The following is a 72089-nucleotide window of genomic DNA, read 5'->3' on the forward strand; positions in this document are numbered from 1 at the left end:
GCCAGCAGGAAGTGGGTTAGGCCATACCCCAATTCTGAATCCAGCCCCAGCCCACGGAAGAGTGAGGAAAATGAGAACGATGACAAATTCTCATCTGCAGAGCCATTACAGCCGTCACCTAGAACTTTCACCAGCCCAGAGACACACACCTTGGTAAATGATCTAGTTTTGCTTTGGACTCACTCTGCTGGTCACCGCACAGACACATGTCCATAGGAGGAGGAGACAGGGACAGCCAAGGTCTCCGGCACTTGGAGGATTGCTGGGGCAGAGGCCTATGCTAAGTCTGAGTCAGTTAATAAGCCTCTGGGAGTGGCACTCTTTAAGATGCTGGAGATGCAGCAGACCCCCACAGGGGGATCTTCAGGCAGACATGTCACAGGCCCTCAATAGAATGGCACCTGAGGCAGATTAATCCATCCATCTGCTCTCTGATGAAGTGGCAGCAACATGTGTGTGCATCGAGGTCTCCATGGGAGGATGGCAGACCCCATGGAGAAGCTGTTCCAGCAGAATGCCCGGTTTCTACCGGAGATGCGGCAGACCTGCACTCCATCGCTGTAGCCAGTGGTGAGCTTTTGCAGTGGCTATGAGAGATGAAGATGGTTGGGCAGTACGGTGGCGCAGTGGTTAGCATTGCTACCTCATGGCGCCGAGGTCCCAGGTTCGATCCCGGCTCTGGGTCACTGTCCGTGTGGAGTTTGCACATTCTCCCCGTGTTTGCATGGGTTTCGTCCCCACAACCTAAAGATGTGCAAGGTAGGTGGATTGGCCACGCTAAATTGCCCCTTAATTGGAAAAAATGAATTGGGTACTCTACATTTTTTTAAAGAAAAAAAAAAGAGATGAAGATGGAACTTCTTGACATTCTTCCATGTGCCCCTTCTCCTCAAGGAATAAGAGAGGGACTTCCGGTTGCAGCTATGACTAGCTAAGCCACACATTTGGAAGCTCCTGCGACAAAGGTGTTTTCGGGCCAATTGGAGGGCCCCAACGGTGCTGAAAAGACGAATCCCGGTGGGGGAAGGTCCCCTGAGGAGAACTAGACCGATTTTATGGTCGGTACTCGGAGTGGAGCGGCAAGAAAAGTGGCAGCAGCTCCCCAAAAAAAGCGGGGGAAGAAAATCAAAATGGCGGCCGGCGGCGCAACGGAGGAATGGAGGAAATGGGCGGAGGAGCAGCAGGCCGCTCTCCTCCGTTTTTTCACGGAGCTGAAAGTGGAGCTCTTAGAGTCCATGAACGCGACGACCACCAGGTTGGTGGGAGCCCAGGCGACCCAAGAGGCGTCGATCAGAGAGCTGCAGCAGGAGATGACCGCGAGGGAGGAGGAGGCCACGGTCCTCGGGGCAAAGGTGGAGGTGCACGAGGCACTCCACCTGAAGTGGCAGAGCCGTTCCGAGGAGCTGGACACTCGGATGAGGAGGAAAAATTTGAGGATCCTGGGCCTAGAAGAAGGCCTGGAGGGGTCGGATCTCCCGAGATATGTTGCGGAGATGCTGAGCTCCCTGATGGGGGAAGGGGCCGGTCCTGCGCCCCTGGAGCTGGAAGAGGCATACCGGGTCATGGCCAGGAGGCCTAGGGCAAACGAGCCCCCGAGGGCGGTGCTGGTGCGGTTCCAGCGGCTATGTGATCGGGAGAAAGTCCTGAGGTGGGCAAAAAGGGAGAAAAGCAGTAAGTGGCAGAACTCGACGGTAAGGGTGTACCAGGACTGGAGTGCGGAGGTGGCAAAGCGGCGGGCCCGGTTCAACCGGACGAAGGCGGTGCAACACGCGAAGAGGATCAAATTTGGAATGCTGCAGCCGGCGCGCTTGTGGGTCACCTACAAGGACCAACATCATTATTTTGAGTCCCCAGAGGAGGCCTGGACCTTTGTACAAGAAGAAAAGCTGGACATGAACTAAAACCTGGGAGCACCGGCGGTCGTAGCCGCCTGGGTACTCTTGATTGAGCAAGTGGCCCTTATCTTTTCAGGCCAGGTCGGAGCTGGGTAACAGTTTCTTGGATTGTTTGGCTTTTCTTGAACGTTTGACTTTTTGAATATCTTGAAGGTTTCGAGTTGTTTGGTGTTTCTGTATATTTGAACTGTTGAAATTTCTATTGCGGGTCGTTTTCTTCTTATGGTGTGTTTCTTCCCGTTTCCAACTTCCCTTAGTCATTTACCCTTTTTACCCCTTTTTCTTCGGGTGTTTGGTCCCCCCTTTTTTTTGTTGTTTTTTCTTCCTTCTCTGGTTATGGTTATCTGTGGTTATTTATACTGTTTGAAGGAGGGTGATGGTTAAGCACATTGTTAGTTGATAGCTATTTAATTATTTTGTTATTTAAGTATGTAGTTAAGTATTTATGTATTTATTTGCCATTGGGTATTTATATTGTTAAGTTGGGAAGACGGGACGGGGGGGAGTGGGTTGATCATGTGGGTTTATCTCTGGGGTTTTAAGGGGATCCTTCACGGGCGTGGATGGGGATGGGGGGGGAGTGGAAGATGGCGGGGCGGGGTGTGGCCGGGCGAAAGCGCGGGCTTTCCTCTGTTTTTCCCGCGCGCGGGATGGAGGAGAGAGGAGGGGAGAAGAGTGGGGCGTGGTCAGTAATGGCGGCCTTTCCCGCGCTGGAGCGGGGTCAGAGTGGAATGGCGGGGGGGGGGAGGCCCCTCCCCCCCCCTCGAACCGGGAGGAGTCGGAGTGTGGCAGGAGCAGCCGGGTCAGCGGAGATCAGCTGACTCTCGGGAGTACGATGTTGGGCACATCGCGGCTAGGAGGGGTCCTAGCCGGGGGGGGGGGGGGGGGGGAGGGGGGGGGGGAGGGAGGGTTAGGGGGAGATACCGGGTTGCTGCTGGAAAGACCAGGGACGAGAAGGGGAGAGCTGGGGGGGGGGGGGGGGGGGGGGGGGGCCATCGCTATGGGAAACGGGTCAGAAAGGGAGGGATGACCCGGGGCGAGCAAGGGACAGAGCATGGCTAATCGACAGGGAGCAGGGACGGGTTGCCCAGCGATCCGATTGATTACGTGGAATGTAAGGGGGCTGAATGGGCCGGTTAAAAGATCAAGGGTCTTCTCGCACCTGAAGGGACTGAAGGCTGATGTAGCGATGTTGCAGGAGACTCACTTGAGGGTAGCAGATCAGGTCCGCCTGAGAAGGGGGTGGGTGGGACAGGTGTTCCACTCAGGCTTGGATGTCAAGAACCGGGGGGTGGCGATTCTGGTGGGAAAGAGGGTGTCGTTCGCGGCGGCAGAAGTGGTGGCAGACAAGGAGGGCAGGTACGTGATGGTGAGGGGTAGGCTGCAGGGAGAGAATGTGGTGCTGGTGAATGTGTATGCCCCGAATTGGGACGACGCGGGCTTTATGAGGCGCCTGCTGGGCCTCATCCCGGGACTGGAGGCAGGGGGCCTGATCATGGGAGGGGACTTTAATACGGTGTTGGACCCTGGGCTGGATAGATCGAGTTCCAGGACGAATAGGAGGCCGGCAGCGGCAGAGGTGTTAAGGGGGTTTATGGAGCAGATGGGAGGGGTAGACCCATGGAGATTTGGTAGGCCTAGGGCGAGGGAGTATTCTTTTTTCTCCCACATCCACAGAGTGTACTCCAGGATAGACTTTTTCGTATTGAACAGGGGGCTGATACCGAGAGTGCAGGACACGGAGTACTCGGCCATTGCGATATCGGACCATGCACCACATTGGGTGGACATGGAATTGGGGGAGGCGCGGGATCAGCGCCCGTTGTGGCGCCTGGATGTGGGGCTGTTGGCGGACGAAGAGGTGTGCAGAAGGGTTAGAACGGGCATTGAGAACTATCTGGGTACGAACGACACGGGTGAGGTGCAGGTGGGGACGGTCTGGGAGGCCTTGAAAGCAGTGATTAGAGGAGAGCTGATCTCCATAAGGGCACACAGAGAGAGGAAGGAGAGGCAGGAAAGGGAGAGGCTGGTGGGGGAGCTCCTAGAAGTAGATAGGAAATATGCGGCGGCACCAGAGGAGGGGCTATTGAGGGAGCGGCGCAGTTTACAGGCCAGGTTCGACCTACTGACCACTAGGAAGGCGGTGACGCAGTGGAGAAGGGCGCAGGGTGCGGCGTATGAGTACGGGGAAAAGGCGAGCAGGATGCTGGCACACCAGCTTCGTAAGCGAGATGCAGCCAGAGAGATTGGGGGAGTGAGAGAGAGGGGTGGGGACGTAGTGCAGAAGGGGCAAGAGGTGAATAGGGTCTTCAGGGACTTCTACAGGGAATTGTATAGGTCTGAACCGCCGAAGAGGAGAGGGGGAATGGAGAACTTTCTCGACAAATTGAGGTTCCCAAAGGTACAGGAGGAGCTGGTAGAAGGGTTGGGGGCGCCGATAGAGCTGCAGGAGCTAATTAAAGGGATAGGCCAGATGCAGGCGGGGAAGGCGCCGGGGCCGGATGGGTTCCTGGTGGAGTTTTACAGGAAATTTGTGGACTTGGTGGGCCCAGTGCTGGTGAGAGCCTTTAATGAGGCGCGCGAGGGGGGGGGTTTTGCCCCCAACAATGTCGCAGGCCCTGATCTCCTTGATTTTGAAGCGGGACAAGGACCCGGTCCAGTGCGGGTCCTACAGGCCTATCTCCCTCTTAAATGTAGATGCCAAGCTGTTAGCAAAGGTCCTGGCAACCAGGATAGAGGATTGTGTGCCAGGGGTAATCCATGAAGACCAGACGGGGTTCGTGAAGGGACGCCAACTTAACACAAATGTCCGGAGATTGTTAAACGTGATCATGATGCCGGCAGTGGAGGGGGAGGCGGAGATAGTGGTAGCGCTAGACGCGGAGAAGGCATTCGATAGGGTGGAGTGGGAATACTTGTGGGAGACGTTGGAAAGGTTTGGGTTTGGGGAGGGATTTATCAAGTGGGTAAAGCTGCTCTATTCGGCCCCGATGGCGAGTGTGGTAACAAACGGGAGGAGGTCAGAATATTTTGGGCTCCATCGAGGTACTAGGCAGGGATGTCCCCTATCCCCCTTACTCTTTGCATTAGCGATTGAACCGTTAGCGATGGCACTGAGGGGTTCAGGGGGGTGGAGGGGACTGACAAGGGGAGGGGAGGAACATCGGGTCTCGCTCTATGCGGATGACCTGTTGCTGTATGTGGCAGACCCGGAGGGGGGAATGCCGGAGGTTATGGAAATACTAGCGGAGTTCGGGGACTTTTCGGGATATAAATTAAATCTGGGGAAAAGTGAGGTCTTTGTAATACACTCGGGAGACCAGGGGGAGGAAATTGGGAGGCTCCCCTTCAAAAGAGCAGTAAAAAGTTTCAGGTACTTGGGGGTGCAGGTGGCAAAGAACTGGGGGACCCTCCACAAGCTGAACTTTTCTAGGCTGGTGGAACAGATGGAGGAGGAGTTTAAGAGGTGGGACATGGTGCCGCTGTCGCTGGCAGGGAGGGTGCAGTCAGTTAAAATGACGGTCGCGTTTTTGCGCGAAACCCGCGCATGCGCGGTCCGGGTTGCCCCTCAGCCGCCCCGCGTATTGATACTGCGGGGCGGCGGAAGGACAAATAGTGCGCGGGCATCGGGCCCGCTGCCCGCGATCGGTGGGCACCGATCGCGGGCCCATGGCACCCTTGGCATGGCCGTGGTACTGCCGTGCCAATCGGTGCCATGGTTATTTTTTGCGAGTTTGTCACGACTTTTTTACGAACGGCAGGACCAGGTGTGTTTGCCGTTCGTAAAAAGGTCGTAAAGGGCTGGGACTTCGGCCCTTCTAACAGCTGTGAATCGCTGCCGGCCGTAAAAAAACGGCGGCAGCGATTCTTGTCGGGATTTCGGCGGGGGGGGGGGAGAATAGCGGGAGGGCGTCAAAAAAGTCGGGAAGACCCTCCCGCTATTCTCCCACCCGTCGTGGGGGGCGGAGAATTTCGCCCATAGTCAATCAACATTATCTCTCACACAAAATACTGACTACAGAATACATTATTACGGTGTCATCCTTGGCTTAGTGGTAGCACAATCGCTTATCAGATGGTTGTGGGTTCAAATCCTACTCCAGAGGTTTAAGAACATAATACAGACTGACACTTGAGTGCAGTACTGAGGGAGTAATCCACTGTTGCATGTGCCATTTCTTGGATGAGACATTAAACAAAGCCCCATTGCCGTCTGAGGAGGGCATCAATGATCCCCTAGTTATATTTGAAGAAAAGCCGGGGGGGTGGGATGGGGGTCCACCCTGGTCAACATTTATCGCCCAATCAACATTGTCAAAAGACAGATTCCCTGGTCATTATGAGTTGTGCGACCATACTGTGTGCAAACTGGCATTTCCTACATTGCAATGGCTGCCAAGTCTCAAAGTTACTTATTTGGCAGCCAAAGAGCTTTGGGACATCATGAGGTTTTGAAAGACGTCACAGAAATGCAAGTCCTTTCTTTCTTTCATTTCTTCTTTCCCTATTCTGCTAGGTTCACTACAACTGTTTTGTTCGAAGGTGGATAGGAGTAGAAAAGAGAGTTGTGCAGACACGATGGGCTGAATGGACTCCTTCTGCACTGTAGGAATTCTATGATCCTATGTCAGAAGACAGAATTAATCCAGTAGCAGTCGGAGGATGCCAAGTTTGGGTTTTAAAAGCATTGAGGTGTAACAGGAGTTAAAGAGCTGAGCGGAGGGAACCAGGGAAACAAGATAGGGAGAGTGATTCCTAATTCAAACCATTGGGAGTGGGAGGTGGTCGGGCGATGGGCAGTGAACAATCCATGTGGTAATCACAATGGAGTGTCTGTAAGTAGTATGAGGGGCAAAGGCAGTCATACTATCCTAACCAATTGCGAATCAAGGAATTACTGATTGGCAGTTTCTCAACCTTGCAACCCATCAGTGTTCGAGGAGCTACGATTTGAAATGTGACTACAATCAAAACCGACAACCAGTGCAGTTCAGAAAAAGGGGAAAGTTTTGACATGCATGTTTTACTGGAAGCTAAAATGTTTGATGGCTGATGCCATCTGACAATATAAAATAAAAATGTGCACTTAGTTCCCATTAACTCCTCCTTCCAAGCTCATCTTGAAATCATGTCGCCTCTCATAGCTTTCAGACAAAGATTTTAGATGCCATTTCATCTTGATAAGACATTAAATTTGGTTTCATTTTAAAATCCTTCATCTATTTTCCCCCCTTTAATTGTTTTGTCCCGATTAAATTAACTTATTATCAAACTATAACCAGTGCAGTATTGAAGGAGTGCTGCGTTGTTGGTGGTTCCATCTATGAGGTGGGACATTAAACCAAGGACGTGCTGCCCTCTTAATTGGTGGCAAGATTCCATGCACCAACCCAGAAAAAAGGGCTCCTCCCCAGTGTCATGGCCAAATTTTATATTCTTCACATCAGTAAAAACAGGTTATCTTGCCATTCTCAATTTGCTGCTTATGAGATCTTGCTGTGCAAAGATTGTCAGAGCCTGTCGCACCGCTGTAATACCTCTCCCGCTGGTGTGAATCAAACCCACTCCCTTACCGGCGGGACTGGCGGCGCGGGTGGGCTCCGGGGTCCTGGGGGGGGGCGCTGCGCAATCTGGCCCCGGGGGGTGCCCCCTCGGTGGCCTGGCCTGCGATCGGAGCCCACCGATCCGCGGGCGGACCTGTGCCGTGGGGGCACTCTTTTCCTTCCGCGTCGGCCATAGACTACGCGATGGCCGACGCAGAAGTGACCCCCTTCCCTGCGTATGCGTGGGAATGACATCAGCAGCCGCTGATGCTCCCGCGCATGCGCGGACTTCCGCCGGCCGACGAAGTCCCTTCGGCCCCAACTGGCATGGCGCCAAAGGCCTTCCACGCCAGCCGGCGGGACGGGAACCACTCTGGCGCGGGCCTAGCCCCTCAAGGTGAGGGCTTAGCTCTGCATCCCGCCGGGACACCCCACCCCACTGGGTAGGGGATAATCCCAGCCCAGAAAACTTTTAGGAGCTGGGGTGAAATTGACCATCATAAAAGCCTTATTTTGCACTGTTGTTTGACGAGGAGGAGTCTCTTGGGAGGTAATGCGCTTTCAGCCTGGGGAGTTATTTTGTTTTGAGCTTGGGGAGACGATATCATTGCGGACTCTGCATGTTCACTCCGTGTCTGCGTGGGTTTCCTCCGGGTACTGCGGTTTCCTCCCACAGTCCAAAGATATGCAGGTTAGGTGGATTGGCCATGATAAATTGCCCTTAGTGTTGGGTGGGGTTGCAGGGTAATGGGGATAGGGTGGAGGTGTTGACGTTGGGTGGGGTGCTATTTCCAGGAGCCGGTGCGGACTCGATGGGCCGAATGGCCTCCTTCTGCAGTGTAAATTCTATGATAATCTATGATACCCAAACCACACCATCTACTCCACCCTCTACTTCTGTCTCAGTCCATTTGCTATTTGAAACCCTCGTCCATATTTATATTACACCAGTCCTGACGATTCCAATGATCTTACAGGACCCTCTATCTTGGATCCTCCAAGTCTTAGCTCACTCATTTCTCTACTACTCCTGTCCCATCCCACACCGAGTCCTGCTCACTCAATTCATGTCATTTATGATGTGCATTGGCTTCTCATCTTCCAACACGCTTAATTTAATATACTCATCATATTTAAATCACTTTCAGATGTCATATAATGGAGCATGTTAAACTAAGTCTCATGAAGGGTTAACAGTAATAGTCTGTGATGTAATAGGTGGGAGAGATATTCATGTGATGTGAGAGTTTGAGATTGTCTAAAGGGAAAGTAAGAGGAAAGCAAGCTCGGGCAGACTGTTCTCCATAATCTGTCGACATGTTAAAATAAATATTAGAATTTTCATGGCTAGTAGCCTTTAGGATGTCATTGAAACAACTCCAACCCAACGACACAATAATATATGATGGTAAGTGGCAAAAACATGGTGCTAGAAAATCTTTGCTTCCATCAAGAAAGTTAGAGGCCTTAATCAGGCTGAAGAGTGGCCAAAGTGATACAAGAGATTTGTTCAATTGTGCTCTGCATCGGGTCTCACAGCAAAGTCAGACTGTGTGTAGGTATGGTGAATGTGATTCACACCGGATTATAATCTGTATATACATGTGTCTATATTGTAAGTGCAGTTGCACTACCTGACCTCCACGGGGAGTAGCTCTGGGAATGCTCGAGAATTGTACTGGGCTTCTCCCTTGGCCAGTTCACCGAAAGTTCAATGGCTAACAGACTGGCTCTGTTGTGAGTATATTAAAACCGCTATTCTAATCCTACAAGCGCGTGTCCGTAGAATTGTTGGTTCCAACAGTAGGTCAGTACGCTTTTGTATGCAATGGACCATGGGGCGGCGGACATTTTAGTTACCCTGGGGATCGATGAGAGTAAAGGCACACATGCCGAAGCTATTGATGCATTGGAGACTAATTTCAATTCCAACCATTGTTGGAATGCACGAAGTTCAATAAACGTGCCCATAGACAGGGAAAGCAACAGGTTACACTTTGGAATTAACATAGACATCAAAGATCTTTCAAAGAACAATGTCAAATATATTAGAGGGCTCATATGAGGTTATTTGCCCCATGGATGACGTGTTAGTACATGGGTCTACTCATGAGCATGACACGAGAGCGGGAGCAGTGCTGAGAGGAGGACAGGGGCAGGATTTTTAAAGTTTTTAAAAAATAAATTGCGAGTGCCCAATTCAATTTTTCCAATTAAGGGGCACTTTAGCCAGGCCAATCCACCTACCCTGCACATCTTTGGGTTGTGGGAGGAAACCGGAGCACCCGGAGGAAACCAACACAGTCAAGGGGAGTACATGCAGACTCCGCACAGACAGTGACCCAACGGGGAATCGAACCTGGGACCCTGGCGCTGTGAAGCCACAGTGCTTACCACCTGTGCTACCATGCTGCCTCCAAGGAACATTGTGGAGTTAGAAAGATTCATGGGACTGGTGACTTAAGTTGCAAAATTCTTCAATAAAAACTCAACAGAGCTCAATGAACCACAATGCCAGCTGTCGCTCCAAAACAATGAGTGGAGTTGGGGAAGAAGCACATCAGAAATTATTCAATAAAATCAAGGAAAGGTTAATGTCATCAGAGATATCAGCACATAACAATCTGGAGTTAACTGCAATTATCACACTGGGATGTATCCTCTACTGGATTGGCACCTTACTTTTTCAGGAAAAAAATGTAGACCAGACAATTATGCATCATGGTCATTAGCTGATACAGCGAAGAGATATGCAGTAATTGAAAAGAAAGCATTAGCAACGACATGGGCATGTGGGAAATCTACTGACTATGTCTTAGGTCTATACATTACGATAGAAACAGACTTCAAACCTTTGCACACTATTGAATTTGAAGGAGTTTGCAGTGATGTCATCAAAAGTTCAGAGGTTGAAATTAAGATTGATGAGGTTTGATACTCATTTGGTATCTGTTCAAGGGAAACAACAGAGCACATCAGATGCATTGCGACTCATTGGAACGCAGAATCGGGAAAGACAGGATATTGAATTTGTGGAAGACATCGAGGAATTTGCTAAAATTATAGTCTATACATTACTGGCAAGTACACCAGGGTTGAGTGAAATCATAGAGGCTAAAAATTAGATGAGGAATGTAAGCAGATCAGAGAAATCTGTATGAGAGGATGGCCAACATAAATACCATCTAGTCCTATGTTGAGACCATATTTTGAGCAGTGAGCACATCTGACAGTGGTCGTTGATTACTAGTAGACAATGATAGAAGATTAATCCCAAGAGCATTGAGACTTGAAATCTTACAACACCCACATCAAGGTCATTTAGTTGTGACCAAGTGCAGAGCCAGAGCACGGTATACAGTTTGGTGGTTGGGTCTTTCAGAGTTATGAGAAGAAATAATATCCAAATGTGTCACATGGACGATTCACAGAGCATGAGCATTATCAGATATTCGACAGGGAGAGCAGGGGTGGAACTTTCTGGCAGCAGACATGGCTTGTCATTGGCTGCCGGTAGGATGTTCCCATCCCGTCAATGTCTACAGTGTTTTACCTGGCTTGCCCATCCAGCCACTGGGCAACACAATCCCGTTGGCAATGTAGTTGGTTTTTGGCAGGACTGGAAGATCATGCCAATGGAAAGGGCTGGAAAATGCTGCCCCAGGTTTGGGTCAGAGATCAATTGAGATTTGGAGAATTAGTGGAGGAATCACCACACCTGAGATTGTACACGGTAAGATGAGCTTTGATTGCGATTCAGCAACAGTGGGAAAATCAGAGACCAGAGAGGTCACAATCATGAGAAATGAAAGAAGGCACTGAAGCAGGTGATCCCGTACCATTTCCTAATTTGAATTATCTTCAACATTGTTCAGAGCAGAATAAGAAGGCCTGATTCCATAAAAATGAGAGGAGAACAAGACACAGTAGACCAGTGAAGGCACCACAAAGCGTATCCGTGTAGGAGAAGATGAGGATATCAAAAACCTATTTATAGATTCTACGTTACGAGTCCGCCTCAGCCAAATCTCCAATCACTGCAGCAGGACCAGAGAATCCGACCGAAGTTAAGGAATGGAGTACCACCCCGAGAGGAAGGAGAGAGACGGGAGAACAAGAGGACACTGAGAAAGAAAGAAATAACACTTACCTGAGAGAGCAAAAAGAGGCCACATTTACTCCGAGATGTTATGTTCCAAATGACTAGGAGACTGAAGAATTTGGGTTCCAGGAATGTCAGAGAAATCTGAACAGAGACTTGCGGGGGGTGGACGGGGGGGTTATGTAGTATAATGGAGCATGTTATACCAATTTCCATAAAGGGTTAACTGCAATAGTCTGTAATGTCATGGAAGGAAGTGATGATGTGACAATCTGGGACAGTCTAAAATGAAAGTAAGAGGAAAGCAAGCATGGCCAGAGGCTTGGAAGGATGTTCTCCATAATTTGTAAATATGTTAAATGTTTCTAGCTCGCAGGCTTGGGAAATCAGTGAAACAACTCAAACCCAACCACACTATAACATACAGGGCACTGTTCATGCCCTTCTGTTTAACCATGATGTGGAGATGCCGGTGTTGGACAGGGTTGAGCACAGTAAGAAGTCTTACAACACCAGCTTAAAGCCCAACAGGTTTGTTTCAAATCATTAGCTTTCGGAGCACTGCTCCTTCACCGGAGGAAGGAGCAGTGCTCCGAAAGCTGGTGATTTGAAACAAACCTGTTGGACTTTAACCTGGTGTTGTAAGACTTCTTACTTCTGTTTAACATTCTTCAGTTCGACAATGTCCACATTGTCCCTCTCTGAATTCTCCATTTTTCCAAGTCTTATGCCTTCTCTCTCTGATTAATATGAAATTATCGTCACTTAGTGTTTGAGTAACAATTATAATCTTTGGTTTTAAAAGATTCACTTAATCTTAGTAGCAGAATTATACATTGTTGCTCTTGCAGAGGGACAACATGGACACTCTTGGAAATGAAATGAAAATCGCTTATTGTCACAAGTAGGCTTCAAATGAAGTTACTGTGAAAAGCCTCTAGTCGCCACATTCCGGCGCCTGTTCGGGGAGGCTGGTACGGGAATTGAACCGTGCTGCTGGCCTGCCTAGGTCTGCTTTCAAAGCCAGCGATTTAGCCCTGTGCTAAACCAGCCCCTTCATAATTGGCCTTATGAAATAAGATAAAATCCAACTTATAATAACCATTAGTTATCCACAATGAGTGGTTAAGATATCTCTAGTGACCAAGTAAAGTAAAAAGCACTTCCATTCTCAAGATAGGTACTTCGTAATGATCTCCTGATTCTGAAGACACATTTACTGAAGCTGCTTATTGAACATCTGCAAATGATTTCTGCCATTTCTCATTCTGGGGCCGAGGGCTTGAGATCTATTCATGTCCTGGGGCTGAAGGCTTCATTAGAGCCTTGTTGGGGTATTTCAACTCTTGCTGATCAATTTTCTCCTGTGGTGGAAATTTCGCCCTCCTCTTGTGAAAGTATAATACTAAAGTGCACTGCTCTAAAGTGGGAAGAAAAATGAAAGGATTGTCTTCTGATTTACGATCATTTTGTCGGCAAAAACAACAACCAATTTGTGCACAGTAGGCTCCCAGAAACCAGAATGTGGTAACGTCTAGTTTTGTCGATGTGGTGCTGGGTAGAGGATAGGAGCTCTCCAGAGATGTCGCCTATTCTTCTTGGGATAGTGGTTTGGGAATTTGCACCTGCCTTTTCAGTCAGGCAAGGCCTACATTTAATGTTTCCTCTGGAAAGCCGCATTCCCTCAGTACTGCAGTTAGCATGAACTCAGATTGTCAGCTCAAACCTCTAAAGTTGGGTTTGACCTCACAGGCCTTTGACTCCAATATGAATTATGAAGACCAGCAAAATTTAACTCCCCTAATTTGCCACCGCAAGTTTTGCTGTAACAGCATTTTGTTGTGAATTTTAGTGAGGATGTGCTTTGCCAATACTGCAGAAATCCCATGATGCACAGTTTCATATGATAAAGAATTAATTGAACAGGTTTTCTGAGTTTAAATCGAAGAACGAGATGAGTTTATTGAGGCTACTTTCCAAATTAACAGAAACTAGGTAAATCATGACCACCATTCATCTGTCACATACATCCCCTGCGCCCCCTCCCACACACACACACGCACACTCTTGCAGATGGTAGAATAAGAGCATAGACCTGAAGATATTTTTTACAGTTTGTGAAGAAGATAAACAATCAAAGGAATATCTGGTTAACTTTTCTTTGACTGCTCTCAATACAGTAATTCCACCTTGCGGCCATTTTGTCCAGTTGTCTCCCTAAGTGTAGTTGTATGGAGCAGTTTTACACATTTTGTTCCCAAAATATTTATTTTTGAGTAGGTTTCTCTTCTCAGGATGATTCTTTGCAAAGCAGGTATAATATTTTTGAACGAGAGAGGGAGAGGCATGATTCTTGCAATGTTTCCGTATATCCTTCCAATCTCTGTCCTGTTTTTGTTATCAGTTCTTTGAAAAAGCCTTGCTGGCTGTATATTCTAGAGTAATTTGATAACCAGCTCTGCTGTAGCCATTGTGTTGTAGAACAGGTGATTACAATTTTTATGTCTCATTTCAGAAATGTTAAAGAGCAATAGTATAAAAGTCAACAGGAGATGGGGTCTCTCACCTTTCCCGGGATAGGGGTTGTTTGAGATTCTATTCCTTTTCACCCAATTTGGCGCGGATTGCAAGTTGTGTATTAGGTTGGCTGGCAATCTTTCTATTGTCTTAATGGGATTGCAGTTTATTAAAATCTAGCCAGAATAAAAAGACATTAGAAATTATATCACAACCAATTATCGCTGTGGTGGCCCTGCAATGGAAAACAATCATCAAAAATGATCATCAGTGATTTATACAATTTAAGCCATTCAGTACAAATGTTGGGAGATTAGAGTTGTGTCATTGAAGGGACCAGACGGAAATGATGATCAGGTACTTTGCCACAGAGCCCTGGAACTACATATAGAGTTTGTTGGTTAGCCAAAGGTTTGCTCACTAGAGAATTCATAAGCATACAACATTCAGCAATGGATGCTTCAGTAAGCAATACAAATTTATCATAGTAAGTAAGGGAGAGAAAATGTCTTCGGCATGCAAATGACTTAGAAAATTTAAGGGTTTTAGGTTTTTAAGTTGGAGGGAAGATCAGTCAGCTAAATATATTTGATTCTTATGTAAATACATAGTGGAATAAATTGCATTTGTATATTTCCTTGAACATAGAAAAATTGGAGAAACAAAATCCCTAAATTATGCTAGCAATCCACAGTCAGCATGAGAAACTGTCCTCCAGATCCCATGTCACCCATAAACAGTCACCAGAAATCTGTTAGCTAATCTTGAATTAGTTTATTCTTTTACACTGTAGGCTTGAGTCCATTGGGAACAGGATCGCAATTGCTCAAAACTGCTTCTATTTAGGACCCAGCTGTCAGTGAGAAAACCGATCACTTGCCAATGCGACTAGGAACTGAATCAGGTCCCCAGGCAATACAAGGACAGTATACTGAATCGCTGGAGGGACATACTAATGTACAAATTAGGAGCAGGAGTAAGCCATTCGGCTCCTTGAGCCTGCTTCCCCACTCAATAAGATTATGGCTTATCTGATTGCCTCACAGCACCAGGGACCCTGGCTCAAGTCCGACCTTGACTGTGTGGAGTCTGCACGTTCTCCCAGTGTCTTCGTGGGTTTCCTCCGGGTGCTCCGATATCCTCCCACAGTCCAAAACTGTGCAGGTTAGGTGGATTGGCCATGGTAAATTGCCCCTTAGTGTCCAGGGACGTGCAGGTTAAGTTACAGGGATAGGATGGAATGGGCAGGAGAATGGACCTGGGCAGAATGCTCTTTCGGAGGGACGGTACAGACTCAATTGGCCTAATTGCCTCCTTCTGCCCCACAGGGATTCTATGAAGTTTATGATTGTGGCCTCAATTCACCTTCCTGTCTACCCCATGTATCCTTTGACCCCCCCCCCCCCCCCCCCCCCCCCCCCCCCCCCCCCCCCCTTTATCAATTAAGAATCTATCTAATTTGGCCTTAAAAATATTCAATGACCCTGCTTCCGCCACTCTCTGTGGAAGAGAGTTTGTCTCACAACCGTCTGGGAGATAACATTTCTTCTCATCTCCGTCTTAAATAGGACATATTAGGACAAAGAAAGAGAGCCAGAGTGACACAGATAAGTAGACCTAGATACACGGGGAATTAGATAAAGGTAGAAAGCGCGACAAGGATGATATATACAAAGGGAGAGAGCATTCGAGAGAGAGAAAGTATTAGAGGGACTAGAGAATGGGAGAGAGGTAGAAAACAAGAAAGCTGAAGAGACAAGGTGTAGAGACTTTGCTGGAGAAAGAGAGGTTGCGTCTTGACAGGGTTGGAGAAATGGGTCAAGATGGAGGGACAGAAAGATAGCAAAGCAGATAAATAAAATAAACAATGGAACAAAGAACTTACTGAAAGATCGTGCAGGAGGTAGATAAAACAGAGACGCAGAGCCAATGTTTCTAACTTTACTCAAGAAGCTGACAAGAGAGGGATCACCTCTTCTGTTCTGCAGTATAAAGTTTTTTAAACTGTCACAACTAATTAGAAACAAATTAAAATCAAACACTGAAATGTATGAGCTGTCAACCAGCCATCAGATGAATGTTTGCAACAATTTTTGTACTCATTGTTCTCTGTGCAAACTTCATTCCAAAATGTCGATCCATTTTCCCTTCTTTATTTTTTTGGGCAGCTAATCAAGCACACAGTCTTAGTTGAAACCTTTGATGCAAACTGCGAAGATTAAATTCCCAAGAGGAGACTAATTTGATTGAATTTCCCATGCTTTCAGGAAGGAGACTTTGAGTGTGACAGGCCTGTCAACCCAGGCGTTGTATTCTAATTGCTCTTGATGTATTTTGTGCTAATTACCATTGCAAAAAAAAGTGATCTCAAAAGATTATGGCAGCTTTCACAAATAACAACCAACTGATTTGGTGTCATGTTGTGACAGGAGGGTCCCCCTGCACCCCCTCCAGCTTCTTAACCACCAAGCATGTGTCACTGATACTAATAATCCCCTCCTCTCTGCCTCACTCCCATTGAAGATTCCACTTGGCAATGACATGTAGATTAAACTGGGTTTAATTTACACGGCCTTGCAGAGTTCATTATTCAGTCTGACACTAAGGGCACAAGAATGCAGCCTAAACTAGTCAGAAGGAATTCAGTTTGATTAATTCTGCCACTTAGCATTGTGTGATTTGCAAAGGAACTAGGTCGCAGCATTGCGCGGGAAATAAATCGACTGAGAGCACTGCGCCCATTGACGTGAGGAACCACAGCATTATTAGTGGCGCTAGTCACAGGCGTAGTACGTGCTTTTACCTGCAGAAATACCCTGTAGCGAGTAAAGGTTCAATTCTTTACAGCTTTCCCCGTGGGTTGAGTAAGGGAATGAACCACCTGACATGGGCACTTAGCCACGCTGGCCCGGGAGATCCAGGATACAGGCCCGAGGTCAATGTTGGGTGAACTGGTTTCAGCTGGATGTGCAAGGGTTGGCTTCAATGTTCACTAGTCTTGGGACAGGAAGGGAAAGAAAGAAATCAGCCACCATTCCCATACCCAGGTGTACTTCAGTGGCATCCTTGCTTGTGATGTCTCACTACCTCATGCCTGAAGTGCCCACTGTCTTTCAGGCTGATGCTTTGCTCTGTTTTACATCTGGGGAGTGACATGTTTCCAAGACAATGCTCTCACCAGTGAGGGGTGCTCCCCTCCACTCAATCCCCCAACATCCCCCACTGAAGAACGTGACGAGGATGTCAGGCCTTCATCCTCGGGCTGGTCAGGTCAGAACTGTGGAAGAGAGCTTGTGTACAGGTTTATCATAAGTCAAGTGATTACTCCTACCGGCCCAGAAGCTCAAAGATCGAGGCTAATCAGCAAGTGGCGTACTTCAGTTATTCTGTTATTTCACTTTACCATAGAATCCCTACAGTGCAGAGGGAGGCCATTTGGCCCATCATGTCTGCACAGACCCTCCAAAAGAGAGCCCTACACAATCCCACTCTCCCCGTCCTATCCCGTTAAATCCACCCATCTTTGGACACTAAGGGGCAATTTAGCATGGCCAATCCACCTAACCTGCACATCTTTGGACTGTGGGAGGAAAACAGAGCACCCGGAGGAAACCCACGAAGACACGGGAGAAAGTGCAAACTCTACACAGGCTGTCACGTAAGGCCGGAATTGAACCCGGGTCTGGGTACTGTGAGACAGCAGTGCTAACCACTGTGTGCCACCATGTTGGTAGAACCGGCATGTTATTACCAGAGCTGTACCTCAGAATGTAACAGCATGAGTTTTATACAAAGGAGTTGAGGTAGAATTGTGTAGTATCAACAACAAACTGATTGGCCACTATTTTAATGCACATTGTATATGCTTGTATATTAATGGAATGGGAGAATGGTGGACTAGTACCCCAGAGGCCCAAACTAATGGTCTGTAGACAAGAGTTCAAATACCACCAGAGCTGCTGGTGGAATTGAAAGTAATGTGATAAATCCGGAATATAGGGCTAGTTTCAGTAATGGTGACCATAACACTAAAAAAGAATCTGGTCCATTACCGTCCTTTAGGGGAAGGGGGAGGCTTAGTGAAAGGGGGAGGCACAGGTATATTGTCACTCAACTAGCAATCCAGAGGTGTAGGGTCATGCTCTGGAGGTTCGAATCCCAGTAATTTGAATTTAATAAAAATCTTGAATTGAAAGTTTAGTGATGACCAGGAAACCATCACCGATTGTTATAAAAACTCATCTGGTTCACTAACGTTCCTCAGGGAAGGAAATCTTCTGTCCTTAACTGGTCTAGTCTACGTATGATTCCAGACCCACAACAATGTTGTTGACTCATGACTGCCCTCTGAAATGGCCTCCCAAGCCACTCAGTTGTAGCGAATAACGGCAGAAAAGTTGAAAAAGAATAAAACTGGCTGAACCACCTGACATTGACCTCGACACCAAAAATGACAAAGTAACACCCAGCCCTATTCCTTCTTGTTCCAGAATTGGGAGACCTATCCCACAGACTAGTCAAACAACAATAGTCATACTGACAGGTTCATAGCTTATAGCCAACGTCCCAGACATCAACATTGCTTTTTAAAAATAAATTTAGAGTACCCAATGCACTTTTCCAATTAAGGGGCAATTTATCATGGCCAATCCACCTACACTGCACACCTTTGGGTTGCGGAGGGTGAAACTCACGCAGACACCAGGAGAATGTGCAAACTCCACACGGACAGTGACTAAGAGCCGGGATCAAACCTGGGACCTCGGCGTCGTGAGGCAGCAGTGCTAACCACTGCGCCACCGTACTGCCCTGACATCATTCCAGGGTGTGACCTGACAGACCCAGCAGAGGTGGCAGCACAGTGATATACTGTCAAAAGGGATTCTTCAACATTGACTCCAGACCTGATGAAGTCTCATGACATCAGGTCAAAAATTGGGAAGGAAAATGTCCTCCCTCCCCCCGACAACCGAGTTAATGAATCCGTGGTTCTCCATGTTGAACACCACTTGGAGGGAGGACTGAAGATGAAAAGAGCACAGGATATACTCTGGGTTGGAGAGTTCAACATCCATCGACAAGTGGTGCTCGGTAGCACCACTACTGTTTGACTGGATCTGCGGCAGTTGGTGAGGGAACTCGCCAGAGGAAGAAACCTACTTGTCCTCGCAGATCTACCTGTCGCAAGTGCATCTGTCCATGATAGTGTTGGCAGGAGTTACCTCGACAGTGAATCATGTGGAAACAGAATATAACCTTCGCACTGAGTATACCATCCATCACTACCACTGTGCTAAATGGGTTAGAATCAGAACAGATCTAGTAGCTCAAAACCAGCATCCATGGGGTGCTGTGGGTGATCAGCAGCAGAATTATATTCAACCATAATCTGTAATCTCTTGGCCCACCATATCCCCCACTCTACCATTTCCAATAAGCCAGGGGATCAATCCTGGTTCAATGTGGAGTGTAGGAGGCCATGCCAGGAGCAGCATCAGGCATACCTAAAAAATAGATGCCAATCTAGTGACGTTACAACCCAGGGCCATGTACATGCCAAACAATAAAAGCAGCATGCAATAAACTGAGCTATGTGATCCCACAACCAACGGATCAGATCTAAGCTCTGCAGTCCTGCCACATCCAGTCATGAATGGTGGTGGACAGTTAAACAGCTACTGGGAGGAAGAGGGCCAACAAGCATCCTCCAACCTCAGTGATGGGGGAGTCCAGCACATCAGTGCAAAAGATAAGGCCGGACCATTTGCAACCATCTTCAGTCAGAGGTATTGAGTGGATGATCCATCTCAGCATCCTTCTGAGGTCCCTGCATCACAGATGCCCGTCTTCAGCTAATTCGATTCACTCCGCGTCATACCAAGAAATGGCTGAAGACGCTGGATGCAGCAAAGGCTATGGGCCTGACAACATCCCCACAGTCATACTGAAAACTGGCACCAGAACTAAACACACCCTCGTCAAGCTTTTCCAGTACAGCTACAATGTCGACATCTACCCACCAAAATGAAAAATTGCTGTCCTGTCCTTAAAAGAGCAGGACAAATCCAATCTGGTCAATTACTGCCCCATCAGTCTACTCTCAACCACCAGCAAAGTGATAGAAGGTGCCGTTGACAGTACTATCAAGGTGCACTTGCTCAGCAATAACATGCTCATCAATGCTTCAGATCTCATTCGAGCCTCGGTAAAAATATGGACAAAAGAACTGAGCTCGAGAGGTGAGATGAGGGTGACAACCTTTGATAACAAGTCAGCAGTTGACTGAGTGTGGCATGAAGGAGCCGGAGGAAAATTCCATGCGGAAGACTGAGGTTGTAGTTATTGGAGGCCAATAATATCAGTCCCAGGATTATTCCCGCACCAGCCTCCCCGAACAGGCGCCGGAATGTGGCGACTAGGCGCTTTTCACAGTAACTTCATTTGAAGCCTACTGGTGGCAATAAGTGATTTTCATTTTCAGGATATCCCTGCAGGAATTTCTGAGGGCCAACCATCTTTAGCTGCATCATCGGTGGCCTTCCCTCATTCATAAGGTCAGAAATGGGGATGTTATGTTTTCTGATGGTCGCACAATATCCAGTACTATTTTCAATTGCTCAGATACTGAAGCAGTCCTTTTCCATATGCAGCAAGACGTGGACAACATTGAGACATGGACTGATGCACGACTGACAACATTTACTTTACACAAGGCAATGAACATCTTCAATAAGCCAGAATCTCCCCTTCACATTCAACAGCATTACTGTCACTGAAAACTGTTGGTTTAATATCCTTGGGGATACCATTGATCAAATCTTAACTGGACCACCGTGTCTTTAAGAGCAGGTCAGAGGCTGTGAATCCTGCAGCTCACCTCTTGACTCCCCAAAGCCTGTCTACAAGGCACAAGTCAGGAGTGTAATCAAAAATTCTTTACTTACCTGTCGCTCCAACAACATTCACGAAGTTTGACAACTTTCAGGACAAAGAAACCTGTTTGATTGACACTCCATCCATCATCTTCAACATTCACTTCCTCCACCACTAACGCACAGTGGCAGCAGAGTGTACCATCTGCAAGATTCACTGCAGCAACTTGCAAACATTCCTTCGGCAGCACCTTCCAAGCCCTCAACCGTGATCACCAGGGACACCAGACGCATGACCGCACCACCAGCCAAAAGTCATTCTCCGGCCACACACCATCCTGACTGAGAAATATATCGCCGTTCCTTCACTGTCACTGGGCCAAAATCCGGGAACTTCCTCCCTACTAGCACACTGGGTGTACCTACACTACATGCACTGTAGCAGTTCAAGAGGGAGGCTCACCATCACGTTCTTAAGGACAAGTAGGAATGGACAATAAATGCTGGCCTAGCCAATAAAGTCCACATCCCAGGGACAAATAAATTTACCAAATATTTACAAAACAGAAACAGTCTATTTGGCCCAATATTAATGTTCGATATAAGTCAATATTCTTGACCAATACTACACAGAGCTATCTCAGCCACAAAATGGTTTCCCCAAGACCTCATCAAATCAGCAGCTCTCCTGCATAAAGCTTGACAATGAGGGTATCTAACGCCTTGGTAATACTTTTGGGTTGCCTCAAAGGGGTGCAGTGTTATTGCCAAGAACACAGTCGCAGGTTTTATACTTGCTATTTGAGGCTTCCTGAAGTTGGTCAGTCACTCTGGGCTGGGGAGGCGAACACAGAGGTTTCTCTGCAGTCTGAGCTCCTCTCATGCTTCGCAGTTGATAACACTCCTGCCTCTGAAGCAGAAGAGTGTTGGTTCAGATCCCCATTCCAGAGATAAGTGCACAGAATCTGGACTAACACTCCCGTGCAGTACTGAAAGAGGGCTGCACTGAGGGAGGTGTCAGCTTTCAGATGAGATGTTCAGCCAAAGCCCCAGCTGCCCTCTTTGATCAATACAAAATATTCCACTGCATCATTACAAAGAAGAGCAGAGGAGCTCTCCTCAGTATCCTGGTCAACATTTATCAATCATCATCAAAGCAGAACATCGGGTCATTGGAGGCCATCATGTACAGTGGGAATATCCTTGTCTCTGAACCAGATGCTCAAGGCTCAAGTCCCACCCAAGGACTTGATGGTGAAGGAAGGTGCCTTCATAACATGGTCAAACAGGTTGAGTATCAACTTGTAAATCTTTCCAACATTCACCAGCGGCATCTGGTGACAGTCATTCATGTAATGGAAATAAATTGGAGCCTCTACCATCACCATTCAAAGCCCCAGACTGCAACAAACATGTAAAAGTATATGTTACCACAGCAACTCAGACTCATTAAGGAGGCCGGTTGTCTCAGTTGGCTGGATGGCTGCTGTGGATCATATTGGTGCCAACAGCATTGGGTTCAATCCCCGTTCCAGCTGGGATGGATTTGGGATCTCTCTCCTTGCCTTATCCATTGGAGAGCTCACAAGGCTGTGAGTCAGACCTGTTCTTGAGCAGAGCAGTGAAGAAATAAGAGGATCTGGTCATTATCGATTCATTGATTATGAGATCTTGCTATTTATAATTTGACTGCCACATTTTCTATTTTGTAACAGTGACTACACTTTAAATGCAAACTTCGTAGTTGCAAAGACATCAGGAGGCCTTACGAATCCAAGTCTTTCGTTCTCTTTTCTTTCTAATGTCTCAATACATATTCCAGGACATATATTGCATTGCTTTCACTGAAAGAAGAGAAAAATCAAATCAAACTTTCCGACAGCGTATGCAACCCCGCTTTGAAATGCAGCCAGTTAGAGTTTGGAGTTTCTGGATGTTCTGCGCACTTTGATCAGATTTCTTTGATTCTATCTCCCAAGGAGAGAGAGTTAGGCGTAAGGGGGGAAATGAGGTCTTATACAACAGGGAACTTCACTCTGCTGTGCACCTGATTCATTAATGGACGTGGTTTGTTGCAATATCCAGCAATATTTAATTCTGTGAATAAATCATTCACTTCTGTGAAGGTATCTGGACCCAGCATCAATATAACATAAATAACGTGAATAAAAGCAGAATATTTTGGAAGTACTCAGCAGATCAGGCAGCATCAATGGTGAGACAAACAAAGTTAAGAGATCACATTTTTGTGGAGGAGGCAGAAGGGTCAAGTCGGGAAACATTCCTACTGGGCAGACCTGTGTCCGTAAAAGGGCCCAAACCCACTGTATCTTTGAACCAGGGAGGTGTGGGTGGGCTGGAGTCAGGGCCCATTGCCTCTGGATGCAGTCCCGAGGCAGCAGTGCTGCTGGGTGGCTGGAAAAGTCCTCCTGCTTTTACTGGGACACCAGCCCAGCTTTAATATTGAGTGTCATGCTCTCAGACCCTCACCTCCTTACACCACTCTCCATCCCATATGTTCCTGATATTTCCCCATGCTCCCACCATACCCGCTCATGTGCCCCATGCCTCCTCAGATGCCCCATGTCCTCTCCATGCCCCATCGTGTACTGTGGGCAGACCTCAGGAACAATGGGTGGGATTCTCGAAGCTGAGATACCCAGAATGCATTGCCCGATGGGACGGAGAATTGGGCATGGGGGTAAATCGGGATTGGCGCCCGAATGGCGGTGCTCCGATATCCGCTGGCGGCATGAACGAGGTTCACTATGCACACCGGAGGGGGATGTAAATAAATTGGTCTTAATGACCCATTTGCATCTATTTAGCGGGCCTGGCACCATACGGTCCTACCTCCCATAATTCCCCAGTCCCCATGGAGGGGAATCATGTGGGCACGGATCACGTGTGCTCTCACATATCGTGGACCTGATGTGGTGCATCTCGCAGTGGGTTAAAGGCTCCACCTTGGCTAACACGAGGTCCACCATGCCAGGGCCATGCTGGTAGGGGCCATTCAAGGCCATCTGAGGGCCATCCCTCCCCCCAACAATGTACAGCCTGCCCACGCCTCCTCTAGAAGACCCCCCACTGCCCTCCCCACAGGGACCCCTATAATAGGAGGAACGGCCAGGGCCCCCAGTAATAGGGAGAACCCCAAAGGGACCAGGGACTCCTGGGCTTCTCCGGGTTCTCCGATTTCCTCCCACATGTCCCGAAAGACGTGCTGTTAGATGAATTGGACATTCTGGATTCTCCCTGTGTACCCGAACAGGCGCCGAATGTTGGTGACCAGGGGCTTTTCGTAATAACTTCATTGCAGTGTTAATGTAAGCCTACTTGTGACTTAAAGAATATTATTATTAATAGGGGGACCCCCCCCAGAGACCTATAATAGGGGGACCCCCACAGGGAACCCTGTAACAGGGAGATCTCCCACAGGGACGTCCTGACTAAAGGGAACTCCCGTGACCCCTGACTAAAGGATTCACCCCCACAGAGACCTCCTGACTAAGGGAACCCCCCTCACAGACCCCACCCCCGCAGAAAAGTGACTCCTGTCGGGAAGTTAGAGAGCAGCCCAGACAGGGGGAGTGGAAACAATTACAACTGTAGCACTTATCTCAAAGCTCCACAAGTCCATTCCTGAAAAAGAACATCTCGTCCATTAGCTGCAAGACATTCATAACTTTCCAGTAGTGGGCTGTGATTGACAGCTTCCACAAACCATCTGCAGCTTTGATCCATTCATTTCCATTCACCATTCAGTGACGCTAAGTGTTGAAACCGTAATGCTTGTAAACATTGACAAAGTTCAGCATGGTGACACAGTGGTTAGCACTGCTGCCTCATGGCACAGAGGACCCAGGTTTAATCCCGGCACTGGGTCACTGTCTGTGTGGAGATTGCACATTCTCCCTGTGTATGCATGGATCTCACCCCCACAACCCAAAATATGTGCAGGGTAGGTGGATTGGCCACACTAAATTGCCCCTTAATTGGCAAAAATATAATTGGATGCTCTAAATTTATTTTAAAAAGTAAACACTTACCACATCAAAGAGAGGTAAAAACAGTTAAATCATCTGCTGGCGTGATTACTTGAGTGCTTGGAAACCTGTTACAGGGGTCCCTTGAGTTTGTCTCCCTGTTACAAGGGTTCATGTCTTTTGTCAGGGGAACCCTGTGGGGGGTGGGGGAGGGTCTCCATATCACAGGGGTCCCTGTGGAGGGGTCCCCCTATTACAGGGTACTCTCCCTATTAAAGGGGTCCTTTTGGGGGTGTTTCCCTATCACAGGGGTCCTGCGTGCAGGGGGGAGTTGGGTCCAGTCAACCCCGCCCCCCTGTACCTGGGAGTGGGGGGATCTCAGGCAATCCAGAAGTGTATGATTCCGGAGTGACGGCAGTCAAGGGCTGATTTGCAATGTGGGGAGGTTTGAGGCTGCTTTGGAGTGTGGCGGGCTGGGGACGGACGGCCGTGGGACCTCTCTATTTTACTGCCTTCACAAGGTGGTGGCCAGATTGCGGGATTCCCTGAGAATCCCTCGTATTCCATGCCATGCATATATTTGCATGGCAAGCAATATGGAATTGCATCCTGCTTTACGACCACGAAGGAATCATAAAACTGGTGTAATTCAGCTCAGGCGGGAGAACACAGGACTGAATTCTCCACCGTCAGGATTCTCCATTTTGCCGGCAGCCCGGGGGTTTCCCGACGGCGTGAGGCTGCCCCACAATGGGAAACCCCATTGAGCAGCCGGTGATGGAGAATTCCAACAGTGTGTTGCACCAGAAATCTGGAGCTGGATTCTCCAAAAATGGGGCTATGTCCCCAAGCCAGCGTCCAGAGTGATTGTCCTACCTGCAGGGGGCTAGCAGGGCCCCGGAGTAGTCCTCGCAGCTCTGGCTATGGATACGGGGCCCTGCACTACCGGTCGGGAGTCCGCGCATGCGAACATCAGCGGCCACCCCGTGCGACATGTCGGACTCATACCACGGACTATGATGAATGAAGTAGGTCCCGCCGAGATCGCGCTCGCTCGCAGATTGGTGCTGCCTGATCGTTTGCCTGGCCAACTGTGAGGCTACCCCACTCCTCCCCGGTAATGGATCCCCCCGCCCCCACCAGGGCGGTCACAGACCATGCCGTTGGGAACTCGGCCAGTTTTCCTCGGAGAATCGCTGCGGGGGCCTCTGTCAATGGCCCACTACCCGCGCCGTGTATTTGTCGCACTGAGAAACTCCCGAGCATTTCTCCGAGGACCGTTGAATCGCGGGAGCGGCGTCGGACCGGATTGCCCATTCTCCACCCTTGCGCCGATCGCGATTTCGACACGGAGGCTCAGCGAATCCAGCCTCTGGAGTGTCAAGACGGACAAACCCGCCCATAGTCTCCCAAATGGAGAATCCAGCACTATGCCTTTAAAATTGACATATAGAGCTATCATTTGAAAACACTTCATGCCGAAAAAAACTCTTCTTCAAAAAGCTATTTATAAATGTAAATCCCCTCAAGTGGTCAACCTGTTGTAAAAGCCAAAAAACAACTATTTCACTAAATATATCAAAGGTAGCTAATCCTCTAATAATACGTTAAAATTGTAAATCAAATTGTGTACACAGTCCCCTGCTGTAATAAGCAGCTCCCGACCTTTTGAAACTAAACGAAGCATTCATAATGAGCTCAGCTGTCATGACAAACTATTACAGATCTTTTCTTTGCATGGACAGCCTTCAATGGACTGGGCACAGCCAATGTACAAGTGGCATCTCAAAATCTCACCTTGCTGCGACTGCAAAACGTAATAGCATCTTGCCTCTGACTCACATTTGATGGTGGCACCCTGGAGTTACATTTGATCTCCAGCAGGGCATTGGACTGATTAGGGAATTTGACAATAAAACTGTGTCACCAGCTTCTGCTCTGAAAACCACACAAAAGAAGAAGAAAATTGCAGCTCATAGACAAATGATGCCTACTGAAATTGCAACATCATCTGGTCAACACCATCTGACCTGACAACCAATGCACTCCAACAGCACTCCAACAGCAGATACCATTTCTTAAACTCTAAATAAAAGTTTAATTTTTTTTTTCTCTTATACTTTCAAAGGGCTGAGGATCAGAGAATCATAGAATTCCTATTGTGCATAAGGAGGCCATTCAGCCCATCAAGTCTGCACTGACCCTCCAAAAGAGCATCCTACCTAGGCCCACTTCCTTTCCCTATCCCTGTAATCCCACCTAACCTTTGGACTCTAAGGGGCAATTTAGCATGGCCAGTCCACCTAACCTCTACATCTTTGGATTGTGGGAGGAAACCGGGGCACCCTGAGGAAACCCACGCAGACGCGAGGATATGTGTAAACTCCACATAGACAGTCACCCATGACTGGAATTGAACCCTGGTCCCTGGCGCTGTCAGGCAGTGTGGCTAACCACTGTGCCACTCTGCTACCCACATAACATAATTTCACATAAGGTGCTGAACCCCACTTAGGGTGCGGGGTTGGATTTCCCACCCCAACAATGAAGCCGGCAGGGATTGGAGTGCTGCATGTGGGATGGCCATTTGCCCACTTATTCTGTATTGAGAAAAATACCTGGAAATGGGAATGTAGGAGCGAACCCGACGTGCCATTCAATAGCACTTTACACAAATCTTACCCAGGATCGAGTTGTCCGTGCCATTCAATGGCACTTCAGGGTTCTTGCTAGACCTGAGATGTCCCGCTCCTCAGAGGTCGGGGCTCCCCGATCTCAGGATGCTGCTGCAGCCCGTCCCCGGATTGCTGGTAGTTCTAGCCCCGCCCCCGTTTCAGCCCCTCCCAATCTCGCCATCAGCACCCCTTCAGCTCCCGTTCACCCCCATTCCCCCAATGCCCCACCCATCAGCCTCTTTTGCACACCACCCTCACCCCCAGTCCCCACCATAGCCCTCAGCCCCCCCCCCCTCACCCTCCAGGCCTTTCCCTCTAGCCCCCCCCCCCCCCCCAATTCACCACTTTCGGGCCCTCCCCTTGGCAATGCCAACCTGGTGGCTTGCACTCCAAAGGGTGGCAAGGGGGTGAGTACCCTCCCTACAATCATCTCCAGGCTGCCGTGTGGGGCCCTTCATGGGAGTTGGTGGTCAGGAAGGCTTGTGCTGGGCTGGAGGGGTCCAGGTCGGGGGAGTGGGGGGGGGGGTCATTCCTGGGATGTGGGTCATTTAGCTGATGTTCCCATCTGCAGCTTTTAACCTTTAAAATTTCTGATCTAACAAAAAAATGAAATTCTTTCCATTTACATCTGGAGGCTGGGTCATTGCGTTTATTCAGAACAAAGTGAGACAGAGGTTTGACTGTCAAGAGAGCCAAGGGTAATGAAGGACGAGCAGGAAAATGGAATTGAGATCAGTCATGATCTTAATGAATGGCGGAGCAGGCCCGAAGGACTGAATGGCCTACTCCTACTCCTATGTTTCCTTTTGTCAGTCTGTCAAGCAAGGAAAAGACCGCGTTTGACCGTGATGAACCGTCTGATCAAACAGCTCAATTTTTAAACCACGCATATGAAGAAACGCCAAGGGAGGGAGGGAGAGAAGGAGTGACTCTCACACAAGGGGAAACAACCTGTTACCCTGTCAAACCCACTGAAAATCCTATATGGCTCAATAAGGTTGACTCAAATTCTACTAAACTCCAGTGAGTACAGGCCCAACCTACTCGACCTCTCCTCATAAGAAAATCCCTCCATACCTGGGAGTAACCTAGTGAAACTTCTCTGGACTGCCTCCATTGCCAGTATATTTTTCCTCTGTTCTGGGCCAGGGTTTAGAGAACCCCAAAGTGTATCACGGAGTTCACCTGACCCACAACTTTTAATAGAGTGTGGTATGGGGAGCACACGGACCACTTTACAGGAGTGGTACAGCAGAAATGGAAAAGTATTTTTTAAAGCAAAACAATGTTTATTCTATGAACTCAAGTTAACCTTTTTAAAACATACAGAGAACATCTTAGCAACCATCAATTCAAATATAACCCCCAAAGAATACAACACTAAGTAATCCTTAAGCTGTCCTTTTAACATCCATAAGACTTTAAAAAAATCTTTAAACAGAAGCACATCAGGTTAAAGTCACTACTGAGAGCAGTTATTAGTTTTAAATCACAAGTCTGCACGTTCTCCCCGTATCTGCGTGGGTTTCCTCTGGGTGCTCCTGTTTCCTCCCACAGTCCAAAGATGTTCAGGTTAGGTGGATTGGCCATGATAAATTGCCCTTTGTGACCAAAAAAGGTTAGGAGGGGTTAGTGGGTTATGGGGGTAGGGTGGAAGTGAGGGCTTAAGTGGGTCGGTGCAGACTCGATGGGCTGAATGGCCTCCTTCTGCACTGTATGTTCTATGTGAGCAATGTATACAAAGGATCGATTTACAGTCTTTAGATTACAGAGAGAGAGACTCATACACCTTCTGGCTGTGACTGCAGGTATCCAGCTGTGAAATCGAAACTAAAACACACCCTGCAGCAAACAGCCTAAAATGAAAGTAAAAAGCTGTCAGACAGCCCAGCTCCACCCACAATCTGATATCACTGATAAACACCCATTTTGTAAAGGTACATTTCTTAAACACTCAGGGCGGTATTCTCCACCCTCCCGCCCCCCCCCCTCTCCCCCCGGCCAGGTGCGAGAATCGCGGGGCGTCACATGAATCACGTCATGCCGCCCTGACGCCTGCATGCGATTCTCCCACACCTGCGAAACGAGCGGCGCGTTGTCACGCCGGGCCGCTCGGAGAATCGCCGCAAACGGCGAGCGCCGATTCTCTGGCCCGGATGGCCCGAGCGGCTGGTGAAAGCAATGACAGTTCCGCCGGCGCCGTTCTAACTGTTGTCGGGCTGGCAGCGCCTGGGGCTTCAAGGGCCGGGAGCGGCCTGTTGGGGGGGGGGGGGGGGGGGGTGCGAGGAGCGTCCCAACCCCGGGGAGGCCCTCCGGAGTGGATTGGTACGCGATCGGGATTAACCGATCAGCGGGCCGGCCTCTCTGTCAGTGGGCCTCCTTTCTTCCACCAGCAAGGCTGGATCCATCCGCCATGTTTGTGCGGGGCGGCCTGCTGGAGGACGGCCACCACGCATGCGCTAGTTGGCGCCGGCACAACTGCGCATGCGTGGGACCCAAGGAGCAGCGTCTTTTACGCGGCGCCGGGTCTCTGATGCCGCACCGAGGCCCCACCCCCATAAATCGCGTGATGCCCCTACTAGCCCCACGGAGGGGGAAGAATAGGGGTCTGGGAACGGACACCGCGCCAGAGTAAAACACTCCGGTTTTTACTCTGGAGTCGGCACTTAGACTCCCGTTGGGAGAATCCTGCCCTCATTTCTTAAAGCTACTCTCTCATGACACCTCAGATAAGTTGACATTTAAGTTAGTTATTTATCTCAATGTTGTTGTTGGGACCTTGGAGAACATAACGTTGCCGCTACCTTTGCCCATGCACTAGTGATTCTACTTGAAAAATAATTCATTCGAATGAAGCCCTTTGCGACATCCAAGGAACAAGACGTGACTTCATAAAAAAAAGTTATTTCTTACTTCTGCTCAGAAGCAGAGGGAAGAGGGCCGTGAGAGAAAAGAAATGAACCATAATTGCTATTCTTAAACAACTCCATAAATATATCTCCAACCCATCAAAGCAATCCAGTTTCTTCTGGTCCATTAACTCCGAAGAGGTGTAGCAGAGGAGATATAACCATGGACTGAAACATATGCTCTGTGATTGTGGCCGACAGCTTAAAGTATTCCTATCAAATTCCTCTGTCTGCTGCTTCAACGGGAGTGCTCATCCATGGATGAATGCTTCTATTAAGATAGCGGACAAAGCAATTTGATTCAAATGTGTCAAGTTCCCATGCAATATCTCTCAGTGTAATTTCCAAATCCATGTTTGTTGGCTTCAGCAACAAGGTAATTATTTGATTCCCTTATCTGAACGCACATTGTTTTTGGTGTGCGTTTCTGAAGGCAGCTGATAGATTAATTGTGCCTGTTGCATCACAGCATATCATTATCTTAGTCACTGCCAGCAACAGATGCTCACAGTATTCCTCACATCTGGTGTCTGCTCAAGACTTGTGAAAAGAGAATGATGGCAGCTCCCTAAAGGGTAGGTTAAATGCATTCTCCTGGTGTGATATCTATGGGTCTGTAATCAGGAGCAGGAACGTCGCCTGATATTTCCCACCTCTAATGCAGAGCTCTGTGGCATGTTGCCCTTCCCTAGCCCAGATGAGATCAGCAAGCTCAGCGGGAACCAAGGATCAACCCTAAACTATTCTCATCTAAGAGGGTTAGCTCCATGCTAGAGGTTAACCTGGGGTAGGGTGTATTATAATATTGAGTTTCACAGTCACGGAGGTATCTCACTGAGGTGGTCGTGAGGCTTGCATATTTAAGCACTAACCATTTATTGGTGATATTTAACTATTTACAGATCCAACAATTTATATATGGCTCTGCATGGAAATGTTCCTTGCAGGTAGGTTGCTTCCTGACAGAGTTCTGTTCGAGATAGGACTCTCAGAGTTTATTACCATGTGACTCTATACATTATACTGTGGGTAGTACTATGCTCCAGTCCCATGTTAATCACTACTCTGCCGAGTGTCTTTGCATTATAATGGCATGTAGGCACATATCACATCACTGTGAGTCATCTATATAGGAGCAAAATGTATCTACCAAAGTCACTGAGCTAGTAATCCAGAGACCCAGGATAATGCTATGGTTGCCTTGGATTCAAATCCTACCATGGCAGATAGTGAAATTTGAATTCAATAAATAGTCTGGAATTCAAAGTCAAATAATGACCATGAAATCATTGTCAATTGTCGTAAAAACCCATCTGGTTCACTAATATCCCTTTAGTGAAGGAAATCTGCCATCCTTACAGGGTCTGGCCTGCATGCAACTCAGATCCGCAACAATGTGGTTGACTCTCAAATCCCCTCTGAAATGGAAGGCAATTAAGAATGGGCAAAAATGCTGGCACAGCCAGCAACTCCCACATCCTGCAAATGAATTTTTAACAAAAAGCAGCTCGCCAAACCTGTTAAAAGCAACATTGCTTAAAATAGCTTTAAAAACTCAGTGGTCCAAATTTGTTCCAAGATTTGAAAAACAAGCAACAATTAAGTATTAAACACTAAATTGTTTGAGGAGCCTACCTAGGCCCACTCCCCCGCCCTTTCCCCATCACCCTGTAACCCCACTTAACCTTTGGACACTAAGGCAATTTGGCATGGCCAATCCACCTAACCGGCACATCTTTGGACTATGGGAGGAAACCTGAGCACCCGGAGGAAACCCATGCACACACGGGGAGAATGTACAAACTCCACGCAGTCAGTCACCTGAGGTCGGAATTGAATCCGGGTCCCTGATGCTGTGAGGCAGCAGTGTTAACCATCGTGCAACCACCATTAGTCAAAATCATTAGTCAAAAATCCAAGGTATGGCTATCAGACAATCTCAGGAGCTGTACTCAAGTCTTAGTTAAAGCAAAGGTAAGGGGGAAAGAGAAGAAATCGGAGAAGATTTAAAACAAGAGGAAATCACCCACTGCTCCAAGTTGCAACTATCAAGTGCAACATAAAACATACTGATATCAATGTATCTGTATGCGAGTTTGAATAATACTGAAAGGATGTTCATTCCATTTAAAATAAAAAAGGAAACCACTTGGGATTGTGCTCAATGAGTAAATATCTTAAAATGACACTGAAACTTGACTATTAATGATATATCACTGATTTCCTTGTAAATACATTGAAATCTGACAAGTGGCCACTGGTTCAGTGGTAGGATTCTGCCGCCAAGAGCTGGGTTTAGGTCCTGACTAACATAGACTCCCTCTGACTACTGGTTGAATCCCAGCGAGGAAACTTGTGTCAGATGGGTGCTCCACGGCGAAGGTTAGGTTGGGCTCTTTAGCCTGGGTTGCAATCCACCTAAAAGATCGTATTCTCACACAATGATCATGGGGTATGCAATGGAAAACCATGGCAATGACTCTTCTCCAGTGAGTAGCTCAAGGGAGTCATGTGTAAAACTTGAGCGCGGACCTTCTCCAAGGGAGGATGCAACGGGCGGGCAATGTGGAACAAATTCTGGCCCAGGAAGAAAGTTTTCCCTAACCACAGATGCAGTCAGAAGGGAATAAATAGGTAGCTTTTTCTCTCACCACAGCCCAGCCACCCCTCCCCACCCAGCCGATCCACTCCCACCTCAACTTCTGCCTCACCATCCCCATCCAACCATCGCCCCCTACATCCACTCCCACTCATCACCCCACCACTTCCCCACTATCAAGCAACAAAAGATGAAGAGCCCTGTTAATAGTGCACGGGCCTAAACCAGGAACTTGGTTCAGGTTTCTTCTCTTGAGGCTTTTCCAGGAACATGCATCTCTTTTTAAAGTTTACACATTCAATAGTTTGACCGTAACTTTATTAACTGTCTTGCGGCAATGTACAATTGTTGTCACTTTTAGCTCAATGGAATACTGATGTGAATTGATGTGGGTTGTACAATCGCAGGAAATAGCAGCAATAGCTACATAGGCTAATATATAGGCTAATAGAACAGTACAGCACAGAACAGGCCCTTCGGCCCTCGATGTTGTGCCGAGCAATGATCACCCTACTTAAACCCACGTAACCCGTATACCCGTAACCCAACAATCCCCCCATTAACCTTACACTATGGGCAATTTAGCATGGCCAATCCACCTAACCCGCACATCTTTGGACTGTGGGAGGAAACCGGAGCACCCGGAGGAAACCCACGCACACACGGGGAGGACGTGCAGACTCCACACAGACAGTGACCCAGCCGGGAATCGAACCTGGGACCCTGGAGCTGTGAAGCATTGATGCTAACCACCATGCTACCGTGAGGCCCCAATGCTCCATCAAATCCCATCCTGAATTCTGCAGCTTAATGCCAATAACAGGCTTTAGCAGAATAAATCTATGTTTCACAATAAAGGTGGTAGGGGGGATATTATCGCTGTCTTGGTGAACTCTGAGCAACAGAGGCAAAACACTCCATATGGCCAGCCACTCATCTGAACCTCTGGACTGGCCTTGATCTGATCCACTGAATACGATTGTGAAACTGTAAGTTCCAAACAAATTAAGTTAAGTACATTTTGGATCGGATTCCGTTCAGAAAGCCTTTGGGCCGCCTCATTGACTTTGAAACTTTAGGTTAGCCCAGTGTTTGAAAATGGGGAATTCTGCATATTCCGAAGTTGGTTAACCTGCAATAAAATGTTCCCTTTTTGTTAAATTTCTTGCCTCGTACAATTAAATATCTAATCTGGAGGCATTTTTTTTCACTTTTTAACAGGAAATGGGAAAAAAATAAAGAACTCCAACGGAGAAAGAAAATCTATTTGAAATAAAATGTGCACCACTATCATCTGTCATGGGTTTGTTTGTGCACATTGCAAAACTATAGAAAAACAGATTTCATAATGGGACATGGGCTGCAAAGGTCACCTGAAAGAAGGTTTGAAAAATTTCACTGATAGTGTCAACAGATCCCAGTGCCTTCACAGAATCACATTGAGTCAGAGAGGTTTACAGCACAAAAACAGGCCCTTTGGCCCATCATGTCTATACTGGCCATCAAGCACCTATCGATTTTAATCACAGAAAAACTACAGTACGGAAAGGATCTGTTCAGCCCATCATGTCTGCACTGACTCTCTGAATGAGCAATGCATGTGGGTCCCTTCCCCTGCCTTCTCTCCCTCACCCTGCAGATGATAATCTTTTCAGTTAATAATCTGATTCCCTCTTGAATGCTTCAATTGACCCTGCCTCCACCACACGCTCAGCAGCACATTACAGATCTTAGCCACTCTTGGCATGGAAAGGTTTTCCCTCATGTCTCCATTCCTTCTTTTACCAATTGCCTTCAATCTGTGCCCTCTCATTCTCGATCATTCCTCCAGTTCTGTCTAGTATGCCCAGACCCATAATGATTTTGAACACCTCCCCAAGCCTGGGATAAATTCAGAATCCAGCAAACGAGGACTAAAAAGATAATTAAGAGAGAGAAAATAAATTACAAGGACAAATTAGTGAGGAATATAAAAACTGACAATAAGAGCTTCTTTAAATATACAAAAGGGAAGAAAGAGATCAAAGTGAACATAATAGGCCCCTGAGAAAACGTATCTGGGGAGTGTAAGTAACTAGCTAAATCCTTGTCTGTTTCATGTTTCTCTTTTTAATATCTATCCTGCAACATTGTAGATTTTGTTTTAAACTGTAGACTTTGGTAAAACTGAAAACACCCCTGGTCTAATGTACTGGTCCAGGACTCCTCTTGATGCTCTGTGGCATAGCCCGTGATGTCATTTTGATGGACTTGGTAAGCAGCCAATCGATGCCTTTGAGATTCTGGGACATTTTCTGTTCTCATTTGGGATTGGTTGAGCTTGTCAGAGAGCTGCTGGAAGATTCTGAAAACCCAGGCCAGCTCTATTTTGTTCTCAGTTCTGTATAGACTTGGAAAGCAGCACACATGAAGCTGGTTTAGCACAGGACTAAATAGCTCGCTTTTAAAACAGACCAAGGCGGGCCAGCAGCATGGTTGAATTCCCGTACCAGCATCCCCGAACAGGTACCACAATCTGGCAACTAGGGGCTTTTCACAGTAACTTCATTTGAAGCCTACTTGTGACAATAAGCGATTTTCATTTCATTTCATTTCATTTTACACAGCAAAGCTCTCTTTTTCCATCAGCTTCTGGCCTGGTGATTTGAATGCATCCATCCAGCCCGGGGAACAAACCTCTGCCTTAAAGCTGTCCAGCCAAGTCGGTGAAAGTATAAAACTCTGTTTGAAAGATCTAGCGATTTAAATTCTTCCAGCTAGCCTGTGAAAGTGACCTATGAGAGGCGCTGTGAGCATGTAAATATTTTTATTCTGATTAAGAACTGTGAAACCAATGCTCCAAATTCTCTCTCCCCTGCTGGATTCTTCCGAAGGGTTCAGAACAAAGAGATAGGCTGTATAAAAGTCCACTTAAAGCCCTCATGCTGAGAACTGTAGTCTCACCTCAGTGAGGCTGATAGTACATTTGGTGGATGCAAGCTAGAATTGCACAGACCAGAGGGGAACTGTCAGTGTGTGGCTGAAGTCAGTCAAGTGGAAGTGACTCCTCAGAGAGAATTCTACAGACTGCTGGTTCTAATTGAAGCCGGCAATGAGAAGATCCTAACTAACCAACGATTGCAACGCTTCTTGTCCATGGATGATCGCTGGCTACAAAGACCGCTACCTCAGCAGCAAAGAACCATCTCAGGCCCTTTTAATCCCTGTTATTTCCAATACATTCCCTATCCCACCATATGTTTGCCTTGTGTTTGTCTGGGTAGAGGGTGGGATGAGGTTTGGGAAATAGTTAGATTAGCAGACCATTGTTCCATTCTTACCATTATACATACATCTTTTTCTGCGTTATAAATAAACAGTCTTTTAACGTTTTACTTACAAATCTGGTGCCTGTAACAGTCAAGGGTCAAAGATCTCAGGAAAATACATAAATTATTGGTTCTTTCACTTATGTCGGGTCTCCAAGATCTATGAGGCTGGAAGTAACCATGCACCAGCCCAGGGTATTGTAACAAGGGATATTATGGGCAACAAGGAAATTAAAGAGACGTTAAACAGATATTTTGCTTCAGTCTTTATGTTGGAAGATACTTCAAACATCCCATTAATACTAAAGAATACAAGGGAGGAGTAAAGTACCATCATTAGAGAAGTACTATTAGACAAGCTAATGGGGCTAAAGGAAGATAAGTCCCCTGTTCCTGATGGCTTGCATCCCAGGATCCTAAAGGAAGTAGCTACAGAGATGGTGAATGCGTTGGTTGCAATTTTCCAAATATTCTTGGATTCTGGAGAAGTACTGAAGGATTGGAAACATGACAATGTGACACACCAATTCTAAAAGGGAGGGAGACAAAAAGTAGATAACTATAGGCCAATTAGACTAACATTTATAGTCAGAAAAGTGTTGGAATTCATTATTAAGGAATTAATAGCAGTATATTTGGAAAATAATAATCTAATCAAGCAGAGTCACCATGGCTTCATGAAATGAAGATTGTGTCTGACTAATTTATTAGTTTTTTTGAGGAAGTTTCAACCAGAATGGATAGAGGGGAACCAGTTTGTGTGTTGTATTTGGACTTCCAGCAGGCATTCAACAAGGCACCTCACAAAAGGTTAAGTCACAAGATAAGAGCCCATAGTGTTAGAGAGAGTATATATGGATAGAAAATTGGCATGGATAGAAAATTGGTTAATGAGTAGGAAACAGCGAGTAGGGATATGGGCTCTTTTTCAGGTTGGTGACCTTGACCACAACGTTTTCCAGTATATATTAGTAACTTGGAGGAACAAATCAAATGTATTGTAGCTAAATTTGCAGATGGCACAAAAATAGGAGGGAAAGCAAATTGCGAGAGGGATGCAAACAGTTTGCAAGGAGGTATTGATAGATTAAGTAAGTGGGCAAAAAGTTGGCAAATAGAGTACTGTAATGATCCTTCCTGTTTATTCCCTTATTGCCCCTTTTGTTTTTCTGTTGCACTTTTGATCCATGGATGAATAATGGACCTGTGGCTTTAAGGTTAGGAGCCTGTAAATGGCCTGTATGTTTAATTCAAACAGAAGAATCCAGAAGGTAGTGCTGATTTAAATTGGTGATTGCAGACTGGCCAGTATTAGTGAGGACTCGGTTTGATTAATTTGGCCAATGGACAATGAATTGGCCCAAGAGGCTGTGCTCTACCCGGTAACAGGTGGCGATTGGATCTGATTCCACCGGAATGTTTTCAGAGTAATGAGGTTTTCAGTTTGGTTTCTGTTTGGCTCCTGGCAGCTCAACAAAAAGACCCACTCTCTCTTCTCTCCATTTTTCTGCAGGAAAGGTCTGAGTACGGTGCTTAGAAAAACTGCAGGAAAACCAGTAAGGGCTGCAAAACAAAGACTCTGATTTACAAGCTTACTGTTGAGAAAGCATACAAGGAGCCATCATCTGAAGCAAAGACTCTTTTCTCTTTCGCTTATGATTTGCCTGCTTTTTCACCCCTCACTATTTGTCTGTCTCATGTGTGTGCGGAGGGTGGGAAGACAAGTTAAAGTAAGAGTCAGGTATTTATTAATATTTAACCAATTTGTAACTGCTTGTTATAAATAAACAGTAATTGTGTTGCAAACTACAAACCTGGTGACTGTAATTATTGAGTAGCCAAGAGCCTAAGACCTGAGGTAATTGTATTAGAATCATTGATTAATTCACTTGTGTTGTGACTCCATGACAAGTGGGCTGGAATAGACCACGCACTTAGCAGTATATGAGGAAAAATAGGAAATTGGTATTTTGGAAGGGAGAACAGAAGAACAGGGTATTACTTAAATGGGGAAAAATTGCAGAAAGCTGCAATACAAAGGAACTTGTGCATGAAACACAGAAAGCTAGCACACAGGTGCAGCTGGTAATCAGGAAGGCTAATGGAATGTTGGCTCTTATTTCAAGGGGGTTGGAGTATAAGAGTAGGGAAGTCTTACTGCAACTGTACAGGGTACTGGTGAGACATCTGGAGTACTTTGAGCAGTTTGTCCCGTTATTTAAGGAAAAATATTATTTCATTGGAAGCGATTCAGAGAAGGTTCACTCGCATGATCCCCAGAATGGAGGGATTGTCTTATGAGTAAAACTTAAACAGGTTGGGATTCTACTCAATGGAATTTAGAAGAATGAAAAGCGATCTCATTGAAACATACATGATTCTTAAAGGTCTTGGCAGGGGTAAATGCAGAGAGGATGTTTCCCCTCATGGGAGAGTCTAGGACCACGGTCCATAGTCTCAGAATAAAGTGGTGCCCATTTAAAGCTGAGATGAGGAGGATTTATTTTCTCTCAGAGGGTTGTGAGTCTTTGGAAACATCTTGCCACAGAGAGCTGTGGGGGCAGAGTCCTTTTGTATATTTAAGGCTGAAATAGGTAGATTATTGATCAATGAGGGAATCAAGGGTTACAGGGGAAAGGGCAGGAAAATGGACGTAAGGAATGTTGGCTCAGCTATGATCCTATTGAATGGTGGAGCAGATTTGATGGGCTGAATGACCTACCCCTGTCCCTATTTCTTATGGTCTTATGGTAAGTTCTGATAACATGGAGCCTCTGAATCTGATGGTCAACCCCAGCCTGTCACAGGGAGCCTGCCTCCATTGAGCTGGTGGTCTTCACCTGCAGTGATGGTGGGGAGAGGGGTGGGGGTTCTCACTGCCAGTGAAACCATAAAATCTCTCCTAATTGTTTTCTTAAATGCGCTAAATTGGCTTCCCTCCTTCATGGGCGTGCTAATCAATTCTAATTCCTGCGGTGGGGAGCCATGGATGGCACATCCCCCTCTACTTTTCACCCCCCCCCCCCCACCAGCCTTCAAACCCACCACCCAAAGCCAGGAATATCCAGTCCAGTCGGTCACTTCACTTTCCAGTCCAAAATTGTTGTACAGCTCTGGCGTTATCAGGTTTGATCCTTGACGTGTGCTGCCATGGCTGCTATGGCAATTTGGCTGCTATAATTGGCCTGAATGCAAAGAAAGGATGGTAGCATGTCTCTTTTAAGGGTGTTGCTTGGTGGTCACTAGCCTTTCAAGATATACATTTGGCGACAAGGATCAATCGGAGTGCTTTCCTTCTGCTAGAGAAATTGGGAGAGCAGACCTCGTCTTTCCTTTGAAGCAAACCCGTTCAGCAGTCTGAATGTCAAACTGTCCTATTTTGGGAAACTCGAGCCATTCAATCCTAACACGGAGCAGTGGGTGCTATATGTCGAACATCTGCGTTATTTCTTTAAGGCCAGTCAAATTGGGGAGAAGACATGCAGTGGTAATCCTATTAACAGCCTACAGGGGCCCAACCTATAACCTGATAAGGAATCTAACTTCCCCAGATGCCCCCGACCCCAAAACATTTGACGAGCTTGTGAAATTAGTCAAGGGACGTTATCACCTGAAGCCTTTGGTGAAAATACAAAGATACAAAGTTCATATGACGACAAGAGCCGCAGGAGAGAGAATAGTGGCGTTTGTGGCACGCCAGTGCATTGTAAGTTCATAACTTCACTCAATGACGCATGGTGGCACAGTGGTTAGCATTGCTGCCTCACGGCACTGAGGTCCCAGGTTCGATCCTGGCTCTGGGTCACTGTCCGTGTGGAGTTCGCACATTCTCCCCGTGTTTGCTTGGGTTTCGCCCCCACAACCCAAAGATGTGCAGGGTAGGTGGATTGGCCACGCTAAATTGCCCCTTAATTGGAAATAATTAATTGGGTACACTAAATTTAAAAAAAAACTCCACTCAATGACATGTTGAGAAACAGATTAGTCTACGATGTTATCTTAAAGAAGGCATTCGAGGTTGTCCAGCCTGTGGAATGTGTCGGAAGGTGGGATGTGGAACTTCAGAGTGTGCAAGCAGACAAGGTCCACTAGTTTGGCAGGAAGCTGTTGGCTGTTATTGCGCCAGGGATGAAGCAGCAGAAAGTGATGAGCAAATAGGTTCAGCGCAAAAGTGAGTGCAAAGATATGGGGAATTTGCCGCTGATCAGGAGCTATGAAGAATGCTACTGATGTGGTGGAGAGCACCTCAAGAGAGATATAAATTCACTGAACCTAGATGTTATGCCTGCGATAGGAGGGGGCTCATCAGGAGGAAGTGCAAGACTAGGCAGAGCCTACAGGGGGCCAATGAAAAAAAACTCCAACTCCAGTACACAGTGTTGAGGATAATCCTGAATGGAGTTTAAACAACACTAAGGTGGGCAAGGTGGACCCATTTACAATTGTGTTAATGGCAGAAAATCACCACTTAGAATGAAGGTGGACATGGTGCCTCCGCTACAGTTAAAAGTGAGCAAAGATATCATTATTTACAAGGTGGGTTCCAGCCCCTGAAGTTGAGGAGCACGATGGCCAGGCTATCCACGTATACTGGGGAAGCTTTACGTGTCCTGGGAACAACCACAACGTCCATGAGCTACCCCGGCACCAGTTCAACTTGCTCTAATAGAAATGGGGGGCTAAGGGCCAAGTCTGATGGGCTGAGATTGGTTTTACCAAATTTGATAAAATTGGCTAGAAATTTTCAAATCTAATGAAGGAGACATTCATGACATCTTAAAAAAAATACCAGGAGGTTCTCCAAGATGAGTTAGGCAAGATACAGGGCCTGAAAGCAAAGATTTGCATGGAACCTGAGGCCATGCCCATATTTTACAGAGCTCGACCCATGCCTATACCTTACATGAGGAGGTGAAGTTTGACACAAGCAGCTAAATGAATTAGGCATCATCAAGCCTGTACAGTTTTCAGAGTGGGTGGCTCTCAGTGGTTAAGTCAGATGGAACCATTGGAATATGTGGGGTCTACGAATTACCATTAATTGGGCGGCAAAATTGGATCAATACGAAGAATTGAAGATTTATATGCAAAATTAGCAAGAGGTTTATCTTAGACTAATCTTGAAATGAGCCATGTGTACCAGCAGTTAGAATTAGTTGAAGCTTCTTGAGTATTTGTTACTATAAATTGCAACAAAGACTTATACCGTCAGTAGGTTAGAGTAGCCAGGTATATATCGGTATAAGTCCCTGACCGAGGCAAGAAATCCAGGAATAATCTTCACAAAGTTGTCAGGGATGCCAAGAGACATGATCAGACTAAGCTAAAGTCGCATACTAAAGTCACGGACTTTCGTCAGTTGCACTAAGGTTTAAACTACAAAACGGGCCACAAAGCGAAGTCGAGTAGAATCCCCGAGTAGCAGTAGTAGAACTCAATGCATTCTATGTTCGGTTCGAACAGGAAACCACCAAATCGTTGTCAGCTGCCCCAGCAGAATCGGACACACCCCTATACCTACCGAAGTCAGATCGGCCTTCTTGAAAGTGATCCCTCAGAATCACCTAGCTGCGCACCTGGCCCCCTACTATACTCCCTATACAGAAACGACTATGTGGCGAAATTTGCCTCTAACTCCATCCACAAGTTTGCTGATGGCACAACCGTAGTGGTCCGGATCTCGAACAACGATTAGTCAGAGTACAGGAGGGAGATAGAGAACCTAGTGGAGTGATGGAACGACAATAATCTCTCCCTCAATGGCAGCAAAACTAAAGAGTTGATCATTGACTTCAGGAAGCAAAGTGTTGTACATACCCCTGTCCACATCAATGGTGCCGTGGTGGAGATAGCTGACAGCTTCAAATTCCTACGTTTGCACATCACCAACAATCTGTACTGGTCCACCCAAGTCGACGTTACGATCAAGAAAGCACAACAGCGCCTTAACGTTTTCAGGGAACTAAGGAAATTCAGCATGTCCACATTGACTCTTACCAACTTTTACAGATGCACCATAGAAACAATCCTATCTGGCTGCATCACAGCCTGGTATGGCAATTGCTCAGCCCAAGACCGTAAGAAACTACAGAGAGTCATGAACACAGCCCAGTCCATCACGCGAACTTGCCTCCCATCCATTGACTCTGTCTCCACCTCCCGCTGCCTTGGGTAAGTGGGCAGCATAATCAAAGACCCCTCCTGATGCGACCATCAATTCACTCGGAACACGATTGGAAGTAAACTGTGGTTTTAATAGTCTTACAACTGAGCCTGCCTGCGACCAGACGAACTGAGGGCAGGTTCACACGGCTGCAGCACTTTATACTTCCGGTAGTGGGAGGGGCCATGGGCGGAGCCGAGGGTGGAGCCCTGTACAGGCTCCTCATCTCCCCTATGGGCAGAGCCGCGCAATGGCTCACAGACAGAGCCCACAAGGACACAATACCATACAATACAATACAGTGTGAATTACATTCACCACACCTCCCATATGGCTTATCCACTCTCTGAGAACACTGAGAACTTCATCCAAAGTCTGAGAACACGCACTGACAGATTCAAAAACAGTTTCTTCCCCGCTGTTACCAGGGGCGTAATTCTCCGACACCCCGCAGAGTCGGGGAAACGCCCGGGGCCGGCGTAAATCCCGCCCCCGGCGTGGCCGGAATTCTCCGCCACCCGGGAATCGGCGGGAGTGGGAATCGCGCCCCGCCAATCGGCGTGCCCCCCGCGGCGATTCTCCGGCCCGCGATGGGCCGAAGTCCCGCCGCTCTCAGGCCTCTCCCGCCAATGTGGTTTAAACCACCTCTGTGCAGGCGGGATTGGCGGCGCGAGTGGGCCCCCGGGGTCCTGGGGGTGGCGCGGGGTGATCGGACCCCGGGGGTGCCCCCACGGTGGCATGGCCCGCGATCGGGGCCCACCGATGGGCGGGCGAGCCTGTGCCATGGGGGCATTCATTTCCACCATGGCGCAGGCGGAAGAGACCCCCTCCACCGTGCATGCGCCGGTGGTGACATCAGCGGCTGCTGACGCTCCGGCGCATGTGCGGACTCACACCGACTGGCAAAGGCCTTTCGGCCAGCCCCGACGCTGATCGGCGTAGCGCCAAAGGCCGGTGGCGCCAGTTTTGGCGCCAGTCGGTGGAGCGGGAGTCACTCCGGTGCGGGCCTAGCCCCTAAAGGTGCGGAATTCCCCTCCTGCATGGAATTCCGCACCTTTGGGGAGGCGCGGCGCCGGAGTGGTTGGCATGAGGGGGGGGGTTGAGGGGGGAGAGGGTGAGTGGCGGGGAGGGGGCAAGTGCCGGGGAGAGGGCGAGTGCCGGGGAGGGGAGGGGAGTGCCGGGGAGAGGGCGAGTGCCGGGGAGGGGCGAGTGCCAGGGTGAGGGGGCGAGCGCCAGGGTGAGGGGGCAAGTGTGAGTGCCGGGGAGGGGCGAGTGCCAGGGTGAGGGGGCCAGTGCCAGGGTGAGGGGGCCAGTGCTGGGGATGGGGGGGGGACAGTGCCGGGGTGAGGGCCAGTGACAGGATGAGGGGGCGAGTGCCGGGAAGTGGGCGAGTGCCGGGGATGGGGGAGAGGGCGAGTGCCGGGGAGGGGGAGAGTGCCGGGGAGGGTGGGCGAGTGCCGTGGATGGGGGGGGACAGTGCCGGGGTAAGGGGGCGAGTGCCGTGGAGGGGGGGGGGCAAGTGCCGGGGAGGAGGCGAGTGCCGGGGAGGGGGCGAGTGCCGGGGAGGTGGCGAATGCCGTGGATGGGGGGGGGACAGTGCCGGGGTGAGGGGACGAGTGCCGGGGAGGGGGCGAGTGCCGGGGAGGGGGCGAGTGCTGGGGAGGGGGCGAGTGCCGGGGAGGTGGCGAGTGCCAGGGAGGGGGGGCCAGTGCCGGGGTGAGGGCGAATGCCGAGATGAGGGCGAGTGCCGGGTAGGGGGGAGAGGGCGAGCGCCGGCGAGAGGGCGAGTGCCGGGGAGGGGGGAGTGGGCGAGTGCCGGCGAGTGGGCGAGTGCCGGGTAGGGGGAAAGTGCCGGGGAGAGGGTGAGTGCCGGGGAAGGGGGAGAGGGCGAGTGCCGGGGAAGGGGGAGAGGGCGAGTGCCGGGGAAGGGGGAGAGGGCGAGTGCTGGGGAGAGGGTGAGTGCCGAGGTGGGAGTGAGTGCCGGGGAGGGGGCTAGTGCTGGGGTGAGGGACGGGGAGAGTGCCAGGGTGAGGGGGCGGATGCCAGGGAGGAGGGCGAGGGCCGGGTTGAGGGGAGGGGGCGAGGGAGGTCGTCCGCCTGGCCAGATGCCAGCTTCCAACAGATGCGACTATGCAGCCCATGGCACCTGGCTGAGGGGTGGGGGGGGGGGGCGAGGTACGGGCAATGCTGACATGATAGCCACCTGGTTCACTGACTAGTGGGGCGTGGGAATCGCCGAGTATGGGCACAGACCGCCCACCACAACACCAGCCGACCACCCTCACCCCCCTACCAACCCACCACCAACACCCTCACCCCCCCACCTACCCACCACCAACACCCTCACCCCCACCCACCATCAACACCCTCACCCCCACCCACCCACCACCAACACCCTCACCCCCCTACCCACCCACCACCAACACCCTCACCCCCCACCTACCCACCACCAACACCCTCACCCCCCCACCCACCCACCACCAACACCCTCACCCCCCTACCCACCCATCACCAACACCCTCACCCCCCCCACTCACCCACCACCAACATCCTCACCCCCCCACCCATCCACCACCAACATCCTCACCCCCACCCACCCACCACAACATCCTCACTCCCCCACCCACCCACCACCAACACCCTCACCCCCCCCCACCCACCCACCACCAACACCCTCATCCCCCCCCCCCCCAACCCACTCACCACCAACCACCCCCACCCCACCCACATGCACACCACCCCTCCATTGCAGATCCACCTGCGGCACAACGGGCCGAGCTCACACGGTCGCCGGTGGAAGCGTGTCTATTGCAGGCCATGGAGGATGATGACGACCCGCTCTGCAATGAGCTCCTGGCTCCACATCGTCTGACCCAGTCAGACAATGTCTGACCCGTGGCCAAAGTACCACCATCCAACCGGACCATCCCTGCATACGCCTGTGACACTGCAGCACACAGTCCCGTCCTCTGCCCAAGGGGGATGGAGAGGGCGACCCGGGGGGGCACACTCACCTGGGGCCGACGTAATACCACCCCTCACAAACATACTGACGCTCAACGCTCACGACACCCCCGCATGCTTCGGACAGAGCACAAAGGCAGCTTCTGTTGGTGTGAAAGTGATTTTAATGACAAACAGTCCATACATGTGCCCCAGCCCCTATAACCCGTCTGTGCCCTGCACCCGTGCCAACATAGTCACTGTCAAATTGTTTGGCCTTACGGTCCCTTTGACTATGTCCAGGTGGTTCCCCAGACGGTACAGCAGAACTGGAGGCGGACTCCTGTGATTGCTGCCCTGTGACTCAGGATCCCTTTTGCTGCCGTTTCCAGGGGCGGCCCGTCCTAGATGGGCCAGGCTGCGGCTCGGGCAACTGGGATGGCGAGCTGCCAGCCTGTCCTGCCCGTTGCCCACCAGATGCACCTGGGACAGAAGGGCGGGGGGGGAGTCCGAGGTGTCGCGGTGTTCCGGGGCCTACCTTACAGGGGGGCCCGGAATGGGCCCCAGCACCTCCTCCTCCCTCGAGGTGCCTGATGGTCCCCGGGCCTCCACATGGGTTGGGGATGCGAACGGTCCGGCCATCCGATGCCCCCCCGACACCTGGCGTTGCCAGTCCTGGAGGCTCGCCCTGGTATTGACAAGGGTCTGCAAGTTTGCAGCCATGGAGCTCAGGGAGTTGGCCATCCCTGTCTGTGTCTGGGCGACGCCAGCTGGGCAATGGCGCCGATGCCCCCAGTGATGGCCTGCTGAGACTGGGCCACTGCCTGCTTGGACTGGGCCACTGCCTGCTGAGACTGGGCCATGGCCTGTAGAGACTGGGCCATGGCCTGCTGAGACTGGGCCATGGCCTGCTGAGACTGGGCCATTGCCTGCAGAGACTGGGCCATGGCCTGCTGAGACTGGGCCACTGCCTGCTGAGACTGGGCCATTGCCTGCTGAGACTGGGCCACTGCCTGCAGAGACTGGGCCATGGCCTGCTGAGACTGGGCCATGGCCTGCTGAGACTGGGCCATGGCCTGCTGAGACTGGGCCACTGCCTGCTGAGACTGGGCCATTGCCTGCTGAGACTGGGCCACTGCCTGCAGAGACTGGGCCATGGCCTGCTGAGACAGGGCCATGGCCTGCTGAGACTGGGCCACTGCCTGCTGAGACAGGGCCATGGCCTGCTGAGACTGGGCCACTGCCTGCTGAGACTGGGCCACTGCCTGCTGAGACTGGGCCATGGCCTGCAGAGACTGGGACATGGCCTACTGATCTGGGCCATGGCCTGCTGAGACTGGGCCATTGCCTGCAGAGACTGGGCCATGGCCTGCTGAGACTGGGCCACTGCCTGCTGAGACTGGGCCATTGCCTGCTGAGACTGGACCACGGCGTTGAGCACCTCTGCTATCTGCCATCTGCCGCTGGCTCTGGCTCATGGCTTCTTGTGAGAGGGCAGCCATGTCCTGGGCCTTCACGGAAAGCCCAGGCCTTGCATACTGCTCCCCATGTCTGACACCATCGCACCCATTGCCTCCACCGCGGACGCCACCCTTGCGGTTTCGGCCTGGGTGGCACGCATGACCGGCACCACTCCCAGTTCCTGGGCGCGGGTGCATTCCTCCACCTGCGTCTGCAGCTGCCACAAGCCGGCCGTCACTCCACTCGCTCGTCCCTGGTTCGGTGACTGCATCGTGTCTATGGGTGGGTGTGGTAACTCCAGGAACCTGGGACCTGTCTGGGCGGCAGATGGTTGCTGGGGCTGGCTTGCCCTCCGACCGACCGGCCGCTCGGCTGCTCCTACCTCCACCTGCTGTACCGATAGGGCTGTGTTGTGCGCACCAGTGAGTGAACCAGAAGCCTCCTCGCTAAAGTGCCCAACTGAGGTGAGTGTCTCTGCGATGGTGGAGGGTGTTGGAGAAAGCAGTGGCGTTGTATCATGATCATCATCCGACCCAGAGTCCATGGTCCTCTGGGGTGGCAGTTCCTGTCCTGGGATATGGGGGATATGGGGGAAGGCGGATATAGGAGATATGGGAGAAGGGGGATATGGGGAAGGGAGGTATTGGGATTTGGGGTGGGGGGATATGGTGGAAGGGGGATATTGGGGAGGGGGGATATGGAGGATATGGGGGAGGGGAAATATGGGGGCAGGGTGAAGGGGGACGGGCCGTGGTGCACCCCCGACCTCTGCATCGGGTCCGCCTGCCAGTTCCAGGGCCCTCTCCTCATGAACGGTGAGTGGTCTCTCATCAGCTGGGCCCCCTCCGGTCCTCTCACGCTCCCTGTTGTTATGTGCGTGCTTCCTCTGTGGGGCGTGGGCGGGTGGGTGGCAGGGATAAAGGGCAACAGTGTTAGGCAGGGATATACATGCAGGCCAGTGGTTGTGCGTATATTGGCAGAGGTGCACAGCACATTAGGGTTAGGGTTAGGGCTAGTTGCACCTGGGGGTGTGCCGTACATAGAGGGGGGGGTGGGTACTCACCCTGCCTGCCCTGACAAGGTCATTCACCTTCTTGTGGCACTGGGCGCCTGTCCTTGGTGTTACAGCCACAGCGCTGATGGCATCTGCCACCTCCCTCTAAAGGTGCCGGCTGAGGCGTGGGGCAACCTTGCAGCCGTGTCCGGGGTACAGGGCCTCCCACCTCTGCTCTACTGCATTCAGGTGTACTGATAACAGGAGTATCTGAAGAGGAGAATCTAGCAAATCTTGAAGACGCATTAAAAAAAACTGAAGAAGGTCGGAGTAAGGCTGAAAAGAGAAAAATGTATGTTCCAAATCACGAAGTGATGTACCGAAGATTTAGAGTAGATGCCAAAGGACTGCACCCAGGAGAAGGAGATAAAAGCAATTAAGGAAGCACTGGCCCCCAAAAATTGGTCAGAATTGAAATCCTTTTTGGGAATGGGGAATTATTAAAGCTAATTTATTCCTAATATTTCTACAATGTTGGCACCCCTACTCAAGAGGGAGTGTTGGACAGAACATCAGAAAGAAGCCTTTGAAGAGGTCAAACTAGCTTTGCAGTCATCCAGTCTCCTGGTTTATTTTGATCCCTCAAAAGAGACCATTCTTACCTGTGATGCACCTCCTTACGGAATAGGAACTGTTTTATTGCACAAGGAGGAAGATTGCGCAGAAAGGCTTATAGTCTATGCCTGGAGGACTCTGGCCAATGCTGAACAAGCCTAATCAAAAGTGAAAAAGTTCCATCAATATGTCTATGGATGACATGGATGGTCATTACTGACCACAAAGCTCTGTTGGGCTTATTGAGGGAGGATAAGGCCATTCCCCCCATAGCTTCAGTTAGAGTCCTATGCTGGGCTCTATTGTTGGCAGCCAACGAGTATACGTTTCAACATAGACTGGCATGCACATTAAAAATGCAGATGCTTTCAACCACCGTCCCCGATCTGAAAGTACCACTTCCACCAATACCTCAGGAAATTGTTCTTGCTTCAAACTTTCCCAATATGTCAACGGTGTCACGCGACAGGTCGGGGTTTGGACCCAATGACTCCATATTATCACGAGTCAAACATATGGGGTGGGATTCTCTGTCCCGCCAGATTTGATTTCTGGTGTGGCGCACTCCCGCCGGCACCGGGATCCACCATCCCGGCAGCCGGCCAATGGGGTTTCCCATTGTGACCACCCCCACGCTGCTGGGAAATCCATGGTAGTGAGTGCGCTGCCGGCGAAGCGGAAGATCCACCAACAGAGGATTCCACCCATGATCCTCCATAGCTGGCATCATTATAACAGATCTAAGCAGTTTGAAAGTATTAGCGGCAAACAGCATGGTTTTGTACGAGGGGGGTCATCTCTCACTAATTTAATTGAATTTTTTGAGGAGGTGACAAAAATGATTGACGAGGGAAGGGCTGTTGGTGTTGTCTACATGGACTTGAGTAAAACATTTGATAAGGTCCCTCATGGCAGGCTGGTGCAAAAGATTAAAATCACATGGGGTCAGGGGTGAACTAGCTGGATGGATTCAGAACTGGCTTGGCCATAGAAGACAGAGGGTAGCAGTGGAAGGATGCTTTTCCGAATGAGAGACACAGAGAGGTCTGGGCATGCAGGTCCACAGATCCTTAAAAGTGGCAGCACAGGTGGAAATGGTGGGAAAGAAAGTATATGGCATGCTTGCCTTCATAGGACCGGAGATCGAGTATAAAAGCGCGAAAATTATGTTCCAGTTATATAGAATGTTGGTTAGGCTACATTTGGAATATGGGGCTGACGTCACCACCGGCGCATGCGCGCTGGGGGATTCTCTTCCGCCTCCGCCATGGTGGAGGCCATGGCGGCGGCGGAAGAAAAAGAGTGCCCCCACAGCACTGGCCCACCTGCCAATCGGTGGGCATTGATTGCGGGTCTGGCCACCATGGGGGCACCCACCGGGGTCCGATCGCCCTGCGCCCCCCCCCCCCCCCCCCAGGACCCCGGGGGCCCGCTCGCGCCGCCGATCCTGCTGCCACCAGAAGTGGTTGAAACCACGGCGGCGGGAGAGGTCTCCCAGCGGCGGGACTTCGGCCCATCGCGGGCTGGAGAATCGCCGCAGGGGGCTCGCCGATCGGCAGGTGGTGTTTCCCGCCCCCGCCAATTCCCGGGTGGCGGAGAATGTCTGCCATGGAGGGGGCGGGATTTTCGGCGGCCCCGAGCGATTCTCCGACCCTGCGCCCACTGTGTCCAATTCTGGTCACCGCACTACCAGAAGGATATGGAGGCATTGGAGAGAGTACAGAAAAGGTTTACCAGGAAGTTGCCTGGTATGGAGGGTATTAGCTATGAGGAGAGATTGAATAAACTGGGATTGTTCTCCCTAGAGGGACGGAGATTGAGGGGCGATCTGATAGAAGTTTATAAAATTATTAGGGGTATAGATAGGGTGAACAGGTGGAGGCTTTTTCCCAGGGCGGAAATGACAATTACAAGGGGGCACAAGTTCAAGCTAAGGGGGAAAGGTTCAGTGGAGATTTGCGGGGCGTGGTGGTGGCCTGGAATGCACTGACAAGTGAGGTGGTTGAGTCAGATACGTTCGCGACCTTTAAGATTTATCTGGATAGGCACATGAACAGACGGGGTATAGAAGGAAACAGGCGGTTGATCTAGGTAGGACAAATGATCGTCGCAGGCTTGTAGGTTTCTCTTTCTAACCCTTTCAGATAAAAAAGACAAGCTAAGAATTGAAGACGATGTATAGTTATGGGATGAAAGAGTGGTTATTCCCACTCCTGCTAGACAGGTATTATTGCATGAGATACACTGTGCCCATCCTGGAGAACAAAGGTGAAAATGCTCACACACAGTTATATGTGGTGGCCTGGGATGGATGTAACAAAGAACATAAGAACTAGGAGCAGGAGTAGGCCATCTGACCCCCCAAGCCTGCTCCACCATTCAATGAGATCATGGCTGATCTTTTGTGGACTCAGCTCCACTTTCCCGCCCGAACACCATAACCCTTTATTCTTTAATCTACGAAAAACTATCTTTATTTTTCATAGTTATTTCATAGAATTTACAGTGCAGAAGGAGGCCATTCGGCCCATCGAGTCTGCACCGGCTCTTGGAAAGAGCACCCTACCCAAGGTTAACACCTCAACCCTATCCCCATAACCCAGTAACCCCACCCAACATTAAGGGCAATTTTGGACACTGAGGGCAATTTATCATGGCCAATCCACCTAACCTGCACATCTTTGGACTGTGGGAGGAAACCGGAGCACCCGGAGGAAACCCACGCACACACGGGGAGGATGTGCAGACTCCACACAGACAGTGACCCAAGCCGGAATCGAACCTGGGACCCTGGAGCTGTGAAGCGATTGTGCTATCCACAATGCTACCGTGCTGCCCCTTATTGAAAACATTTAATGTAGGAGCATCAACTGCTTCGCTGGGCAGGGAATTCCATAGATTCACAACGCTTTGGATGAAGAAGTTCCTCCTAAGCTCAGTCTTAAATATACTTCCCCTTATTTTGGGGCTATGCCCCCTAGTTCTGCTGTCACCCGCCAGTGGAAACAACCTGCCCGCATCTATCATATCTATTCCCTTCATAATTTTATATGTTTCTATAAGATCCCCCCGCATCCTTCTAAATTCCAACGAGTACAGTCCCAATCTACTCAACCTCTCCTCGTAATCCAACCCCCTCAACTCTGGGATTAAACTAGTGAATCTCATCTGCACACCCTCCAGTGCCAGTACATCCTTTCTCAGGTCAGGAGGCCAAAACTGAACACAACACTCCAGTATGGCCTCACTAACACCTTATACAATTGCAGCATAACCTCCCTAATCTTAAACTCCATCCCTCTAGCAATGAAAGACAAAATTCCATTTGCCTTCTTAATCACCTGTTGCACCTGTAAACCAATTTTTTGCGACTCATGCACTAGGACACCCAGGTCCCTCTGCACAGCAGAATGTTTTAATATTTTATCATTTAAATAATAATCCCTTTTGCTGTTATTCCTACCAAAATGGATAACCTCACATTTGTCAACATTGTATTCCAGCTAACGAGAATCTGGCTAAATAATGTGACCAGTGCCAAATGCAGCAAAACCTGCCTTAATGTACCCTTGGGAGTGGTCACGTACACCATGGGTGCAAATACATATGGGCGCCATAGGAGTTTGGAGCCATAAAATATGGTAGCCTTTACCTTACTCTCTGTAAATAGTTATTTGCCTTAATATTATTTTGTTAATCTACTTGGTGGTCACTAATCTTTCAAGATTCTACAGGAGGCGAAAAAACATTGCCAGAGTTCCCATGACTCATCACTATTCTGTGATCCCTGCTTGAAAAGAATCAAGTATTAAACGTGGTGCAGTGGCAGAAAAGTTGTAAGTTCAAGCGCTACTCAAGAGAGTCAAGCTGACAATATAGGCCAAGCCACCTGCCTTGTCAAAGGTGCAGGAACCAAAAAATCCTATTCATGTTAATCAAGTCAGTCGCGGCTCAGTTGGTAGCTCCCCCATCTCTGAATTGTGAAATTCTGGGTTCCAGGAACTAAGCACAAAAATCAAGGGCAGTACTTAAAGGAAGGCTGCACTGTCGGAGATGCCATCTTTCAGATAAGATGTTAAACCAAGGCCCCATCTGCCTTCATGGGTGGATGTTAAAAATTCCATGGCATTATTTTGAAGAATAGCAGGGGAGTTTGTTAGGGAAACAAAGGAGGTTTTAAGGAACTTATACTTTTATTGGTAAACGTTCAAAATAAGGTATAGTTTTAAGTGTGTTTAATTTCATGTTTCTGTGCCTAAAAGGGTGGTAAAACCTATAGTTGGATGCACGCTGGACAAAGGTGTTTGTATGTGTGGGGGTTAGTTCAGTTCTAACTGTGTTCTGTTATGCTTAGAGAGGGCTATGGTATGAAGAATAAATAGGCCAGAAGAGGTATAAAGGCATTGCTTCGTGACTGGAGGCCCTTGTAAGGTAAAAGAAAGCTGTTCAGTTTTAGTTTTAGCTGGATATATTGCAGTCAGAGACAGAACACCAGGGAGTGAGCATCTCTCAACTCTGCCAGTAGAAGCCACGCAGGACAAGGAGTTGCAAAGATGAGGCTTCCTAAGGAACAAGAACCAGAAAGCCAGGAAATTGGGACAGAAAGAATTTCTCAAACTGACTGAATTAAAAGTACAGAGCCAAAGGTGTTACTCAGACGAATTCAAGGAAGAGTAAACAAAGGGTTTTGAGTTGAAGAGACAATTGCAGTAACCAGTGTTGGTCATTCTGGGTGAGTGTGCTTAACACTCAATTTGGCTCTGTTTCTTTACTTAGCTCTGGAGTCGCCAGGTATCATTAAGATACCGCCACAAGTTCAAGGTGAAGTTCAAAGCAATAAAACCATACACCAATTAGTAAGTTCAAACAACTGAGTTTATTATAATACAATTATAATAACTACCCATGCACACGCTAAAAGGATTAAGCTATTCCTACCGCTAAATAAACTAATACTTATCTCGAAGGAACTGCTGGGTCAGGGAACAAGGCCTCTTGCTCTGCACTGGTCTGCAGACTTCAGGTTGGTATAAATTAAAAGGGGTCAGGAGTGTCTATCTCTGGTAGCGATCGTTGTGAGACACATACTTGCTGGCGGCTGCTGTCCGAACCTCTCTCTCTTTCCTTCAGGGTCTGCTTGGCAAAAGCTGGTCGAGGTGCTGGTCCATGGAGGCGTGCTGGGCACAGAGAGAGGAGGGCTGGACAAGAAGACTGAACCATGTGTGGGACCTGTCTTTTATAGGTCCCAGGGATCTGCACCCCTTTGGGCGGACTCCCTTACCTGCTTGGAATCGATTGGGTCTCTTCCCAATCGATATGTTTGAATCCCCCCAATACTGAGGCTGTTCCTTAGCTACTGGGCGGGCTCTCAGGCTCTTTGTTTTCAAACCCTGTTGGTGCCTGAGTGTCTGGTATCCTTTACAATGTTGCAGTTGCTTCCCCATTTGTGTCCATTGTATCTGGAATCGTTCCATTAACATGCTAATTATCCCGGTGATTGCCTCATTAGTATGCGGAATGTTCGTTTCGGTGCTGTCTGCTTTCTTAGCAGACAGAATCCACACCTGCTTGGTGCAGCCTGCTGGCACTGCAAACATTGTCCATTTTATCCTATATGCTTTGCGTTCCTCCATTTTGTATTCAGGGAAATGGCCAACTTCGGTGGCTACACCAGATTTAAAGTGGGACAGCAAATGTCAGAGGTAACATCCACGATTGATGCCATTTTAATAAGAGTGTGGAAATCGAGAGCTAGAGCAATTGTGAACAGTTTGTGCAGTGGTCAATACAAGGAAATTTAAATGGGGTGGTGTAAAATCCTTGGCTGGATTTACTGCTAAAAGTGGAGTAGAAGCTTTGTTTGAAAGAGTCATTTGTAAAACCTGGACTGGATTTTGGAATGCACCCCCGCTAAAGGATAGCATTATTATGAGATAAGATTTTAAAGTGTGTTTTTTGGAGTGGAATTTGGAAACTCTCATGTGACAATTATCTTGGGTGGGGGGGGGGGGGGATTCTGTGGAGAAAGCTGCAGGCACTAACTTGGTTTCAGAGCAGACTGTGTATTTGACCACAGCCAATCTGTGTGTTTAGGGGCGTCACGGTGTCACAGTGGCTAGCACTGCTGCCTCACGGCATCCAGGACCCGGGTTCGATCCTGGCCCCGGGTCACTGTCCTTGTGGAGTTTGCACATTCTTCCCGTGTATGCGTGGGCCTCACCACCCTCAACCCTATGATTCTAGTATTCTATGATTTTATGAACCCAAGGATGTGCAAGGTAAGTGGATTGGCTACATTAAATTGTCCCTTAATTAGAAAAATCTTTTTTAAAAAAGTCTATCTGTGTGTTTAAAAGAGACTTTGTGTTAATTGGACTATTGGAGCTTAAGATGCTCTATGTAATCCATGTTAATCTTAAAATCAATGTGTATTTGTTAAACTCGGGGGGAGTAACGAAATATTGGGCTGGATTCCCCATTCTGGAGACTAGGGGCGGAATTCTCCACTCCCCACGCCGGGTGGGAGAATCGCAGGAGGGCCGGATGACTAACGACACGCCCCCCTGGCGCACCCCGCGATTCGCCCACCCCCCACTTGGAAGAATCGCCGCTCGCCGTTTTTCACGCCGACCGGCGATTCTCCGGCCCGGATGGCTCGGCCTGCCGTTCCCTCCCGGTTCACGACGGCGGCAACCACACCTGGTCGCTGCCGTCATGAACATGGGCGCCAAAGTGCCGTTTGAATCTTGTGGGGGGGCGGAGAGTGGAGTGAGCATCGCAGCCGTGCTCGGGAGGGGACTGGCCCGCAATCGGTGCCCACCGATCGTCGGGCCGGCGTCTCAAAGCGACGCACTCTTTCCCCTCCGCCGCCCCGCAAGATCAAGCTGCCACGTCTTGCACGGCAGCGGAGAGGAAGATGGCAACCGCGCATGCGTGGGTTTGTGCGGCCAGCCGTCGTGACGTCAGTCGCGCATACGCGGGTTGGAGCCGGCCAACCTGCGCATGCGCGGCTGACGTCACATAGGCGCCGCCGTCTCATCATTCTCAGCGCGCCGCCTTGACGCAAGCGTCAAGGCCTGGCGGCCGAGAGTTATGGAGCGCCGCTCCTAGCCCCCCGGGTGGGGGTGAATAAGGTGAGAGAAGCGGCCTCCGAGGCCATCGTGAAACTCAGCCGAGTTCACAACGGCCTTCCCGATTTATCGCGGGAGCGGAGAATTCCGTCCTAGGAGTTTTCCGAGCCTATTTCCTATGTTACAACAATGACCACATTTCAAAAAGTACATTATTGGGTGCAAAATGGATTGAGTCACCCAATTGTCATAAAAACTGTTCTATATCTGCAAATCTTTTATTTTCTTTTTTAATCGGTAAAAGGTAAATGACGCCAGTGTGGGAACGGTGGCGTTTTATGACCGAAAAATGGGGCGAAAAGACCACCGATCCTCCATCTGGTGGGAGGATAGCTGCGGATACGGCCGGAGAATTGCCGGATCCGTGGCCACGCATGCACGCAACATGGCGCAGACTGCGCGCGGACCAGCCTGCCAAATAATGCCCCCCTTTGGCCAGGCTCGCCACCCCCGGACCACACCCCACCAGTGCCCTTGCCCCCGCCAAAGGCCCCCCTGCCCGCAGATTGGGTCCCCCCCCCCCCCCCCCACCGACTGTGGTGACGCTGGTCTTAGTCCTCAGCCGCCACACCGGGTTCACGGAAAAAAATAGGGCACGCGCCCCACGCCGTTGGGAACCCAGCCCATCGATGGCAGAGCATCAGGGGAAGGCCTCAGGTAACATCCTGAGGCCATCCTGACGGCGGTTTGGAGGGGGTGGAGCATCGCAAAAGCGACGCCGCTCCTGATATGGCGCCAACATGAATTCTCCAGCCGAATGGCGAACACGATTCTGGCGTCGGAGACGGGTGAATCCCGCCCATTGTGTCATAATCCAACTTTTGATAATTAATTATTTTTCTTGCTGTTAAACCTAATTAGCAGTCCTGTGATTCTGTTCCCGCATGTTTTATTAAAAAAAAGTAAAACGTGACAGCCTTTTTAGCCAGGGTTCTATTCTGGGATCTTCCCAACCAGCGATAACACTAATTTGGATCGTAACAAGTTATCCCTGCTGTCATGGCCAATAACAAAAATCGCAAATTTATATCGTCATTATCACATTGCTGTTCGTAGGAGTTTTCCGAGCATATTTCCTATTTTACAACAATGGCCACATTTCAAAAAGTACATTATTGGGTGCAAAATGGATTGAGTCATCCAATTGTCATGAAAACTGTTCTATATCTGCATATCTCTTTTTTTTAAAAATCGGATGAGAGCAGGAAAAGGTAAATCATTCGCTTTTAAGTCATTTGAGATGTGAAAGTTAGGGATGCTACATAAATACATGCAAGGTCGCTGTAATGGACTAAGTGGGGGTAACCTTTGTATCGGATCAAGAGGAAGACGGATTCCATTTGATTGCTGATCTATATTCTGTAAGATAGATGCAGGATGAACACTTTACAAACTAATAATATACCCAACAGCCCAAATATCTTCTGTTTAACACCAGGGTGAAGCATTGGTGGTTACAGGCTTGTCAATGTTGGCAATAGCAGTGGGGACAATGAGGTAATGAGTCAAGTATCACACAACATGAAGTATAAATGGGATTTTAAAATAAGCCTAATGAAAACAGTGTATATGTTTTACTTAATATCATTACTGTAACTTAGCCAACATTTAATTTCAGTACACATGCGGAAAAAAAAGCAATATCGAAGAGAGCTTCAGTTCAGAACCTCATGATTAATTAATTATCAAACACAGTTGGGTTATGATTAATTGCAAGGCCTTTGTGGTCATTTGCTTTATTATTTGACTAATAGATTGTGCCCCTTTGTTAATAGCTTACAAATAACCAATATCATTAATAACTCTGAGAACATTGCAACCGATGCCCTCTCTGTGATTAATTATTGATTAACTGATTGATTGACTGACTGTTACACTATTCACTTTATAGCACAGACTGACCCCCCACCCCAACCCACATGTGAAGCTTCAAGGATTTAAATTAACAATATGCTATTAATTGGGGTCTGTTTGTATGAGACAAACTCCACACATAAGTACACAAGATCGGCTAAACAGGCTACCCTTCACCACTAAAACCAGGATCTATGGCCAAATTGTCTCATACACGTTCAGAACGTGGTGGAGTCTGGGGTGGGGGAATGCTCTCTTCTTGTTTGAAATGGGACTATGATATAATGAGTTGGGACTAGTAGTGGACTAGGAGGGGGCCACCTGGGCGGCACTGTAGCACAGTGTTAGCACTGTTGCTTCACAGCACCAGGGTCTCAGGTTCTATTCCCGACACTAAAGATTATTATTATTATAATAAAGGCTCAAATGTTCTGTCCAACCCATCCCCAATCCTGCCGTTTTCCCATTGGTTGTGTACTTACGTGACAGAACAGATGTAGTTTTTTGGTCCATTTCGAATAGGTGAGCCAGTCACCTGTTGGGGAGCCTGTGCCAGTTACTGACAGTATCAGAGGGACTGGGGCCGTTCCTTCAGGTTGCTCCTGCCCAAATTCTCATTTCCGCTCATCGGTCAGTTTGCTGTTCAATGCTGGTTTCAGGCGGAAGGCCCGAAGGCGGGCCTGATCTCCCAGGCATCATGTTGCTTTTCTCCCCATCCCTGCCCACCCAACTCTCACCCGAGTGTTACAACCTGTCCTTTCTCACTACTGAGCACACAGAGGTGTTGAACTGTAGGGAAAGTCAAAGTTGAACACAATCCCGCCCTCAGAAAGCACTCATGCACTTTGCTGCAGAAGCCACTTAGGCAGTGAACTCTGCAAACTCAGGTGGATATTTTTCCCTTCCTCAACTCCACAACCCTTCTTCATTCCAGTGGGCTGCAGCTACTTGAATATCTGCTGCTGTCAGACTAGCTAACTCCATTCAAACCTGCCATCAATCAGTGTCATGCACCTTTCTACCATCCAGGCAGGTATTGGCTTGTCAAAAGCAAACAGTCTGTGTTCAGATCCCAATCTGTAGCTTGTGCTAAACGAAATTAGGGAAGCATGGTGATGGCACAGTGGCATCGTGGTTAGCAATGCTGCCTCACAGCACCAGGGATTCGGGTTTGGTTCTGGCCTCGGGTGACTGACTGTGCAGAGTCTGCACGTCAGCCATGATTGAATGGCGGAGCAGACTCGATGGGCCGAGTGGCCTAATTCTGCTCATATGTCTTATGGTCTTATGGTTTTCCCCGTGTCTGCATGGGTTTCCTCCGAGTGCTCCGGTTTCCTCCCACAGTCCAAAGATGTGCAAGTTTAGGTGGATTGGTCGTGATCAATTGATTATTAGTTAGGTGGGGTTATGGGGGTAGAGCGGGGGAGTGGGCATAGTAGGGTGCTCTTTCAGATGGTCGGTGCAGACACGATGGGCTGAATGGCCTCCTTCTGCACTGTAGGGATCTATGATTCTACTATTGGCCTTGGCCTCCCGACTGCCTGGGGATAAAAGAGGAAAAGGAAAGAAATGATCAAACCATGTAGCCTGCATTCCTGCTCCCTGATCCTAGCTATGACCTCCCCCCTTATTTCCACCACATTTGTGTCTTTGTTCATTGTTACCTCGGTATTGCACTAGTCTAGTTGCACCGATATTTCCCTGATGTCCAATGAAGTTCAAGCCTCAGTGGAGCTTTGCATGCGGTCTATTGAATGTTGTGTCACAGCAAGCCACACAAGAGGGGTTTGATTAAACTGTCTACAAAAACATAAAATAATAAAAAAATACATCTGCAAAGCAGCTGGCCAACCGAATTCTTCTGCAGGCCTGTCATTCCAAATATTGAGCACCATCTTGCTCCACATCTAATTAAAAACGTAACCAGGAAATGTCATCCACACAGCCAAAACTCATTCAGTTCAGTACCTCATTAATAAACGTTCTCAGCTAGAAAGCCATGTCGATGGCCGAATGCAAGCTTGTTGCCCAAACAAGGCATTTTTCTTCAAAGGTATAACTCTGCAGGCTGGCATTGTTAGAACGCCCAATCGCATTGCCAAAAGACCTCATAGCATTTCAATCTAATGGCTTTTACGGACCCATCCATTGTGTTGGGACAAGTGCCAGCTATTTTTCACATAGCAAGAGTATCACAGAGGTATGACATACAAGAAATAATCCCTTTGCAGTGTCCCATTAATGAAATGAAATGAAATGAAAATCACTTATTGTCACGAGTAGGCTTCAATGAAGTTACTGTGAAAAGCCCCTAGCCGCCACATTCCGGCGCCTGTCCGGGGAGGCTGGCACGGGAATCGAACCGTGCTGCTGGCCTGCCTTGGTCTGCTTTAAAAGCCAGCGATTTAGCCGAGTGAGCTAAACCAGAGCACCCCCAAGTGCATTAGATACATGGCACAAGGCTGTCTTTATTCTGCCCTAATCTTAGAACATCTTTTCTCTGAAGGAACTGTTGCTACTCTGCCTCCCACAGCAATGATGCTTTCCAAGTGACGTTGTCAAATCACAGCTCATTAGTCTTCATTAAATAGCCATTAGAAGATCTGCTGACTGCCCCAACTCACCACTTTAAATGCACAGGTGGCAAAGTGTGTGGATTTAACCATATCAGCAAGGGCCAACCAGGTTCCAGTTATTAAAAAGTCAGCCTCCTAATTTAGGAGGCAGTTTGCATTAAAAGAAGGCCACCTTGTGCATCAAGGTCCAGTACAATGCACCCTCTCATGCACTTCACCCAAATTACTTAATCTCCTGAGACAGTTCTCTGCATTCATAATTGCTAAATCACAAACTAATTTCCAGAGTATCAATCTATCTGATATATCCATTAATACAGGGTAGGCCATTTAGTACTGAGATGAGGAGAACCTTCTTCACTCAGAGGGCAGTGAGCCTGTGGAATTCTCTACCACAGAAGGCTGTGGAGGCCAAATCACTGAATATACCAAATAAGGAAATAGATAGATTTCTGGACTCTAAAGGTATCAAGGGGAATGGGGAGAGTCCTGGAGTATGGTGTTCAGATAGAGGATCAGCCAAGATCATATTAAACGGTGGAGCAGCAGGCTCAAAAGGCCGAATGGCATAATCCTATTTTCTATGTTTCTATTCGACACTGACTGGTTACCCTTCATGGATTCTTAGGACAGGAAAATCATCATGTCCCTTCTTTGGTCACCATGGGATCAATTTTACATTCCTCCTGAACCCCCCCCCCCCCCCCCCCCCCTCCCCCTCCCCAATCAGCATATTTGAAGGCAGGAGACAAAGAAGCAAATAAAGTAAAGCAGGTGACCAGTCCACCACATCCCTGCCCACCCCCAACCTATCCCCCATATTACGGGGCAGTAGGTAAGGTGTCACCAGCTCGCCTGTCTTTAGGCCTATTGAGGCCCCTAACTGGCAAATTAATAGCCACTTTAGGGCTTCGTTCGTCATTCCACCTTTGCTGCGATAATATATCTGGCTGGGGAAAATGGAAAGAAGACAGCCACCCCAGCAAGATAGATTTAATATGTTGGGCCTGTACTCATTGGAGTTCAGAAGAATGAGAGGTGACCCTATTGAGACATACAAGATTCTCAGGGGACTTGATAGGGTGTGACGCTATGCATAAGCAATCATGTATAGAGTGATATACAAGACCTCCGACCAGCAGGTGGCTGTAGTGAACAACCTCATGACACTGTTACCTCAGGGAGTTGGCTCTTAGATTATTTATGATAGTTAGTAGTTTTTGATAATATTCTTATGGTTATCTAACCCACGCAATTGTTCAACAATAAAAGATTTAACTAGTCAAGAACTAGACGTTCTTTAGTGCACTTATTCCGAACGGCCCAGCTCCAGAATGTAATACAGGGTGAGTGCTGAGAGGACGTTTCCTCTTGTGGGTGAGTCTAGGACCAGAGGGCATATTATCAAAGGAATCAATGGTTATGGGGAAAGGCAGGAAAGTGGAGTTCAGGATTACCAGATCAGCCATGAGTGGCACAACAGACTTGATGGACCGAGTGGCCTACTTCTGCTCCTATGTAGTTTGGTCTTTCCTCAAGAATTTTACTGAGGGATATGTGAATTTCTGTTCTTTTGTACCTCAGGATCATGAATAATCATCATGTTTAGTCCACCTACTCCAGTCCATCTACTCTTAGTCCATCCTTCTCCAGCTCGAAACATATAAACTGAACTAATGTAGTCCAACTCACTGAACTAATGCAGACCTGTAGGGGAAGCACAGTAGGATTGTGGAGAGCACAATTGCTTCACAGCTCCAGGGTCCCAGGTTCGATTCCGGCTTGGGTCACTGTCTGTGCGGAGTCTGCACATCCTCCCCATGTGTGTGTGGGTTTCCTCCGGGTGCTCCGGTTTCCTCCCACTGTCCAAAGATGTGCAGGTTAGGTGGATTGGCCATGATAAATTGCCCTTAGTTCCAAAATTGCCCTTAGTGTTGGGTGGGGTTATTGGGTTATGGGGATAGGCATATCCCCATATGGGTAGGGTGCTCTTTCCAAGAGTCGGTGCAGACTCGATGGGCCGAATGGCCTCCTTCTGCACTGTAAATTCTATGATAATCTATGAACACCTACAGAAACTTTATTGGATGCTTTACTCTGTTCAAATGTGCTATATAATTGAAAGTTGTTATTTGACTGAGGAGAATTTTTTTTCCCAACTCAAAAATCGGAAGCAGCCTTAAGCTCGGTACATATTCCTGGCCAGCTCTTACCTATTGCTACAAGCTGTGGAAGGGAATAGACAGGAAAATATTAGTGGAAATTTCTACAGGAAAATAGAAATACAGACCAATTTTTCGCTGTACAAAATGAGCCGCAAATGGAAACAATTGTCTATTCAAACCTCAATTAGAGGCATAATTTCACATTCAAAACTCTTTTGGAGAAGAAACTGTTATTACTTACCGCCAATTAAAGTATTTTTTTTACCCTGAATGGGGCTGCAGTTCAATGTACTAACCTCAATTAGGTGGTCCCCATATTATTATATTATGCTCCTCATGAATTTGAGATAAAAAGTCTGGCTTTAGCATTTTCTGTTTTAAATCAGCCACTGCTTTGCTGAATTAGAGTGTGTTTTAATGTGTACAATAAAGCAAATTTCCTCTTTCAGAAAAGTAGTCATTTCTTGCATTTCTATAGTGCTTTCAATGCCCTAAAATGGTTCTAAGGCACTTCACAAGAGCTTTAGCAGACATACTTTAACACTAAGTCACAAAAAGAGATATTAGAACCAGCTTGGTTAAAGAGGCAGGTTTTAAGGAGTGTCTAATAAGTGAAGAGAGAGGCAGAGGGGGACCTGCAGTGAATTAAAGGTTGCTCTGATTTTTAAAGTTTAAAAAAATGTTCCTCAACCACTTTCATTCATACAGAGCCAACATTTAATGATGTTTCAAAGACAGAAAATCCTGGACAATCTCAGCAGGTCTGACAGTATCTGTGGAGAGAGAGGGAGCTAACATTTTGAGTCTCGATGGCTTTGACAAAGAGTCATCCAGACTCGAAACGTTAGCTCCCTTTTCTCTCCACAGATGCTGCCAGACCTGCTGAGATTGCCCAGTATTTTCTGCTTTTGTTTCAGATTCCAGCATCCGCAGTAATTTGCTTTTATCTTCAATGCTGTTTGTGTTGAGCCTTTTGAGTTCAGATTACATGTTTAGGGCTGAAGAAGGTTGGCTATCGAGCTGGCGGAAGTGGTAATCACTATTATAACCGTGAGATAGGTGCTGGACAGAATTTAATAATAATAATCTTTATTAGTGTCACAAATAGGCTTACATTAACACTGCAATGAAGTTACTGTGAAAATCCCCTCGTCGCCACACTCCGGTGCCTGTTCGGGTACACCGAGGGAGAATTTGGAATGTCCAATTCACTGACAAGCATGTCCTTCTGGACTTGTGGGAAGAAACCGGCGCACCCGGAGGATACTCACGCAGACACGGGGAGAACGTGCAGACTCCGCAAAGACAGTGACCCAAGTCTGGAATCGAACCTGGGACTCTGGCACTGTGAAGCAACGGTGCTAACCACTGTGCTACCGGCTGAATTTCATACAGCCATTGGTTAAACTATTGGAGGAAGGTTGCTAGAGGTACAGAGGCCCCGAGAAAGAGAATTCCAGAGCTTGGGGGCAGAGTAGCTGTATGCACAGTCGGCAAACTCTCACTCACCAAGTGTGTGCAGACCAATTCTCAGAGCACTTGTATGCAATTCCTTTGTCTGCCATTTCAACACAGGTGTAAACGCCTTTTAAGATGATCAAATTAATGCCAACTTTTTAAATAGACATAACAGCACAGCACAATAATATCCTACATCTCACCAAATCTACAACCAATTGTGGCACCGCTAAAAGGAATCAAATTAAAATCTGCTATGTGCTATACACAACACGGGCCACTCCACAAACTCCAAAAAGTTATTTTCACAAGAGGGCCACACATTAATTCCACTGTTTGCTCTGCAGATATTTCTTCGTTTGAGTGCTTTGAGCATTTTCTGTTTCTCTTTCACTCTATGCTCAAAGCAGTCCTCTGGTCTAGAGTTTGGACATTGAATAGGCACAGCTGTGGCTTCACTTCAGGACATCATTTAAATCTCTTGAGTAAGTGACCACATTTGTGTGGCTTCAAATGATTTATTATTCTCTATAAACTATTTAGAGCCTTCAATTAGGTTAGTGAATCTAATTACTGATGGGTGTCTAATCTTCTCTATGTTGGATATGCAATTTATTTTGTGCTAATTCCCTGCCTTCTGCTTACCATAAGTGGTATCTGACATGATGACACACATTTACGTGCCTCTGCATCAGCCACAGGGGAAATCCAGTGGCGGTGGACAGCGCCCTTGCCTCTGGGCCCGAAGCTCTGGGTTTGACTCCCGACCCAGGACTTGATGGCCAAGGAAGGTGTGTTATAACGTGGTCAAACACGTTTGAGTATCAATTTGCAAAATCTTTCAATGCATGCCAATGGCACGCCTAAGAGTAGGAGAGAATCGAGGTCAGCCATGTGATCGGAAGAACGTTGGCGCCTCCGCCATCATTATCCAGCCTACGACATGTATGTTGTCGTAGCAACTCGGACTCTTTGAGTGAACTGTAACATGCCTCCATAAGGTCCACCTCATCTTAGCTTGTCATCCGATTCACTCAATTACATGCTGCAAATTTCACCTCTCCTCCTCTAATTCCCTTCCCTTAGCCCCTGTGCATTCTGAAAGCAATGGCTCACATTGAGCGACAGTTCTACAAGCACCAAATGCTCTCTGGTACCTTGCCAAATTGTTCTTTTAATGTATGCTATGCCTATATTGGTGCAAGATCCACATATGTAATTCTGTCCTTACCTAGTCCCTTTTAAGAGGGTTCACAAGAGAGCAATCCAAGAGTAGGGATCCCACTTAATTCCCTCTGCCAGGCCCAAGGAAGAAACATGCATTCAAACAGAACTTTCCTGTTGCAATCTGAAGGTGAGGTCATCTAATGCAACACAGACCAGGAACTAAACTAAAGGCTGTGACAGACAATGTTGTCCAACTCATTCATTGAAGGAGCCCAATTATTGCTCCAATATCAGTTTGATTCAGGGTTCTGTCTGCCTCAGGCATTTATTAGTAAATGTCATCAGACAGGCCAACGTTAAGTCAGTACTGAGGGAGTGCTGCACAGTGGGAGGTGCAGTTGTACAGTTGAGACAAAGTAACCAGCCTTCAGATCCCTTGACATTACTGGAAAATCAGAGTTGTCTTGTCTAACAATCTCTCCCGAAGCACTTCCACCTTAACGAACCATTCTTATGCGACAGGAATGGTGATGGTACAGAATGATGGCCGCCTCACCTGTGTAACAGTCACTCCATTCCAACATGAATTTATTGTGTAAAGCATTTTGGGGGTGCATTCAAAAGTGATGGAAAAATCTAAAGTAAAATGTGACAGTGAAATTGAGGAAAAACAAAAAATGCAAAATCTCAATGTTTATGTTTCTTAGTCTGTACAGCGGAGTGACCACAATTCAAAATATGCTTAATTACCTCACTGGAATCGACCAATCTGAATGTATTGGCTGCTTAATTCCATCTCCTAGTTGAAGGAGAAAATAACATTTCAAATTGCCTATAAGCGTTTGCACCAATCATGAGACCAGGGACTGGATTCTCCCAAAATGTGGCTATGTCCGCACGCCGGCGTAAAAATACTGGCTTTTCGCTCCCCAGTTTTCTGCAAAAAATAAATGGCTATTCACTTACCTGCAGGGGGCTAGCAGGGATCCAGGGAGCTTCACGCAGCTTTGGCTGCAGATACAAGCCCCGCCCTTCCGGCTTCGTGTCCGTCAATGTGCACGCCGGCGGCCTCCAGCGGCAGCGCTGTGCGCCATGGTGGACTCAGACTGCGGACGAACACGCACAATCTAGGCCCCCCAGATCGGCCGCTCATAAGGCCCCCCATTCCCCCCCACCCCGGTGCTCGATCCCCCCGTCCCCCACCAGGGCGGCCACGGACTGAGCCCGCAGCCGGCGCGCGAGAGTCTCGACCAGCCATACAACATTAGTTCCACGCCGTCAGGAACTCGGCAGGCTGGGAGCGGAGTATCGCTGGGAGGGCCTCTGGCAATGACCCCCCAGCCACGTGGCGTAATTCGCGGATGAGCGATTCTCCGGGGCTTGGAGAATCGCCGGATTCGGTCGGGAACTTCGATTCTCCGTCCCCGTGCCAAACGTGATTTTGGCACGGGGCTGCGGAGAATCCAGCCCCAGGGCATTGTTTCAAAGGAGCAGCACGGTAGAATGGTGGTTAGCATAAATGCTTCACAGCTCCAGGGTCCCAGGTTCGATTCCCGGCTGGGTCACTGTCTGTGTGGAGTCTGCACGTCCTCCCCGTGTGTGCGTGGATTTCCGGTTTCTCCGGGTGCTCCGGTTTCCTCCCACAGTCCAAAGATGTGCGGGTTAGGTGGATTGGCCATGCTAAATTGCCCGTAGTGTCCTAAAAAGTAAGGTTAAGGGGGGGCTGTTGGGTTACGGGTATAGGGTGGATACGTGGGTTTGAGTAGGGTGATCATTGCTTGGCACAACATCGAGGGCCGAAGGGCCTGTTCTGTGCTGTACTGTTCTATGTAAGAGGCAATCGCTTGATGCAGATTTATGTGGCTATTGGGAGAGGGCAGAGAAATAGGAGTAAGTTTGAAATACTCTGATGAAGAACTGATACACAAGTGATCCCTTTCTGTGCTGCAGGCCACTCAGGATTCACAGACAGACATTCCCTCGAGGCTTGGTATACTCGAGTAATCTATTATGGACTCTACCTAGGTGCACTCTGTAGGGCGAATTGTAATGTCTGACAATCAAGGCAGAGAATAGTTAAAATGTAGCAGCCCCACCTCCTACTCCATCGCCATCAATTCTCTACATTCACGTCAGCATATTGGTTGCGGTGTCTGGGGTGCCAATTAAATTATTTTTAAAATGTATTTTCTCATAGGATGTGCACTTTGCATTTGTTCCACATCCCTAATTGCCCTTGAGCTGAGGTGGCTTTCTGGGCCATTTCAGAGGGCAGTTAAGAGTCAGTCACATTACTGTGGGTCTGGAGTGACATGTAGGCCAGACCAGGGTGAGGGCGACAGATTTCCTTGTCTAAAGGATATTAGTAAACCAGATGGGTCTTTAGGACAATCAATAGAACATATAGAACCTAGAACAGTACAGCACAGAACAGGCCCTTAGGCCCTCGATGTTGTGCCGAGCAATGATCACCCTACTCAAACCCACGTATCCACCCTATACCCGTAACCCAACAACCCCCCCCCCCCCCACCTTACTTTTTTAGGACACTACGGGCAATTTAGCATGGCCAATCCACCTAACCTGCACATCTTTGGACTGTGGGAGGAAACCGGAGAACCCGGAGGAAACCCACGCACACACGGGGAGGATGTGCAGACTCCGCACAGACAGTGATAGTCTCACGGTCACCATTCCTGAGACTAGTGTTCAATTCTAGATTTTATTCATTGAATTTAAACCCCACCAGTTGCTGCACTGGGATTCAAACTTATGAACCCAGAGTATTAGCCTAGGCCTCTGGATTACTAGTCCAATGACATTATCACTATGTCTCCATCTTCCCCTAAATGACGCAATGATCCTGTGTATCCTGGGGACATTTGAACCTGCTCTCAAGTAGTTGCTGTCCAAAGATAAGTTAAAGAGAGGTTGAACAAAAGAATTCCATACTGGAGCCAGTTGGAGCAGGTGTGCTGCTGTGGGCTCCACAAGAAATCTGGGCTTTTGCTGCCCCTGGCGACTTCAACATGATCCAGCTTTCTCCAGATATTGAAAAAAAATGCCCAAACATCAAGTTCGACCACATGGAAGAGATTATTCAGAGGCTTTAATATTTTTTCCCAATCGCTGCAGGAAGGGGCCAGAGCTACACAATAAAACAGCCTTGATAATATCTTCATAAAGTAGACTTCTCTCAAAAACTCAATACTGCCAGTGTTCACTTGTACAGTAACATATTGTTTCATTAACAGGCCAAACGAATCGTGTGGACAAAAGCCAAAGCTGTGCTGTTTGAAATACACCTATGCTGAATGCATGAAAGACCAGGTTGGACAACCAGGAGAGAGGTGAGTGAACAGGAAGACGAAGATTTTGTGCCCGTGCCCATCATCAGTGAGAACAGCATTGTGGGCGCAAAGATTTGCGAGAATGGGGGCGCGATCTACCGGCTGCATTCCACCGGAATCGGGGGACGGGGCAGCCGATGGATCCTGACAGAGGCCTCCCCCAGGATTCCCAATGGCCGTTACGCCTCAGAACATCTAACCAGATCTCGCAAGATGACGCGATCGATACAATGGGCGGGACCCAGTCTCGCACGGCTAAGTGAGTTTAAGAACCCACTTAGCTGAGCTCGCGCAGGATCTAATGGCCACCCGGCATCTACCGGCCTCACTGACGAGTCCCTAGCCAGATACCGTTCAATACAGGTCCCCATAAGCAGGTGGAATGGTACCAGGGGGTTCTCCTAGGTGATCGCAGGCTGCCAGGTGATCAACCTCCAGGATGGGTAGCATCCTGGCACTGCTGGTACCACACTGGACCCTTGGCACTGCCAGTCGGCACACTGGCATTGCCACTCGGGTTCCAGCCAGGCACTGCCAGGGTGTCCAGGTGGCACTGTCAGATTGGATGGGCCACTGCCAGGGTACAAGGCTGGCAGTGCCAATGTTCCAGACTGACACTCTTCCCTGCCCACAGGTGGGGTGCGGGTGCAAAAGTGAGTGTAGCCCCTAGGGGAGAGAGACAGGTCTGGCTCACAGCCCCCTGGCACAGGTTGGCACTACCAGTGCCAATCTGGCATAGCCGTCGCAATGCCTGGAATGTACCCTCTGGGGAGCCCCATTGGAGGCGGCGTTCCCGTTCTGTTTGTCGCATGGGAGGGAGCCCCCTTTCCTGATACCTGTGGCAGGAATGCAAGGAAGAATCCTGTGTGTGTGTGTGTGTGTGTGCGGGTGGGGGGGGGGGGGGGGGGGGGGGCTTGCTCGTGGGGTGGGTGGGAGCTCGGAGAGAGGTTTTTGTTCTGTGCTGATAGGGGCAACCTTGATTTCTGTACAGCCGGCTTTGCAGGCAGTATCAGGCCCCACCACAGTGACGGTGTAAAACATGTCCACTGATTTTATTTCAGAGTGGCTGAATAACTGGATTAAAAACTCAGGTGTGCAGCTGGAGAGCTGCACGACGCGTTTCAGTCAGAGCCTGACACTCTGAGAAAATATGGGAAAATTCCGAATTAAGGGTGAGATTTTCAATTCCCGCCTGCCCCGAGTTCAGAAATTCCCACACGAGGTCAATGGCACATCCTCTGGTCTGTCAAATCATCCGTCCCACCCGTGCCGATTCCCACGGCAGACGGGACCAGAAGATTTAGGCCTCAGAATTGTATTTCTGCATCACCTTTCATCATCTCAGATCATGACTTTTTTAGAGATGCTGGTTGAGGGAGAAACATTGTCCAGGGCACCTTGCTCTTCTTTGAAATAATGTCACAAGATACTGAGAAGGCAGATAGGGCCAATTGGTTTACCATCTTATCGGTAAGTCAGCACCTCCAACAGTGTAGGTCTCCACTGCCCGGCAGTGTCAGCCTAAATTCAGTGCTTAAGTCTGTGGATTGGGACCTGAACCCATAAAGTCTGACTCGGGGACGAATTGTAACATTTACCAACAGCGCCACAGGAACACAATTTGCATTTCTACAAGGTTTCACAAAACATGTTTGACTTTGCTTAATTTTATGGGCTGGTTCTCTGGTCCCCCTGCCGCATGTTTCTTGGCAGCTCGACATTCGCTGATGGTAGGATTCTCTACTCTGATCGCTTCTCAATGTGATTTTCCATTGAAGCCACCGGGAAACCGACGGGCGGACGTGGAATGCCGGAAGGAACAGAGAATCACAGCGGCCAGAGAATTCTGGCCGATATGTCTCGGCATGATAGTTGGGTGATTGGAACCATCTCCAGCGCATGACATTTGATCGATTATGGTGACCTCTCCAGCCAACCACACCTTAATGTAGCAATACATCCCAGTATTAACAGACAAATTGTGCAAGTGAACCGCACAAAGAGATATTTGGACAGGTGGATCCAAGGAACATTTGAAAAGGAGGAGAGAGAGATACAAATAATGAGGGTCTTAGACAGGGAATTCCATATTTTACTGCCTGGGCAGCTGAATGATGGACTGTCAACCGCAAATAATAGACTGTCAACTGCGGAGTGATTAGAATTGTGACTAAAATCGGCCAGTATTGGATGAGGGCAGATATCTGGGTGTGCTGCAAGACTGGAGGAAGCTACAGAGACAGGGATAGCTGAGGCTACAGATGGATTCAAAACCAAGGATGAGGATTCAAAAAATTGAAATGATGCCAAACTGAGAGCCAGTGTAGGCCAAGGAGCACAGGGAGGCTTGGTGTGTTTTGGGCACAGGCAGCAGTGCCTGATAATGAGATGTGGGGCGAGATTCTCTGTTTCCCGACGCCGATTTTGTAATCGGCAATCGGGCGGAGAATCCATTTTTACAACCAGATTGGGGGTGGCGCCTGTTTTACGCAGGCTTTGCATGCTCCGCCCCCTCCAAAACGGCATCATCGTGGCACACTCCTCATGTCGTTAGGGCGGCTTCAGGACGGCACCTGAAGGCCCTCCCCCGATGCTCCGCCCCTGATGGGCACGGTTTACTCATGGTCCCAGCCGTGCGGGAACCAGTTGCGTACTTTACGGACTGTATCCAGCGCCGCCACAGTTGGGCAGGAGCCGTGCTGCTGGCTGGGGTGGGTGGGGGGGAGGGTGGGGGTGGGGGGGGGGGGGGGGGTGGAAGGGGGGTGCTTCGGCGAGGGCTGGGGGGACTGGTCGGGGGTGGTCAATGTGTGTCCGGGGGTGTCCAGATGGGCACTATCTGACAGGTCGGGTCTGCGCACGTCCGGCGCCATGTTGTACGTGACCACTGCAGGTCGTTGCCATGCGCATGTTCGGCCACGTACCCGGCAATTCTCCACCCGGTTATTCCGTGAAGGCCGAGGCTTTTACATGGTGTGGCTGCTAGCCGCTCACCGGTCAGAGGATTAGTGCTGGGGCAGCTCCGATTTTTCCCACCATGGATATTCCGGACATGGCCTCAAAATCGGAGAATTTAGCCTGATGTTTATAGAGAATGGTTGATGGGAGGCCAGCCAGGAGTGTGTTGGAATAGTCAAATCCAGAGGTAAAAAGGGCACTGGTGAGCTGAAAAACTGCAGGAGAGATGGAGAAGGGCAAGTTAGGGATCTATTCCAGAGCTAAGTATCTTTCACCGCTGTATTTATAAAAATAGGTCGAGAAACAGCAGATGTACGGACAGATGTGCAGTGGAACACTGATCAGGGAACAATAGAATAAAATAAGAGAATAAATACCTGATTAGAAATAAGATTAGGACATTAGCGTAGATAAGCATTTGTCAAATAGTCGACAGAACACAAAGCTGTACTATAGAAATATTGCACCATGAATGTAAACCTGTCAAGTGTGAATTAACAAAGATGCAAATTAAATGGATAATTGAAACTCCGATGGTGCTGGGGAAGGGGCTTGCACTGTTGGAAACACAAAAGGCTGCTGCTGATTGCTTTTTGTTCATGACAGTGTAAACATGACACAAAGATAGCCTTTGGTCACTATGCCAGTGAAACAAATGTACAATGATGCCGAAAGTAGTGAACACAGAAATTCTTCCCGCAATGTCATTCAGTGCGATTTGATACTTAGAAAACACATCTGAGTCTCGAGTATTCCAGCATAATGAAAACCTTCACAAACACAATCATCGTTCACAGAGAAACCTTACTGCAGGACATACTTGGCAGGGAAACCAACCCTCAAGGGATT

This window comes from Scyliorhinus canicula, chromosome 4 (genome assembly GCF_902713615.1).
Source record: "Scyliorhinus canicula chromosome 4, sScyCan1.1, whole genome shotgun sequence".
Lineage (NCBI taxonomy): Eukaryota > Metazoa > Chordata > Chondrichthyes > Carcharhiniformes > Scyliorhinidae > Scyliorhinus > Scyliorhinus canicula.